The 72,089-nt window shown below is 45.5% G+C and overlaps 2 protein-coding genes across 4 annotated transcripts in view; both read right to left on the bottom strand.

Moving 5' to 3' along the window:
• The window catches only part of nat10 (N-acetyltransferase 10), a 42,858-nt gene extending 38,404 nt beyond the window's left edge, over positions 1 to 4,454 (bottom strand). Inside the window, exons 1-3 of the mRNA XM_064951180.1 lie at positions 4,328 to 4,454; positions 3,986 to 4,107; positions 3,796 to 3,887 (exon numbers count right to left, since the gene is read on the bottom strand). Of these exons, the coding sequence (XP_064807252.1) occupies positions 3,796 to 3,887; positions 3,986 to 4,099 (206 nt within the window). The 5' untranslated portion in view covers positions 4,100 to 4,107; positions 4,328 to 4,454. The remainder of the gene's footprint in view (positions 1 to 3,795; positions 3,888 to 3,985; positions 4,108 to 4,327) is intronic.
• Positions 4,455 to 11,822: 7,368 nt separating this feature from the next.
• On the bottom strand, positions 11,823 to 54,509 carry LOC135524040 (caprin-1-like). 3 transcript variants are annotated; one of them, XM_064951177.1, is made up of 17 exons: positions 54,318 to 54,509; positions 49,469 to 49,642; positions 47,402 to 47,464; positions 46,054 to 46,140; positions 45,453 to 45,700; positions 40,344 to 40,426; positions 25,122 to 25,280; positions 24,738 to 24,790; positions 24,426 to 24,509; positions 19,800 to 19,961; positions 19,240 to 19,413; positions 17,509 to 17,619; positions 17,141 to 17,257; positions 13,956 to 14,115; positions 13,424 to 13,726; positions 12,995 to 13,107; positions 11,823 to 12,575 (listed from the first exon to the last, which is right to left on the bottom strand). In XM_064951177.1, the coding sequence occupies exons 2-17, from the start codon at positions 49,640 to 49,642 to the stop codon at positions 12,486 to 12,488; spliced, it is 2,181 nt and encodes a 726-aa protein (XP_064807249.1). In that variant the 5' UTR covers positions 54,318 to 54,509; the 3' UTR covers positions 11,823 to 12,485. The 3 variants fall into 3 exon arrangements, with proteins under 3 accessions (XP_064807249.1, XP_064807251.1, XP_064807250.1); XM_064951179.1 differs by having other exon boundaries at positions 49,493 to 49,642; XM_064951178.1 differs by lacking the exon at positions 54,318 to 54,509 and adding an exon at positions 50,041 to 50,061.
• Between the last annotated feature and the right edge of the window lie 17,580 nt (positions 54,510 to 72,089).

Below are 72,089 nucleotides of genomic sequence, written 5' to 3'. Positions count from 1 at the left end.
TCCACCACTTGCATGAGCCCAGATCCATAGGATACATTATTCGCCTCTTTTGGACATTGACAATTTAGCACTAGGCTAAATTTATCATTAGACTGTAAGAGCGAAAAGGTCCCATTCAGCAGGAACTTTGGAAGGGTGAACTGATTTGTCTAACTATGAACATTATTTTGCCCAAATAGATTGTGAACCCAAGTTTGGAACTGATTCTAGTCAGGAGACAATACTTTGAAAGACAATTTAGGGTTGGTGTAGGGGCAGATTTAGGTTGTAATTTTATCTTCAGGAGATTTTCTGTTTTAATTTATTTGGACTTGCACAATAATGTAAGTCATTAGAATCAACCCCATCCTACAATAAAATTACTATAAATATTTAACTTATGAAATCACAAGTGTAATACATCCAAATAAAGCTTAGCTTGTTAATCCAGCTGCCGTCTCAGATTTCAAAAAGGCTTTTCAGCGAAAGCACACCATGCGATTATCTGAGGACAGCGCTCAGCACACAAAACATTACATACAGTTGCCAGCCAAGTAGATGAGTCACGAAAGTTAGAAAAAGCAATAAAATTAATCACTTACCTTTGATGATCTTCGTATGGTTGCACTCACAAGACTCCCAGTTACACAAGAAATGTTAATTTTGTTTGATAAAGAGGGACTTTATGTCCAAAAACCTTAATTCAGTTGGCACGTTTTGTTCAGTAATCCAATGGCTCAAACGTGGTGAAAATGGGCAGGCGAAAATTCCAAATCCGTAAATTTTGTAGAAACATGTCAAACGATGTTGACAATCAATCCTCAGCTTGTTTTTAGCCTAAATAATCGATCATATTTTAACCAGACAATAGCATTGTCAATATAAAAGAAGAACATGAAAGGCGCGCTCTCAGTCGCGCGCAGTAACCAGCTCTGGGGACATCCCACTATGCACGGACTCAAAGTTGTCATTCTCCCTCATTTTTCAAAATAAAAGCCCAAAACAATGTCTAAAGACTAACATAATCTGTTAGGCTTAGGCTTTCAATGGAAAAACAGCCATTTAAAAAATAATGGCACTTCCTGGATGAGTTTCTCAGGTTTTTGCCTACCATATCACTTCTGTTATACTCACAGACATTATCTTAACAGTTGGGAACTTGAGTGTTTTCTATCCAAATCAACCAATTATATGCATATCCTAGCTTCTGGGCCTGAGTAGCAGGTAGTTTACTTTGGGCATGCTTTGCATCAAATTCCAAATGCTGCCCCCTATCCTAAAATAAGTTAAGCCATTTTGCCACAAATTCGGAAGTATGCTTGGGGTCATTGTCCATTTGACAGACCCATTTGCAAACAAGATTTAACTTCCTGACTGATGTCTTGAGATGTTGCTTCAACATATCCACATCATTTTATCCCGCATGATGCCATCTATTTTGTGAAGTGCACCAGTCCCTCCTGCAGCAAAGCACCCCACAATATGATCAAATCAAAGTTCATTTGTCATATAAGCCAAATACAACAGGTGTAGGTAGACCTTACAGTGAAATGCTTACTTACAGGCTCTAATCAACTGTGCAAAAAAACATTAGGTGAACAATAGGTAAGAAATAAAACTGTAAAAAACGGTGAGGCTACATACAGACACCGGTTAGTCAGGCTGATTGAGGTATTAAGTACATGAATGTATAGTTAAAGTGACTACGCATATATCATAAACAGAGTAGCAGCAGCGTAAAAGAGGGGTTTGGGGGGCACACAAAGCAAATAGTCCAGGTAGCTATTTGTTTACCTGTTCAAGAGTCTTATGGCTTGGGGGTAAAAACTGTTGATGTTTTTTTTATTATCCTAGACTTGGCACTCCAGTACCGCTTGCCATGCAGTTGCAGAGGGAAGTGTTTAGCCCCAGGATCCTTAGCTTGGTGATGAGCTTTGAGGGTACTATGGTGTTGAACGCTGAGCTGTAGTCAATGAACAGCATTCTCACATAGGTGTTCCTTTTGTCCATGTGAGAAAGGGCAGTGTGGAGTGCAATAGAAAGTGCATCATCTGCGGATCTGTTTGGGCGGTATGGAAATTGGAGTGGGTCTAGGGTTTCTGGGATAATGGTGTTGATGTGAGCCATTACCAGCCTTTCAAAGCACTTCATGGCCACGGACGTGAGTGCTACGGGTCTGTAGTCATTTAGGCAGGTTGCCTTTGTGTTCTTGGGCACATGGACAATGGTGTTCTGCTTGAAGCATGTTGGTATTAGACTCAATCCGGGACATGTTGAAAATGTCAGTGAAGACACCTGCCAGTTGGTCAGCACATGCCCGGAGCACACGTCCTGGTGATACGTCTGGCCCCGCAGCCTTATGTATGTTGATCTGTTTAAAGGTCTTACTCACATCAGCTACAGAGAGCATGATCACACAGTCGTCCGGAACAGCTGATGCCCTTATGCATGCCTCAGTGTTGCTTGCCTCGAAGCGAGCATATAAGTGATTTTGCTCATCTGGTAGGCTCGTGTCACTGGGCAGCTCGCGGCTGTGCTCCCCTTTGTAACTCTCAGGAGGACGTTGTGAAAAAAAATATTGGGTATTGAGTAGACTGATACCCCATTTCATTGATCCCCAATCCTTAGCTAAAGCTGTACAGTGCAATATGAATGTCAATACACACAATATGCTGACTGGGGAGGTGATTTCACAGTCCCACAACAAGAGCTACAACGCCAATATTTGCAAAACTCTTCACAGTTACGTTCTGTGGCTGTTTCCCAATTCATTGCTTTTACATTCCAAGCTTGTTTAAAACATTATATAGTCCAAATACGGCATGATTCCACCAATTGTAACCTTCTGAATCACTTTTAAAATGATGCAAATTCCACCATTGTGCTCAATCCTTGTGTATTACAACACATTTTTATTTATCCTCCATTTAACTAACTTAATTAACAAATTCTTATTTACAATGATGACCTACCGGGGAACAGTGGGTTAACTGCCTTGTTCAGGGGCAGAACCAAAAGATGTTTACCGGCCGAACGCTCCAACCACTATCCTGCCTGCCGCCCAAACCCAGTCCGGTCGAGCGTCACTAGCCAGATGAAGCTATCTTATTGGGCAACAGGGTTAAGTAGCAGGCTAGCTATTTATTTTCACCTACTCAAATTCAATTGCAATAGGCGAACAACAAGTGGCTAGCTAGCTAATACTTACAATACTTCCTAAATCATTGCTAAGAATAATGAAAATGACTGCAGTTTCTACTTGTCATTGCTTTCAGGCTGGTTGTATTGGTGCTGGCTAGGTGCCAAGCTAAAGCTAGCTACCCCAGAAGTTGTGGTCAATCAAATGATTTATTTATTACCAGGGCGGGATTGTAAACACATAGTTCGTGGCCGGTGTTTGCAGACATTGTTCGTCCGGCTTCGATAGTGCTACGGATGGCGCTTGGCTTGCACGTGCAAATTCAGAACACACAACATTATGTAATAGAACTGTGTTAACGCTGTGTGACGTGTATTTTTTATTTTATTTTTTACATGCAAATACCCAAACGGCGTTCCATAGACACACAGGTTGAAAATGTATGTGATCAAACTAAGAAGCATCGACGTACTTCTGATAATGTGATACAGGCATCAGCACACTGCTTCGAAGTTCGAATGCCTCGAAACTCGAGTATCAAAAGTAACATCACTAATTAATGACACAGCACTGCCTTGTGTCTTCTAGCCTAAATACAGCATGATCAGATATGGGACCGAGCTAATAAGCCTTAAAAAAACAACATAACTGAAGGAATCGTGTAGGGTATTATTTACCTGCTGAAGCCCAGCTCTTTCTTATAGCACCAGAGGACAGATGGTCTGGCTTTGACTGCGGCTTTGGACAGCATGTGGTGCAGGATGACAACCTGGATGAAGTTAAATTGAACATGGATTACAGATGACAAACACTTCTGGGCTGATATCAATGTCTTAACCATGTACATGTTAAAGTAGACATTTTTACCTGGTCTCTGCCATGGTCCCCGACCACCACGAACATGGTGCGGTGTTGCTCGGAAACGCCATTATCTATCTGGACACGGATCCTGTTATCTATCTTTTTCCGAAATGTTGCCATGGTGGTCTCTGAGGGCGAAAAGGAGTAAGGCTGGTCCAGTATGGGTGTTATGCAAGGGGATTATTTCTGATGTAAAGCTAGACAGTTTTGTCAATGGGCATATGGGTACAACATGGCAGCGGCACAACAGTCGTTCATCAATTAGCTGATCACATCCCTTAAATCCTACAGATTATTTATGTTATGATTTATATGATTTAACTCTCTGGTTTAAGTTATCTTTCTTACCTGACGTAGTTAGTAAACTCACTGGTGTTTAATCCGGATTAAACTAATAAATGTTGATGAAAGCACGACAAAACTCTGGAAGCAGTTAGTTTAGTTAACATGCTGCAATCATGCCGATAATTCTCACGTGGGACGGCGGTTCTGAAGGACCCTGCTATGACGCCACAACTATGCGACAAAAGTAAATGCGCTGTCTAACTAAATGCCTGAAGGTAAAATGTTTACAAACCTGAAATAAACAAAAAATACTCACAAGCAATGAGGTGAAGAAACACGTGAACATTATATATATTCAACATATTTTGATATTTCAAAATATGTTAATGATAGTACAAAGGCTACCTACCGTCTTTCCCACTTGGTGGATGCATTTCATTACTGCAATCAATTGTTTAATTATACACAAGTATCAACTTACATCAAACATGTCTAACAGTAGGCCGTCATTGTAAATAAGAATTTGTTCTTAAATGACTTGCCTCGTTAAATAATATTTTTTAAACATTTTTTTAGTATAAACAAGAAAATACAAAATACATACAAAAATATATATACTTTTTTAAATTACAATTTTAATGCAATCGTATTCACTCATTAATGATTCAGGAAGATGTTATTTTTGTTATTCACTATGGATAATGTCTAATTTTGGGAATAGAATTCTGGAAATTTTTGCAATCTACTGTAATGACCTGACTAGATCATAAATGAACAATTGTCCAGACAGAGGCTTGAGTTTGCGAATTGACGGTTTATTAAACCAACTTTACACAGGCTACTGTTTGGGCCGTAGCACATGCCAAAAAGATGACAGATAACCCACAAGCCAATCGTGACCTTCTCTTGGGAAGCCCAGACGTAAGAGAGAGAGAACAAAGGCTGAACCTGGTCTTAACTTCCAATGCTCCACCCCCCTGCCCAACCCCCCTCCACGCCACTCCGCCAACCACCAGGATGCCCGGCATCAGAACATTCCAGGCATTCCCGTGATTGGCAGATAGCAGGTTGATTGACATGTCGGACCCCGCGAACACCGGGTACTGGTCAGTACAACACAACCACCTCCTAGCCTAACACATAACACACAGCTGTCTGTGCGGGTCGCTACACAGCCCCCCCACCACAAAGTCACTCGTCCCCGAGGGAACAAACAAAGTCTCTGAAGCGACCCGGAGGTCTCCTTTGCCTGCGTGGCCGTGATGGTCGGAGTGCCCCTCTGGGAACCAGGGGATGAAGGCAGGGTTATGGGGGACAAGGAAGCGGGAACGGGTAATACAGTCCGTGGCTCTGGGGAACCACGCGGTGACACAGGGGGGGAGACAGGGGGAGTGGGCTGTCTGGAGCCTTGTCTGCGGCACCTGAGGGTGGGTGCATGGAGAATGTCATTGCCAGAGAGGGGAATTGTGGGGGTTCCTGGGGTTTGGGGAAAAGAGGCCCCTCTGTATGGGGCTAACCTGTCCCGGTGCAGTGCCTCCTTTCTCCCCCTGGGAGGGAGCTGCACCCGGTACACAACCTCCCCTACCCTCTCCAGGACACTGCAGGGTCCCACCCAGTGACTGTCCAACTTGGGGCATCTGCCTTTTTTTCCTTAGGGGGCTGTAGACCCAGACCAGCTCCCCAGCCACAAAGTGCCTTCCCCGGGTGTGCACGTCATAGTTCCTTTTCTGCCTCACACCTGCATTCACCAGCTGCTCTCTGGCGAAGGTGTGGGCTGTCTCCAGGCGGTCCTGGAGTCTCCGGGCATACTCCGGCCCTGGAGGAACATGAGAGCTATCCAGGGGCCGACCAAACGCCATCTCCGCAGGGGTGCGGATCTCTCTCCCCAGCATGAGGAGGGCAGGCGTGCAGGAGGTGGAGTCTTGGACAGCGGAGCGGCATGCCATGAGGACCATAGGCAGGTGCTTGTCCCAGTCACGCTGGTGTTTGGAAGAGACGATGGCCAGCTGCTGTCCAAGCGTTTTGTTGAAGCGCTCCACAAGGCCATCACTTTGAGGATGGAGAGGAGTAGTGCGGGTCTTGTGCATACCCAGCCTCTCACACATGGTGGCGAACACACGGGACTCAAAGTTTCTGCCTTGGTAGCTGTGGATGGACTCTGCAGCTCCAAACCTGCTGAACATCCCCGCTGTCAGGGCGTCGACGATGGTCTCTGCCTCCTGGTCAGGCAGAGCATATGCCTCGGGCCATTTTGGGAAATAGTCCATGGCCGTGAGCACCCAGCGGTTTCCACTGTCTGTGGTGGGGAACGGCCCAACTACATCCACTCCCACCCTCTCCATGGGAGCCCCCACTGGGAACTGTTAGAGCTGAGCATGAGAGCGGCCTGGGGGGCCCTTTCTCGCTGTGCAGTTGTCACAGCGGCGACAAAAGTCCTCCACATCCCTCTTGTGCTGCCCCCAGTAGAAGCCCTGACGGAGACGGCGCAGTGTTTTTGTGACCCCAAAGTGTCCAGTCCCCACCCCCCCATGACTACTCTGGAGCACAGCCTACCGCAATGCTTTTGGGACCACCACCTGCCACCTCTCCTCTCCCGTAGCTGACTCCTTCCATGCCCGCTGTAGCACGCCATCAGTCAGCCGCAGTCTCTCAAACTTCGACCACAACCCTTTGGTCGCGAGTGAGAGCGCTGTCACCTCTTCCCATGGTGGCCTCACCTGCGCCTCTACCCACTGTAGCACTGGCTGTAGCTCTGTGTCCCGTCCCTGCTGCTGCCGCCATTCAGCCACGTCGACAGTCTGCAGCTCGCAGCAGACAGGCCCGCTCGCCCGACACACTGTGGCACAGACACCCTCCTCTGCCCGCAGCTCTCTCTCCCGTCCCTCTCTCCGTTCACAGTGGCGGCAGCCGTCTGCAGTACAGGGCCGACGGGACATGGCGTCGGCGTTGGAGTGGCGTGCCCCTGCCCTGTGCACCACCGTGAAGTCATACGGCTGAAGCTCCTCCAACCAGTGTGCCACCTGCCCCTCTGGCTCTCTGAAAGACATGAGCCACTGGAGAGCAGAGTGGTCAGTCCTTACAGTAAAGGGCAGACCACCCAGGTAGTACTTGAAGTGTTTGACGGAAGCCACAACAGCCAAGAGCTCCCGCCGGGTGACACAGTAGCGGCGCTCATGTTTGTCAAATGTTTTGCTGAAGTACGCCACCACTCTCTCCCCCTCTGGCCCCACCTGGGCCAGCACCCCACCCATGCCCACATTGCTCGCGTCTGTGTCCAGGATAAAGGGCAAGGTGAGGTCAGGGGGGGCGAGCACGGGGGCCCCGATCAGTGCACGTTTGAGGGTGTTGAATGCCTCCTCACACTCCACTGTCCAAGTGAAAGCCTTGTCCTTCGGCAGCAGGCGGTTCAGTGGAGCAGCAACGCTTGAGAAGCCCCGTACAAACCTCCTGTAGTACGAGGCCAGGCCCAGGAAGCTCTTCAGCTGACGCTGGTCGGTGGGGGTGGGCCAGTCTCTGACAGCCCCTACCTTGTCCTCCATGGTGCTGATCCCCTCCTTCCCCACTCGGTGGCCCAAGAAGGACACCTCTCTCCTCATGAAGTGGCACTTCTCGGGGTGGAGCTTCAGACCTGCGGCAGCCACCCTCTCCAGCACACGTCGTAGCGCCCCCAGGGCTGACTGGAAGGAGCTGCCATGGGCCAGGATGTCATCGAGGTATACCAGACACTGCTGTCGGGGGATGCCATCCAGCACCCTGTCCATCAAACGCTCAAAAGTAGCTGGAGCGTTGCACAGGCCGAAGCACAGGACCTTGAACTGCCAGTGTCCTCTGTTAGTGGAGAACGCAGTTTTGGCTCTGGCCTCTGGGGAGAGGGGCACCTGCCAGTAGCCACTGCGGAGGTCTAGTGTGGAGAACCAGGAGGACCCCCTAACCAGGTCCAGCGACTCATCGATACGTGGTATGGGGTATGAGTCCTTCCTGGTTACCTCATTCAGCCGCCTGTAGTCCGCACAGAACCTCAGCTTGCCCCCTTCTTCGGAACCATGACGACTGGCGCCGCCCAGGGGCTGTCTGAGGGCTCAATGAAGTCTGCCCGCTGCATCTCCAACACAGCCTTGTCTGCCGCCTCCTGGCGTGCCAGCGGGATACGGCGGGGACGCATCTTGATGGGTCGAGCATCACCTGTGTCGATCTCATGCTGCACCAGATGAGTCTGACCCACCTCTTCCTCACTCAACGCAAAGCTGTCTCTGAATTCAAACAGCAACTGCCACAACCGTTCCTGCTGCTCGGGGTCAAGACCAACACAGTTCCTCCCCCATATCTCCCTCACTGCAGACAGTGTCCTCTCCTCTCCCATCTGGGGTAGCTGGGCTGGGGGTTGCGGCCCGGGCTCACAGAGGGCTGTGTCATGGAGGTAGCTGGGGGAATGTAACACACCGCCGTAGGTGACAGGGGGACTGGGGAAAAGTCACACACAGCTGTGGGGGAGGGGGAGCAGCCATGAGTCTCTGCTGCTTTAACTGTTGGAGTAAAGGGTTTGTTGGGTTGAGTGAATGTGACATTAGGGGGGGCCATGGTGACTTCCGTCCCTCCCTGGAAGCTCAGTGTGCCCCTATTTAGGTCTAACTGGCAGCCTGTGCTCCTAAGAAAGTCCAACCCCAGGATACAAGGGTCCTGCACAGCCGCCACCCACACAGGATGACGCACAGTCCTGCCCCCTACTGTCAGAGTCATTATTCCCTTCCCTTTCATGGGTGCCAGCTCACCTGTGACTGTGTGGAGCTGCACAGTTGTAGGCTCACACTGAGTCCAACCTGGCACAATATCTGGCCTCACCAGGGTTACTGTGGACCCAGTGTCCACCAGGGCGGAGCAGGGCACCCCCTCCACAGTGACAGGGACATGACAAAAGTCCCCAACACAGGTCCGGCCCACCACAACAACAGGCTCCATCCGCTTGCCCTCGTCTGCTTCTGGGGGAAGTGGAGCCTTGCTTCCCGTCTGTGCCGGTGGGCTCCTCCTGAAGATGATGGTGGTTGGGATAGAAAGCCAGGGGTCCGCACTACCCGGTCTATGCGGACCCCGAGCCGTTTCCCTGAGCTCTGGGGGACATGGGGCAATCTCGGCGCAGATGGCCTGGCTGGCCACAACCCCAGCAGACCCTGGGACCAGGGCTTGTGTTTCGTGCCGCCTGTAGCGACACAGCCCGAATGAGTTTTGTCATTTCGGCCACCCAAGCAGGCTTTTCCGGCTCCGGGCTGCTCTGCCCCCAGCTCGCACAGAGGGTGTGTCTCCCTGCACCCCCACCAAAGCCCCAGCTGAAGCCCCAGCCCACACCAGCTCCCTCTCCAAAGCCATCTCCAAGGCTGTCTGCAATGACTCAGGATGAGCCAGCTGGGTCTGTATGCGCAGCTCCGTAGGAGAGAGCGCCTGTATGAACTGGTCCCGTGCTAGCTCGCTCTGCACGGAGGGGGGCATGTGAGCATATGCCCACCGAGAGAGGCTCTCAATGTCATTAGCTAGCACCCGTAGAGGCTCTCCAGGCTGCCTACGTCTATTACTCAGTTCGGAGCGCAGTAGCCCGGGCTGTACACACTGTCCATAGCGCCTCCTCAGGGCTCCCACTAAAGCACCATAATCATGCCTGTCCTCGGGGCTAATCAATATCAAACAGGCCAGAGCTTCATCCGTGAGGCATAAAGCCAACTGCAGTGCCCTTTCTTCATCCGACCACCCCCTAAAATGAGCTAACAGTTCAAACTGAGCATGAAAAGCTTCCCAATCCGCCTTACCGGAATACTTCGGGGTCTTAACAGATACGGACGCAGCCGGGAACTGGGCGCCGCCATGTTTGTTTACATCCTGAGCCCCAGATTCCTCGTCACGCCGCGTCGACGTCGCCACTTCGGTCCGCCCACCAGAATCCGCGCGAAATACAGTCGACGAAGCACTCATGCCCGCTTTCAACGTTTTTACTTCTGACACCAATGTAATGACCTGACTAGATCATAAATGAACAATTGTCCAGACAGAGGCTTGAGTTTGCGAATTGACGGTTTATTAAACAAACTTTACACAGGCTACTGTTTGGGCCGTAGCACACGCCAAAAAGATGACAGATAACCCACAAGCCAATCGTGACCTTCTCTTGGGAAGCCCAGACGTAAGAGAGAGAGAACAAAGGCTGAACCTGGTCTTAACTTCCAATGCTCCACCCCCCTGCCCAACCCCCCTCCACGCCACTCCGCCAACCACCAGGATGCCCGGCATCAGAACATTCCAGGCATTCCCGTGATTGGCAGATAGCAGGTTGATTGACATGTCGGACCCCGCGAACACCGGGTACTGGTCAGTACAACACAACCACCTCCTAGCCTAACACATAACACACAGCTGTCTGTGCGGGTCGCTACACTACTTTGAATTTTCAATGAGGGTTGTTGACGTCAACCATCGGTTTTCAATGGAGAGATGCTATGCTACTAGCTTCATGGCATGAATATGCACAGCCATCTCGAGGTATTGGAGTGGCCATCACAAATGCCTGACCTCAATCCTATAGAAAATTTGTGGGCAGAACTGAAAAAGCGTGTTTGAGCAAGGAGGCCTACAAACCTGAGTCGTGATAGCCGTTATATATTGGCCATATATCACAAACCCCCAAGGTGCCTTACTGCTATTATAAACTGGTTGCCAACGCAATTAGAGCAGTGAAAATAAATATTTTGTCGTACCCATGGCATACGGGCTGACATACCTCATATACCATCAGCATTCGGGGCTCAAACCACCCAGTTTAAAATATAGGTTATAACCAGACTGCCTCATCTCTACACTACACCAGAGGAAAATAAAGAGACTCAATTCGGCAGAAAATCTGTCTCCCTCCAGCAGGTGGCGTTTTGTTGTTTCTCCCACCAAGCAATTCTGATGGAGGTTAATGACCGTATGGAATTTGGTCCACAAACAAATTAATGGCTTATTTGCTACGCGATGTTTATTTGATCAAATAAAATTTGTTATGTGACATCCCGGCAACTTTGAGAAAAAAATGTCTATGCATCTTCATGGTATGAGGCTAGTAGCATAGCATCTGTCTCCTTTGAAGAGGCGGATGATGTCAACAACCCTCATTGAATATTCATAAGAGGATTGCAATAATGAGATGTATCCAACAATCCAGAGAAAGAATAGGTGGGAGCTAGACAGTAGCGCCGCTTTGTGTACAAAGACTCCCATGGTACATGTCTTTCTGCCCTGACAATGTCAGTATATCTATAATCTTTGACTACACTTAATAAAATCACCACTTCAAGGTCTTCCTCAACAAGTAACCCACCATAGTAAAAGCGGTTTAATTTAGCCTCTGAGCTAATAAGAAGCGTAGATAGGAAATGTAGTCTTGATTCATCCGTGTTCCCTACCCAGCACTCAGATTGTGTAGTTTTCTACAGAGAATGCAATACACAACTCTTTCCATCATAAGTCAAAACCATCTTGCCTAGCCCTGGCAACACTTTCACCACCCAACAATAAAGGACACTATCACCACAAATCATGGGTAATGCAACATCTTTATTGAAACTCTTGAAGCAACATCAATTTACAAACTGAGGAATTGGGAGCTTCTTATAAAAACATAACAAAAATGCTTTTTAGAACAAAGATGATATGTGAACAAAACAAAAAAGGGGGGACTGGGCAAGAGAAAGAAACACTCCCGGGGGCTCGGACCAGCAGTGGCATGTTTTATTTTATATAAAATAAAATAAAAATCAATAAAATCTTTCAAGTTTACAGGCTTGCTTAAAACCATTGTAACAATAAGGATTTACAGATTGGCTTGTGTATTCAGTCTCATTTTAAAACATTAATATTTTTTCAATATCAAAGCAGGCATTACTTTGATCCAAAAGCCAGGAAAAATACCACTGATGAGAAACAAAAAGGACAAATAAAAGTGATGGGGCAAAATGCATTCTGGATATCTCGAATGTTTAGTGTGGTGTGGAAAGTTGTCAGTCAAAATCTGTTCCAGTCGTTCCTTACCCCACCCCCCACCTTGGCCCTGACCCTTCAACTTGCCCCACCCAGGAAAAATATAACCAAGTAAATAAGTCCACCACTACACCGTTATACGTACCAGACGTTTCTGCAAACATTGAAATGTTAGGGCCAAGGGGAAGGGGTGAATTGGGACAGTCAAACACAGGCCCGATCAGGACCTCATGGCCTGGGCATTGCCTCCTCGAGACATCCCTCTGGATCCCTGGCCTGCTCCACGCTTGTAGTTCTGATTATAACCATCCTGAAGCAGGGAAAAAGACAAAGCATTACTACTAACTGTTCTCAGAATACTCCTACATAGATTTCTAACAAATAAAAGGAGTCGATCCAGTGATGCCCCCTATAAGGCAAAGAGAGGGCAAACTTAGGCCCACATAATATTACTAACATGTAACACAACAACTCCTATAGATGCCAAACAGATATGAGACAATCCAAGATCCCCTATAGTAAGGGCGTGTCATCTTCCAAGACCTAAATTAAGCCTACTCTTGAATTCGAAAAATAAATGCTCAACGGACAAACTCCCCCAATTGAAAATACTTTTAATTCCGCGGCTTAAATCTGTGTCCGGTAAACCGGCCCTGAACATGTTAGCTCAACATCCATCCCAAGCCCTCCTCCAACCCTGTGTGAGTGATAAGGTCAAAGGTTATTTACCCCCCGCTGGTAGTTGCCACCATTGGAGTAATCCCGAGGGGTGTTGAACTGAGTCTGTTGATATCCAGAGTTTGGAGTGTTGGCGAAGGGAGGTCGGTAACCGTCATATCCACCTGGAATGGATTATAACACTCCAGTTAGACGCAGTCATTCAGTAAAAAGCATAGATTGTTGCTTTCGCTTATTAAACAGCATCAAGACCATGATGACACCAACATGTGCAACAAGCATGTGATATCAAATGTCAAACAAGTTGAGATCAAATCCAACAGATGTAGGTTTTTTTCTCCCATACACAACACTCAGCTCAATCCGTCTATTTAACTAACTACTCTACAGACAAGAGAAAGCTCTATTGTATCTTGAGGCTGATGTGTGGCCCTGCACAATTTAGTTTGTGAGAGTAAAGGACAGGTCAGGCTACCGTACCTCTGAATCCGTTGGAGGGCCCTCTGTATCCGTTGACCATGCCGCGGGCGTTACGGGGGCCTCCGCGGGTCATGCCTCTGCTGTTGTAGAAGGACTGGGCCTGGCGACCAGCCGCAGGGATGAACCCTGGACCCTGCTGACCCTGGGGCAGGGCCTGGCTGGGCAGGGCCTGGCTGGGCAGGGCCTGGCTGGGCAGGGCCTGGCTGGGCAGGGCCTGGCTGGGCAGGGCCTGGCTGGGCAGGGCCTGGCTGGGCAGGGCCTGGCTGGGCAGGGATGGGTCCTGGGAGTGGAAGGCACCAACCACTACAGACAGGGAAACATAGATTGAGTAAAATGGCCTTGAGACAGTCATAGTGAAGTTAGTGAAGTATCCTTTCCACACCATCTAGCGCTGTTCAACCATTGCCTTTTTCAGGACAGCTCCAGTAGCACGATGGTAAACGCATAACCAGGCCAGTGTGGTACGGCTCGACTTGGTTTTGCTCTGTAGTATGACAAGGGAAAAAAACCTGCTCCAGCCCTGCTAGCTCACCAGACTGCAGCTGGTCAGTCTGCATCTCTGTCTGCTCCACAGGGTGCTGCTGTGATTGGCTGCTGAACCCCTGCTGGCTGTAGCTGTTCTGGTATTGGCTGGCCTGGGTCAAGGCTTCCGCCTCATTGGCCGGCGGGACAGGGGCATTGAGGTTGAATACCTGAGGGGGGGGGAGCAAGGTAGCCTGGTTAAAACAATGGTGTGCCGAGTGTTCAGCCTAGTTTAACAACGCTAGGATCAATTGTCACTCACAGGCTTATCAAGAGTTAAAAGCTACAATCTGAGATTTGTGTTTCAGCCCAAAACTATCCCTGCCACCATCACAGAATGGTTTGGAGTGCTGTAAGAATCCCAGTTAAATGCTTCCAGTTCTGAGAGTAGGTTGCATGTGAGCGCCGGCAGTAGTAGTAAACAGAGATTCTGCACTATAAGCATTGTCATGAAAGGGCCAATCCGCAGTTGAAAAAATGCTAAGAATTTTGTTAAGAATTACCTCAACAAACCTGTACCCCCGCACACTGACTCTGTATATACAGTTGAAGTGGGAAGTTTACATACACCTTAGCAAAAAACATTCAAACTCAGTTTTTCACAATTCCTGACATTTAATCCTGGTAAAAATTCCCTGTTTTAGGTCAGTTAGGATCAGACTTTCTTTTAAGAATGTGAAATGTCAGAACAATAGTAGAGAGAATGTTTTATTTCAGCATTTATTTCTTTCATTACATTCCTGCCTGCCTCTGTCCGCACACGCGCCTCTGTCCGCACACGCGCCTCTGTCCGCACACGCGCCTCTGTCCGCACACGCGCCTCTGTCCGCACACGCGCCTCTTTCCGCACACGCGCCTCTGTCCGCACACGCGCCTCTGTCCGCACACGCGCCTCTGTCCGCACACGCCTGTCTGTCTGTCTGTCTGTCTGTCTGTCTGTCTGCGCGCGCCTGTCTGCCTGCCTCTGTCTGCACGCGCCTGTCTGCCTGCACGCGCCTGTCTGTCTGTCTGTCTGCACGCGCCTGTCTGCCTGCACGCGCCTGTCTCTGCCTGACTGTCTGCGCATGCCTGCCTGTCTGCGCATGCCTGCCTGTGTTTGCACGCACGCCTGTCTGCCTGTCTCTGTCTGCGCGCACGCGTCTGCCTGCCTGTCTCTCCGTCTGCACGGGCCTGTCTGCCTGTCTGTCTCTCCGTCTGCGCGGGCCTGTCTGCCGGCGTGCATGACCGTGCCTGCCGGCGTGCGTGACCGTGCCTGCCTGCCTGCGTGCGTGGCAGTGCCTGCCTGCCGGCGTGCGTGACCGTGCCTGCCTGCCGGCGTGCGTGACCGCGCCTGCCTGCCTGCCTGCCGGCGTGCGTGACCGCGCCTGCCTGCCTGCCGGCGTGCGTGACCGCGCCTGCCTGCCTGCCTGCCTGCCGGCGTGCGTGACCGCGCCTGCCTGCCTGCCTGCCTGCCGGCGTGCGTGACCGCGCCTGCCTGCCTGCCTGCCTGCCGGCGTGCGTGACCGCGCCTGCCTGCCTGCCGGCGTGCGTGACCGCGCCTGCCTGCCTGCCTGCCTGCCGGCGTGCGTGACCGCGCCTGCCTGCCTGCCTGCCTGCCTGCCTGCCGGCGTGCGTGACCGCGCCTGCCTGCCTGCCTGCCTGCCGGCGTGCGTGACCGCGCCTGCCTGCCTGCCGGCGTGCGTGACCGCGCCTGCCTGCCTGCCGGCGTGCGTGACCGCGCCTGCCTGCCTGCCGGCGTGCGTGACCGCGCCTGCCGGCGTGCGTGACCTCGCCTGCCGGCGTGCGTGACGCGCCTGCCGGCGTGCGTGACCGCGCCTGCCTGCCTGCGTGACCGCGCCTGCCTGCCTGCGTGACCGCGCCTGCCTGCCTGCCGGCGTGCGTGACCGCGCCCGCCTGCCTGCCGGCGTGCGTGACCGCGCCTGCCTGCCTGCCGGCGTGCGTGACCGCGCCTGCCTGCCTGCCGGCGTGCGTGACCGCGCCTGCCTGCCTGCCGGCGTGCGTGACCGCGCCTGCCTGCCTGCCGGCGTGCGTGACCGCGCCTGCCTGCCTGCCGGCGTGCGTGACCGCGCCTGCCTGCCTGCCGGCGTGCGTGACCGCGCCTGCCTGCCTGCCGGCGTGCGTGACCGCGCCTGCCTGCCTGCCGGCGTGCGTGACCGCGCCTGCCTGCCTGCGTGCGTGACCGCGCCTGCCTGCCTGCCGGCGTGCGTGACCGCGCCTGCCTGCCTGCCGGCGTGCGTGACCGCGCCTGCCGGCGTGCGTGACCGCGCCTGCCGGCGTGCGTGCGTGACCGCGCCTGCCGGCGTGCCTGCCTGCCTGCCGGCGTGCGTGACCGCGCCTGCCTGCCTGCCGGCGTGCGTGACCGCGCCTGCCTGCCTGCCGGCGTGCGTGACCGCGCCTGCCTGCCTGCCGGCGTGCGTGACCGCGCCTGCCTGCCTGCCGGCGTGCGTGACCGCGCCTGCCTGCCTGCCGGCGTGCGTGACCCCGCCTGCCTGCCTGCCGGCGTGCGTGACCGCGCCTGCCTGCCTGCCGGCGTGCGTGACGCGCCTGCCTGCCGGCGTGCGTGACCGTGCCTGCGTGACCGTGCCTGCCTGCCTGCGTGACCGTGCCTGCCTGCGTGACCGTGCCTGCCTGCCTGCCGGCGTGCGTGACCGTGCCTGCCTGCCTGCCGGCGTGCGTGACCGTGTCTGCCTGCCGGCGTGCGTGACCGTGTCTGCCTGCCGGCGTGCGTGACCGTGTCTGCCTGCCGGCGTGCGTGACCGTGTCTGCCTGCCGGCGTGCGTGACCGTGTCTGCCTGCCGGCGTGCGTGACCGTGTCTGCCTGCCGGCGTGCGTGACCGTGTCTGCCTGCCGGCGTGCGTGACCGTGCCTGCCTGCCGGCGTGACCGTGCCTGCCTGCCTGCCGGCGTGACCGTGCCTGCCTGCCTGCCGGCGTGACCGTGCCTGCCTGCCTGCCGGCGTGACCGTGCCTGCCTGCCTGCCGGCGTGGCCGTGCCTGCCTGCCGGCGTGACCGTGCCTGCCTGCCGGCGTGACCGTGCCTGCCTGCCGGCGTGACCGTGCCTGCCTGCCGGCGTGCCTGCCTGCCGGCGTGGCCGTGCCTGCCTGCCGGCGTGGCCGTGCCTGCGTGACCGTGCCTGCGTGACCGTGCCTGCCTGCCAACCAAAGAGAGACTGTTTGCGTTTTGACTAAGGCCTTACTGTCTGCATGGACTGGAATGGTGCTGCATTGACATTGATGCCGGAGATGTGTGGGGGTTTGGAGACGTTGACAGACTGGAAGACCTGCTGCTGCTCTGATGACAGGGACATGGACTCCTGGGAAGAACAGTACCATCAGATACAGTGATCCTGTACTCAGGTTGGTAAGAGTCTGGCGCTAGTAATGCAAAAGTTGTGGGTTCAATTCCCACAGTGAGTCAATCATTTATTTTTTGTATGTGTACATGATCACTGTGGAAATGTAACCCGCAACTTAAAAGTTGCTCACAAGTCAACTGCAAGTTGCTGGATAATGGATAAAAGTGTTTGCTAAGTGACATGCATTATCCAGTTATAATTTTTTTTACCTGGATGGTGTCGATGGAGTCCGCATGTGGGCGTGTTTCTGGCGTGTGTGATGACTGGTACATGGGGCACGGGGTGGTGTACGACTCAGGCGTGGGGGACACCAAGGGAACCTGGGGATGAAGGAACAGATCAAATGAATCTTCCAGCCTCACTGGAATTATCACTCATCTAAAATACCTTTGACCAATCCAGACAAGTCATATCAGTGATTACTTAACTTCTTTGGGACAGGGGGCAGTATTTTCACATCTGGATGAAAAGCATGTCCAAAGTACATGGCCTGCTTCTCAGACCCAGAAGCTAAGATATGCACATTATTAGTAGAAATTAATAAAACTGTTTGAATCATGTCTGCGAGTATAACAGAACTTATTTTGCAGGCGAAACCCGAGGACAAACCGTTCAGATTTTTTTTCTTTTTGAGGTCACTCACTTTTTAATGGGTTTTCATTTGGAATCCAGATTTCTAATTGACTTTCCTGCAGTTCCTATCGCTTCCACTGGATGTCAACGGTCTTTAGAAATTGGTTGAGGTTTTTCCTTTGAGAAATTAAGAATATTGTTCAGAATGAGGCTCGAGGGAAGTGTACTCTTTGTTAGAGGCGCGTGACCTGAAAGCACACTCCACTTTGTTTTCCTCCGGTATTGAACACAGTATATCCCGTCTTCAATTTTATTGATTATTTACGTTAAAAAATACCTAAACTTGTATTTACAAAAGTAGTTTGAAATGTTTGGACAATGTTTACAGGTAACTTTTGAGATATTTTGTAGTCACGTTGCGCAAGTTAGAACTGGTGTTTTTCTGGATCAAACGCGCCAAATAAATGGACAATAAATGGATATATATCGACGGAATAAATTGAACAAAAGGACCATGTGATGTTTATGGGACATATTGGAGTGCCAACAGAATAAGCTCGTCAAATGTAAGGCATTAATTATATTTTTATTTCTGTGTTTTGTGTCGCGCCTGCAGGGTTGAAATATGCTTTTCTCTCTTTGTTTACTGGGGTGCTATCCTCAGATAATAGCATCGTTTGCTTTCACCATAAAGCATTTTTGAAATCTGACACATTGGCTGGATTCACAACAAGTGTAGCTTTAATTTGGTATATTGAATGTGTGATTTCATCAAAGTAATTTTTTTTATAGTATTCATTTGAATTAGGCGCTCTGCATTATTATTGGATGCTACCGTCCCACATATCCCAGAGAGGTTAAGGGTGCATTTTAGGGCCACCCTGGTGACGCAGAGGTCTAAGGCACTGCATCGCAGTGCTGGCTGTGCCACCTTAGATTCTGGGTTCGGGTTGGGGAGGGTTTGGCCGGCAGGGATATCCTTGTCTCATCGTGCACTAGCGACTCCTGTGTTGTGTCGGGCCGGGCGCAGTGCACGCAGACCAGGTCACCAGGTGTATGGTGTTTCCTCCGACACATTGGTGCGGCTGGCTCCCGGGTTGGATGTGCATTTTGTCAAGAAGCAGTGCGGCTAGGTTGGGTTGTGTTGTGTTTCGGAGGACGCGTGGCACTTGACCTTCGCCTCTCCCGAGTCCGTACGGGAGTTGCAGCGATGAGACAAGACTGTAACTACTACAAATTGGGTACCACAAAATTGGGGAGGAAAAAAGGGGTAAAATAATAATACATTTTTTTTTTAAATTGCATTTTCAAAGTATTTGAACATGTTATTAAAAGAAGCCCCTGCCATCATCAACACCCGTACTCACCTGCATGGGCTCAGGCTGTACCGGGACGGTGTTGTGTGGTGAGAGGTGTGAATTTAGATGGACTGGGGGACAGCCCAACTGAGGAAGGTCTATGTTCTGAGCTGCAGGCTTCATGGGCTGGGCTGACACGATGGCTGGGTCAATGAGCTGGCCATCAAACTCCAGCATAGAGTCCTGAGGGAGGAAGCAGAAAATATGGCCGAATAACAAAACTCTTTCCTTCATTCCTCACATCTTTGATTCCTTGATCTTCTGACTCCACAAAACTACACAACTACACAAAATGCATTGGTCCTGAGGGAAGCAAACAATGTTATTATGGCACTATGCTGAATATGTGACTGACTGAGGTTCAAAGCTATGGTTGCCTATAAGCCACTAGATCGTGTTCACCTGCTGAGCTAAAGCCCAGGCATTAGCTTGGACCAAATGCCTAATATTCAGGTCCAAACCGCCTCATTGTACAAGCCTGAACCACAGTCACAGCAACCACAGCTAATTGCTAGACTTGATCTCAGTGGGCTAACAGTCTTGAAGAGGGTGGTGGTTCGAATCCTCACCTGCATGAAGTTGTAAGGCCCCTGCATCTGTGACAAGAGGTCCTGGACTGCCTGCTTTCTGACCACCGGGGGTGTGACTGTGGCCACGTTCAGGGAGTGGGTCTCCAAGTCATTGGGGGGAAGGGCTGACTGTACAGGCTGTTGCTGGATGACACTCTCCACCTGAGGGGGAAGAACAAGAGGCAAGGCCAGAGGCTGTATACCCTATGAAAGTACCCTTCCGTATCCAGTCCCATAATCTCGACTAGACGATGACATAAAATGGTCATTTAAGATATAGTCCAAATGAGACTTTTTAAAATTTAGGTGACGTCTTAATAATTAAATGTAACATATCTTGATAAAAGGCATTGGGTATGACTAAATCAATACCTGAATACAAAATGTAATTTTATATACATCTCCTGCTGCTTTGATCACATGCCGGAGGACTTACAGGACGGTAAAAACCCGTTAGTTACAGGCCGTTTCACAAGATTTAAATTAGATGACACCGTTTTATTTTTTACTGAATGTTGACAGCCAATGCAAAAAAAAAATGTCTCTGAACAGTTGATGTTCATCTACTGTATCTTGCCTATGCTGCTCTGTACCATCACTCATTCATATATCTTTATGTACATATTCTTTATCCCCTTACACTTGTGTGTATAAGACAGTAGTTTTGGAATTGTTAGTTAGATTATTGTTGGTTATTACTGCATTGTCGGAACTAGAAGCACAAGCATTTCGCTACACTCGCATTAACATCTACTAACCATGTGTATGTGACAAATAAAACTTGATTTGATTTTGAGTATATTGGTTTCTAGCTTCCCTGAAAAGTTGCATATCACGGGGGCTGCTCGATGCTAATGCAGAACGCCATAGGATGTTTTTGTGTTGGTTAAGGGCAGTCAGGTCTGGAGAGAACCAACGGCTAGATCTGTTCCTGGTTCTAAATTTCTTGAATGGGGCATGCTTATTTAAGATGGTGAGGAAGGCATAAAAAAATAATATCAGGCATCCTATACTGATGGGATGAGATCAATATCCTTCCAGGATACCTCGGCCAGGTCGATTAGAAAGGCCTGCTCACTGAAGTGTTTCACTGTAGAGCCTACAGTGAATGTAGGCTCTGGGGCGATAAAATAGCTTCAAGGTATAATGTACAGACAAAGGTATGGTAGGATGTGAATACAGTGGAGGTAAACCTAGGTATTGAGTGACAGTGATGAGTGGAGGTCGTTTGACCGCTGACCCATTTCGGATGCAGGCAATGAGGCAGTGATTGCTGAGATCTTGGTTGAAAACAGCAGAGGTGTATTTAGAGGGAAAGTTGGTTAGGATGAAATCTATGAGGGTGCCCGTGTTTAAGGCTTTGGGGAGGTACCTGGTAGGTTCATTGATAATTTGTGTGAGATTGAGGGCATCAAGCTTAGATTGTAGGATGGCTGGGGTGTTAAGCATGTTCCAGTTTAGGTCGCCTAGCAGCACGAGCTCTGAAGATAGATGGGGGGCAATCAGTTCACATATGGTGTCCAGAGCACAGCTGGGGGCAGAGGGTGGTCTATAGCAGGTGGCAACGGTGAGAGACTTGTTTTTAGAGAGGTGGATTTTTTAAAGTAGAAGTTCAAATTGTTTGGGTACAGACCTGGATTGTAGGACAGAACTCTGCAGGCTATCTTTGCAGTAGATTGCAACACCGCCCCCTTTGGCAGTTCTATGTTGTCTGAAAATGTTGTAGTTAGGGATGAAGATTTCAGAATTTTTGGTGGTCTTCCTCAACCAGGATTCAGACAAGGCTAGAACATCCGGGTTGGCAGAGTGAAACTTAGGGAGGAGGCTTCTAATGTTAACATGCATGAAACCATTTATCCGTTATTTTACCAGGTAAGTTGACTGAGAACACGTTCTCATTTGCAGCAACGACCTGGGGAATAGTTACAGGGGAGAGGGGGATTAATGAGCCAATTGTAAACTGGGGATTATTAGGTGACCGTGATGGTTTGAGGGCCAGATTGGGAATTTAGCCAGGACACCGGGATTAACACCCCTACTCTTACGATAAGTGCCATGGGATCTTAAATGACCAGAGTCATGACACCCGTTTAACGTCCCATCCGAAAGACAGCACCCTACACAGGGCAGTGTCCCCAATCACTGCCCTGGGATATTTTTTAGACCAGAGGAAAGAGTGCCTCCTACTGGCCCCCCAACACCACTTCCAGCAGCATCTGGTCTCCCATCCAGGAACTGACCAGGACCAACCCTGCTTGGCTTCAGAAGCAAGCCAGCAGTGGAATGCAGGGTGGTATGCTGCTGTTACGGTTACAGAAGTCATCAAAAGAGAGCGCCTGGGGAATAGGAGTGGAGCTAGGCACTGCAGGGCCTGGATTCACCTCTACATCACCAGAGGAACAGAGGAGGAGTAGGATAAGGGTATAGCTAAAAGCTATGAGAATTGGTCGTCAAGAACGTCTGGAACAGAGAGTAAAAGGAGGTTTCTGGGGGCGATAAAATAGCTTCAAGGTATAATGTACAAAGGTATGGTAGGATGTGAATACAGTGGAGGTAAACCTAGGTATTGCGTGATGAAGAGGGATATCTTCTCTAGAAACATCATTGAAACCAGGTGATGTTATCACGTGTGGGTGGTGGAACTGAAAGGTTGGATAAGGTATAGTGAGCAGGGCTAGAGGCTCTACAGTGAAATAAGCCAATAAACACTAACCAGAACAGCAATGGACAAGGCATATTGATATTTAGGAGGCATGCTTAGTCGAGTGATCATAAGTGTCCAGTGAGTAGTGAGGTTGGTTGGGGTCACGGCGATTCAGACAGCTAGCCGGGCCATGTTTTTTTTTTCACCTTTATTTAACCAGGTAGGCTAGTTGAGAACAAGTTCTCATTTGCAACTGCGACTTGGGTATCAATCTAGCATAGGATGAGGTCTGTTTAGCCACCTCGCGCGTTTCCGTCGGTAGATTAGTGGGGTTCCGTGTGGTAGAGAGGATCAATCCAATTGGCAAAATAGCTATAGTTATAGTGACCCAAGAAAAATTGTCCGATATACCTATTCAGATAGCAGTCTATAAGACAGCTAACGATTAGCAGATGGGCGTTCAGTGATGTTACCTACGGAGGGGCCAGCTGGATAACTCCCTCGGGCAGATAACGTCAGTAGTCCTTTCGTGAAGGCCCTATGGGGCTCCGCATCGGCAGTAAAACGTGTCCGGATAGTGGATTGTAGCCCAGGAGTGGCTGATGGAACTCTTAAGCTGGCTAGCTCCGGAATAATTGATGTTTGCTCCAGGATCGACGTAAGCCAAGTCACACGGATAGCAGCTAGCTAGCTGTGAGATCCTGGTGTAAATGTCCAGAGCTTGCGATTGAAATCCGGGAATATGGAGAGAAAAATAGGTCCGGTATGTTCTGGCCTGAGTCGCGGTGTACAAAATTGCCGATAGATTTTCGAGCTAAAGGGTAGCTGATGACCACAAACCGTGGTTAGCTGAATGCTAACGTTAGCCAGTAAACTGGCTAGCTTCTGTTATAACTAGTAGGCTTAGTATTGAGTATAACCACCATGGAGCTGTAGGCCTAAGAACGCATGCTCTATAGTTTTAATACCGTAAACTTAGTTCGGCCTATATTTCAATAGTTATACAATAGTTAATCAAAAAACCTTTCATGTCATCACACATCGTATGAGTTGTTCACAATTTGAAATTAAATCAATCATTTAAAGTTAAAATAAAGCATCCATTTAATAAATAAGCGTAAACAATAAATAAAACAGTTCCATTTTGTAAAATTGCATTCAGGAATGAATGCAATTTAGTATTTTCTGTAATAAAGTCTTTACAAAACTTTATAAAAACACTCTCCGGTGTTATCATTGTTCCAAACGGTCAGAAAGATTATAATATAATTTAACAGCACCTGTTGGGCACACATAATATGCATGCAGCGCTTGCTCCTTACCTTCTTTTTCTTGATCGGCAGAGCAACCAGTAAACATTCGCCCATTTCCAGTTGATTTGTCACGTCCTCTGCATCTATTTTGCTGTGTGTTACGGTGTTCAGAGTTTGTTATAACCAATTTATTGATGTGAGTATGATAGGCTATAGGTCAGGCCATATTGGTCACATGCATGTCACGTAAAGAGAGCAAGGGCCGAGGGAATAGGGAATGTTTTTCCTAAACAAATGAGGGATTTCGGTAACTTTTCAGTCAGAAATGGCTAATTACGCTGCAGCAACACAGACAGCACGATAAACACTGTTCTGTGGTGGTCACTGCAGCAGAGAGGAGAGAGACAACAGGTGCTCGTCCCACAGTCACTCGCTGTAATTTTTATATTTACACCGCGCAGCAAGTCCGAGCACGGCCCAATTAAATCAACTGCGTTTGGACTCTAGTCATTTGCATGTCTTAATTATATCTAACAGTGCACTTAAAGCATCAGATAAGCCTAGTGCAAATACTTGATTTGATTAAAACACATAGGATGTGTCTATGAAAAATTAAACATTTAGACTGGTTGAATGACAGAGATGACTCTGTAGACCAATATTGTTTTTTTTTTGTCTGGGACAGCCCTACCATGATTTGTGGAATGTGTAAAACACTGAGCATCATACCTCTGTTTCTGTCGTCCACTTGTCTCCTTGCTCCTTGTCACTGCTGCTGTACATGGTGTCTGGAATGAACTGTCTGTTTACGAACTGAAAACATAAACAAGATGGCCAACGTCACAAAGCAGCCGAGACATGATAATAACTGAATGAACAGGGTAGTGTTCAGTCGGTGGGAAATCAAAGAAAACTGCCCAAAACAGGTAAGTATACATTATCTGAATTTGTCCAATTGGAAGCACTTGTTTTCATTTCCATTGCTAAATGTAGTAAAACAATGCCTTCATGAACACGACCCAGGATAGTAAGTCCTCTCACCTCTGTAGCCTCCACCTTAATGGGCTCTATGTACTCTTCAACTATTTCACCCTCTGAAGAGAAAAATAATTTTCAGAATGCAGGACGAAAGATGTTTAATTAAACAACATCTTTATTGTCATAATTGGAAAACTAAACAATACAGCAAGAAACGTAACTTAAGGAGCAAACAGTTTACATATAATACTGCCTACAACTTGCTTACAAATTCCCAAACTTACGTGTGCTTTTGCTAACAACTACATTGGTTTGCCATTTTCAAAAGAAATCTTGCATTTCTAAGGATGTCAAAGGAACATGACCAGTTGAGCTATCAAAATATGTATAACTTTGTCCATTTATAACTCAAAAGTGCAAATTAACATCAATGTCAAAAATGTTGACCTTGGTCGACGGTCTGCTCCTCTGCCAACTCCACTACTGCTTCCAACTGCTGCTCCTCATCCTCCTCCTCTTCCTCACACACTCCATTCTGGTGGGACTGGGCTTTGTCAAAGTACCCGCTTAGCAGCACCCGGTCCAGGCTGTCCTTCAGAGCTTTGTCTGGGGAGGGGAAGGGTAGAGAACCATCAGCATCACCATATCACAAAAAACACCACGGTATTATGATGCATCAATCTACAATAAAATATGGTGGACACATCTGGCCAAAGTATGTCTCATCGCATTCTCCAGTCTTGCGGTCTGAGCACTGAACCTCCCCCTCATTGAAGTGCTCTATTGAACATGACCCAGACCACCAAGAGGATGGTGGTGCTGGTGACTGGAGAGAGGTGACTGGCTTGTCTAGACCCATAATGCTGAGACGAGAGGTCGACCGATTAATCGGAATGGCCGATTAATTAGGGCCGATTTCAAGTTTTCATAACAATCGGCAATCGGTATTTTTGGGCGCCGATTTGCTGATTTTTTTATACCTTTATTTAACTAGGCAAGTCAGTTAAGAACACATTCTTATTTTCAATGACGGCCTAGGAACGGTGGGTTAACTGCATTGTTCAGGGGCAGAACGACAGATTTTCACCTTGTCAGCTCGGGGGATCCAATCTTGCAACCTCACAGTTAACTCGTCCAATGCAATAACGACCTGCCTCTCTCTCGTTGCACTCCACAAGGAGACTGCCTGTTACGCGAATGCAGTAAGCCAAGGTAAGTTGCTAGCTAGCTAGCTAGCATTAAACATATCTTATAAAAAACAATCAATCATAATCACTAGTTAACTACACATGGTTGATATTACTAGGTATTATCTAGCGTGTCCTGCGTTGCATATAATCTGACTGAGCATACAAGTATCTGACTGAGCAGTGGTAGGCAGAAGCGGGCGCGTAAACATTCATTCAAACAGCACTTTCGTGCGTTTTGCCAGCAGCTCTTCGTGGTTTGTCAAGCATTGCTCTGTTTATGACTTCAAGCCTATCAACTCCCGAGATGAGGCTGGTGTAACCGAAGTGAAATGGCTAGCTAGTTAGCGCGCGCTAACTAGAGGGACGGAAGCTACACTGTTACACTGGCAATACTAAAGTGCCTATAAGAACATCCAATAGTCAAAGGTTAATGAAATACAAATGGTATAGAGGGAAATAGTCCTATAATTCCTATAAGAACTACAACCTAAAACTTCTTACCTGGGAATATTGAAGACTCATGTTAAAAGGAACCACCAGCTTTCATATGTTCTCATGTTCTGAGCAAGGAAATGAAATGTCAGCTTTCTTACATAGCACATATTGCACTTTTACGTTCTTCTCCAACACTTTGTTTTTGCATTATTTAAACCAAATTGAACATGTTTCATTATTTACTTGAGGCTAAATAGATTTTATTGATGTATTATATTAAGTTAAAATAAGTGTTCATTCAGTATTGTTGTAATTGTCATTATTTTTTTTGTTTTTATTATATATATATATATTTTTTTAATTCGGCATCGGCTTTTTTGGTCCTCCAATAATCGGTATCGGCGTTGACAAATCATAATCGGTCGACCTCTAGCTGAGACAGCCAGTTCTCTGTCTCTCTGTGTGTGAGAATGGGTCCTGTGAGTGGGAGCAGAGGGCAGGCTATAGGTCCACTGGCACCATGCCCCAGACCATGGCAACCTGCCCCAATGCCACGCTGAATCAGGAGAAGCCCTCAACATTCAGTCCTCTGTCCTGGCAGACTGCATTGTGTGTGTGTGTGTCTCTGTCTCAAGATCACATCAATCAGAATGCACCACTCCTATAGCCTGTACCCCTAGGCCCAGATGATTCATATTACAGAACTGTACATTTACAAGACTTCAGCATTCAGAATGCACAATTCCATCCATCTGCAACACCTCAGTTATATGCTAATTGTGCCAGCCGACAGTTACGGATGTCATGCATAAATTATACAATTACTCTCTACTGCAGCAGTCGCATCACTGTAGTAGGTTGTTTTGGTTATTTGAATAGCCATTCACCTTTTGTTTACTGCGTTTGTTTACTATACAGCCTAAATATAGATTGTGTCATGCCTTTATCAATGTGATATTTTGTATACTAGGCTTAACTTGGTACTGCCGTTTTGTTTGCATTTGCAGTTATCCAAACTGCTAATTCAGTATTTTTGTTTGCATGCATAACTATGCTACTACTTTCAGCATTTAGTTTGCACTATTTTGGTGAAACAGCTGTATTCACAAAGGGTAATTCACCTATTGCAAACAGCCTATCCATCTTGTAGCCTATATTCATTACCAAAAACAGCCTTGCTTTAGTGTGGAGGGCTCTGTCGATTTTGCTGATAAAGCGCAGTGGAAGAGGGCTACAGATTTTGGCAGCAACGTGTCACTTCAAAATCACTCAATGGCCTCAGTCTCAGAATTTGAACTTTGTTTATTGTGGTATAGCGTGATAAGCACAATTGAATATAGATGGATATTGGCGGAAACTGGAACATTGGTGGAAACTGTTGTACACGTCGATCCAGAGGATCCCAAACATGGCCAATGCGTGACATGTCTGGTGAGTATGCAGTCCATGGAAGAAATTGAACATTTTCAGCTTCCAGGAATTGTGTACAGATCCTTGTGACATGGGGCCGTGCATTATCATGCTGAAGCATTAAATGATGGCGGCGGATGAACGGTATGACAATGGACCAGAGGATCTCTTCACGGTATATCTGTGCATTCAAATTGCCATCTACAAAATACAATTGTGTACGCCTATGTAGATATTCCATAAAAAATCTGCCGTTTCCAGCGACAAGTCATTTACAATATTAACAATGTCTACACTGTATTTCTGATCAATTTGATGTTATTTTAATGAGAAAAAAAGTGCTTTTCTTTAAAAAACAAGGACATTTCTAAGTGACCCCAAACTTTTGAACGGTAGTGTATGTGTAAGGGTAAAGTGACTAGGCAACAGGATAAATAATAAACAGCGGCCTGTGACGAGTCAAAAGGTTAACAAGCAGTCTTATTCAGAGACTTGTCCCGAAGCCCTACCTGCGTTCTCTTGGCTGTGTGCTTAAGGTCGTTGTTCTGTTGGAAGGTGAACCTTCGACTGAGGTCCTGAGCTCTCTGGAGCAGGTTTTCATCAAGGATCTCTGTGCTTTTCGCCGTTCATCTTTGCATCGATCCTGACTAGTCTCGCAGTCACTGCCGCTGAAGAACATCCCCACAGCATGATGCTGCCACCACCATGACACACCTCCAGACGTGACTCTTGGCATTCAGGTCAAAGAGTTCAATCTTGGTTTCATCAGAACAGAGAATCTTCTTTCGCATGGTCTGAGAGTGTTTAGGTGCCTTCAACTAAACTCCAAAGCGTGCTGTCATGTGCCTTTTACGGAGGAGTGGCTTCAGTCTGGCCACTCTACCATAAATACCTGATTGGTTAGAGTGCTGCAGAGATGGGATAACCTTCCAGAAGGACAACCATAACCACAGAGGAACTCTAGAGCTCTGTCAGAGTGACCATCAGGTTCTTGGTCACCTCCCTGACCAAGGCCCTTCTCTCCCGATCGCTCAGTTTGGCCGGTCGGCCAGCTCTAGGAAGAGCCTGTGTTCTTGGGGACCTTCAATGCTGTGGAAATGTTTTGGTACCCTTCCTCAGATTGGTACTTCGACACAATCCTGTCTTGGAGCTCTACGGACAATTCCTTCTACCGCATGGATTGGTTTTTGCTGTGGGACCTTAAATAGACAGGTATGTGCCTTTCTAAATCATGTCCAATCAATTGAATTTACCACAGGTGGACTCCAATCAATTTGTCGAAACATCTCAAGGATGATCAATGAGGGGGCACTAGAGAGCGTGCTATGGTGTAGACGTGCTTTGCTAGAGCTCCGCTCTATTTTGAAACAAATTAGTATTTATCTTGACCTATAACTTCAAACAAATATGACAAAGGGAAAAGGCACCAAAAAAGGGGGCTCTAAACAAGATAATTTGAATGAGACGAATGACAACGAACCAATTTCAACGTCGCCGACCCACGAGGAGTTAGCTGAAGAGGCTAGCTTCCAAGAGTTCCCCACAGAGCCTACTCAAAGTGACATACTGGCTGCCATAAACTCACTAAGCAAGAAGGTGGACACAAGGTTGGCTGATATCTCAAAGAGTATTGGGACTTTGGCCGAAACTGTGAAGGCAACTAAGGAAAGGGTGCATGAGGTTGAGCAGACGACAGTCGATCACGAGGCCAGGCTACAGGACATAGAGAAACAGTGCGCAACTTTAAAAAATGACAACAAAACCCTGAAAGTCCGACTGGAAATGCTCGAGTCGCATTCAAGACGCCAGAACATCCAAATATGTGGGATCCAGGAGGACACTGAGAAAGGGAAACCCACTGAATTTGTCTCGGAGCTGATACAGGCATTGCTGGGGAGTGAACACTTCAAAACGCCCATCCTGATCGACCGCGCACACAGATCTCAGGCAACGAAGCCGGCCAAGGGCGCGCCACCAAGGCCATTCATTGTACGGCTGCACTATCCCCAGACCAGGGATCTCATCCTCAAGCTGGCTAGTTAAAAGTTCCCCCTTAACTTCAACGGAGCCAGGGTGTCTTTCTACCCAGATCTTACCTTGGAGGTGAGGAACCAACGGAAATGATGAGGTACGCAACAAATGCAGGGCGGCCAACATCCGATATGGATTCCTCTTCCCAGCCCCGTTTAAGGTGACAGTCGAAGGATCAACACGTACGTTTGACAACCCAAAAGAGGCCGATCTGTTCTTGACAAGCAAGCTCCCTGGCTGAGGATACAGAACGTCTGTGTCAGCCGGCTAAATGACCAAATACAGGCCAGGAATGAGTTTGAATTTCCAGCCTATGTCTTTTCGATTAGAAGATCAGAAATTGGAACTTATATAATAGGTGAGATGTTGTGGCTAATATAGCATATCATGTTTTAGCGCCACTCACCCCCTAACGTGAGAGTTAAGTGTTATTTAATATTAGTTTATATGCAGAGCATCTATAGACGATGAGTTAGGGTGTCTAGACATACAGCTTGAACTAAGGTTTATGTGTTAGCCAAGGAGTGCTTCATTTGGCAAAGTCACTCAGTAAAGGGACGGGAGGGGGGGATGGGGTCTGTGTTTTATGTTCACGTTTATTATTAATACAGGTGGCATGACAAGCTCCCGCACGGCGGGACGTTTTTCTTCTGGGTTTCGTATGACAGCAACAATTTGCTCTAAAATAAGAAATGCCACAGTGACAGAGCACAGAGTAGACCAGGTGGAATAAAGATAGTCAGCAGGAACTGTAATGGCTTAGGGCATGTGGTGAAACGAGCTAAGGTTTTTTTCTCATCTTAAATCACTGGGTGCTGACATAGTGCTTCTTCAAGAAACTCATAGTAAACGCTCCGCTCAGGCCAAGCTACGAGTCGGCTGGATCGGTCAGATATACCAGTCTAACTTTGATGCAAAAGCGAGAGGGGTAGCAATCCTGATAAGGAAAAACATTCCTTTTGTTTACTCATCCTCGATTTCAGATCCTAATGGTCGGTATATTATTGTGGCTGGTACACTGAATTTGAAACCAGTAACCTTGGTCAATTTATATGGACCCAACTTTGATGATCCATTATTTTTTCAAATGGTATTTAAGGACATACCAAATATCTCAGAATCAAGTGGTACTGTTGGAGTGGACTTAAACTGTACTTTAGATTCTCTTTTCGATAAACAGCTATCAAGGTCACTTCAACAATCAAATGCCAGTGTCTGTCTAAATACATTGATGACAAACCTTAACATTGTCGATATCCCAACAGACAGGGATTATTCTTTCTTTTCATCAGTTCATAAATCATATTCCAGAATTGACTATTTTTTGTTGGACTCCTAACTAATTTCAGCAGCTGAGTCGGTTACTTATCACCCTATTCTAATTACGGACCCCTCTCCTCTGTCCATGGTGCTGAACTCGACAATATGTCGACAGGTTGGCGACCGTGGCGCTTAGACGCATACCTGTTGAAAGATTAGGCTTTTTGTCAGTATTTGAAGGAGCAGATTGCCTTTTTTTTCCTCGGAACTAACGACACGGGGGATGTTGACGACTCCACCCTTTGGGAATCTCTAAAGGCTGTGATTAGAGGTTACATTATTTCTTATACATCAGAGAGGAAGAAACGTGCCAATACCAGGCTGAGAGAAATTGAAAGAGAGTTAGGGGAACAGGAGAACGTTTTTAGGACGAATTCCTCGTATACAGTCCTTGAGAAGATCAAAGTTAAAATCTGAATACAATACCATACTTTCGAAATGGGTGGGCTCTTTACTTGCTAGAACGCAACAAAGTTATTTTGAACTGGGTGACAAACCACATAAATTATTAGCAAGACAGCTAAGGCATGTACAGGTATCTAGAGCTATTCACAAAATAAAAGACAAGAAGGGTAAAAAAGTAACAGATCCGCAGGATATTAATAAATGCTCTGTGCAGTTTTACTCAGAGCTATGCCAATCAAAATGCGATGCTACTGATCCACAAACTATGGAACGCTTTCTCGCTGAATGTGAACTTCCTAAACTAGACTGGGGCAGCTGCTGCACTCGATGCAGGGACAAATTTAGAGGAAATTAACACAGCGATAGCACAATTTCCAAACAGCAAGGCCCCTGGGCCCGATGGATATGTAATAGAATTCTATAAGAAGTGCTGCGCCAGTCTCTCCCCTTATGTTGCAAATGTTTAAACAATCCAAAGAAAATTCCAAACTCCCGCAAACACTGTATGAGGCTACAATAGCACTGATCTTGAAAAAAAGATAGAGATTACATGGAGATGTCATCTTATCGCCCCTTGTCGTTACTCCCCATAGAAAACAAGGTGTTGACAAAGATATTGGCAAACCGATTGAAAACATATTTCCGACATCATACACCCTGACCAGACAGGTTTTATCCCGGGCCGACGTATATACTACAATTTGAGACGTCTTTTCAACATAATGTATCACGATCGTAAGGTTGAGGCAGTGGTAATAGCTCTTAATGCAGAGAAGGCGTTTGATCGGAATGAGTGGAAGTATATGATGTCAGTTCTGGAGCACTTCGGGTTTGGAAAGGAATTTATTAATTGGATAAGAATTATTTATGCACACCCAATGGCGTCCGTGGTAACCAATCAAGAAATGTCGCAGTCATTCCGCTTGTTCAAGGGGTGCCGACAGGGGTGCCCTATTTCGCCTGCTCTCTTCGCTATAGCCATAGAACCCCTTGCTACTCGCATTCAGGCATGTGTCGATATAGCTTCTGTTAAAATAAAGGACACACAGCACAAAATTTCCCTATATTCTTTTGTTTTTGTCCAAGCCTAAAACTTCTACTCCACCCTTAACTTGATAAACACATTTGGCTCCTTCTCTGGCTACAAGATAAACTGGCAAAAAAGTGAGTTGATGCCAATATCACGGCCTGTGGATATGCAATTTCTGCAATCTACCCCGTTTTGAACAGGTGATAGACAAGTTCACAAGCCTTGGCATTGTAGTGACAAGAGGCCTTGATCAGCTATTGAAAGCGAATTGGGACATGAAAATATCAGCTTAAACAAAATATAGATTTTTTGGAAAACTCTGCCTACCTCCTTGGTTGGTCGTATAAACGCTATTAAAATGGTTGTCCTACCCAGGTTTCTTTACCTCTTCCAATGTCTACCCAATTTCATACCACAAAGCTATTTTAAGAAACTGGATTCAATAGTAACTCCATTTTTATGGGATAACAAGGAAGCCAGAATTTCAAAGAAGCATTTATGCAAGTACAAGATAGAGGGGTGCTTTGGCCTTCCTCACTTTAAACTGTATTATTGGGCTGCTAATCTGAACATTGTGTCTTTCTGGAGGGAAAGTTTACCTTTGATGAGACAGAAGGATATGCCTTCATGGCTTTTGATTGAGCAGGCCTCCTGTCAACGTTCCTCAGTCCCTGCACTTGTTAATAGCCCATCATATGTGAAAAAATCCACGTATGACTCTAACCCAGTCATTTGTCATACACTTAGGATCTGGAAACAGATTAGGTATTTTCTTAACATACCCACTGTATACATTGACAGTCCGATTTGCCTGAATCATGCTTTCCACCCTGCATTGGATGATATGGTGTTTTCACAGTGGAAGGGGCTCACAACAATTGGTAATCTATACATAGATGGTCAGTTAGCTTCATTTCAACAATTACAGGAAAAGTTCAACATGCCAATACATTTTTTCAGATACCTCCAAATCAGGAATTTCGTAAGGACACATATCCCACAGTATGGCATGAAGCCAGATAGTCCTACATTAGATAGCTTGATCCTTGTCAAACCCCATTCAAACCTTGCAAGTTCAAACCCCCGAGCTGACAAGGTACAAATCTGTCTTTCTGCCCCTGAACAGGCAGTTAACCCACTGTTCCTAGGCCGTCATTGTAAATAAGAATTTGTTCTTAACTGACTTGCCTAGTTAAATAAAGGTTAAAAAAATAAAATAAAAAGGGGTCGGTCTCTAGACTGTATGGCCCACAGAGGTATCCACAGACACCATTAAAAGGGCTTGGGAACAAAAACTTGGTTCAGAAATCTCAGATGAGGACTGGGTAGAAGCTCTCAGGAATATAAACCACAGTTCAGTGAATGCCAGACACAACCTTGTACAGTTTAAGGTGATACACAGGTTACATTACTCAAAAGTAAAACTGCATAAAATATTCCCGGACACCTCACCACTGTGTGAGAGGTGCAAGCAGGACGAGGGGACGTTGACCCACTTATTCTGGACATGTCCTAAGTTACATGTTTACTGGGCTCTCATTTTTGATTACTTATCTAGAGCCTTTGATAGAGTTCTAGCCCCAGACCCATTGATCACTGTTTGGTACAGTTGATGGGAATAACCACGAAGGGAAAGCTGTCTCTCTTTGTACTCTATTTGCCAAAATGCTCATGTTGCAATTTTGGAAATTGGAGACTGTACATACCTTTGAAATGTGGCTACGGGATTTAGGGAATGTAGTACATATGGAAAAGATTTGATACAACACTTCCAATAGAATTCCAATGTTTTACAAAATATGGCAGCCGATACTGGATAAATGGTCTAGTCCCGCTTCATAACTGGGTTGATGATCTGCTGCTACTCTGTGCTGTACTCCACTCAATACTTATTTTTGGCTTAACTACACGGCTTGTAATGACTATATGCTGTCTTCTTATACATGTACCACCTAATAGGATTTTGTGTATGTGTGAGTTAAGTTGTTTTGTCCTCCCCATTCAACAGTACAATGAATGTCATTGTTAGTATTGCTGTCTTTTTTTATTAGATTTTTTATTGGAAAATAATAAACATATTATAAAAATTAAAAAAGGATGATCAATGGAAACAGAATGCACCTGAGCTCAACTTCAAGTCTCAAAGCAAAGGGTCTGAATACTTACGTAAATAAGGAATTTCTGATATCTATTTTTGTAAATTTGCTTTGAGACTGCTGAGAAAGATTGCTGAGAAATTGTTTCTATTTAAACCATTTTAGAATAAGGCTGTAACTTAACAAAATGTGAGAAATGTCAAGGGGTCTGAATTCTTTCCGAAGGCACTGAATGTTTAATGATCTGCATGTCATTGTGGCAGTAAGTGGAAAAACTGCATGAAACCTACACTTCAGGTAACAGACACACTCTTTCTCCCTCTCTTGCCCAAACATACACACACTGCTCCTAACTTTAAAAACATTAGGCACCAAACAGACTGTACGGAGCCATAGAAAGAGAAAGATTATTTCTATTTAGTTAACTCTTATGAATCATACCTTCAAAGAACATCGCATGAGTAGCAGAACCTTTTCCTTTCTTCCTGGGCCAATCACATTTGCCTAGACCTACAGTCAAGTTACCAAGTTGTTAGCCTTCTAGGTAACATGACTGAACAACGTTGTTTGTTAACAAACCAATTATTTGCGGGCCGGGATTAGTTTAAAACAGACTGCGACATGTTTTGTGAAATCTATCAAATGCGTGTGAAATCGCAGTGTATGTTTTTTTACCATTTGAGGTAGAGACAATGTTTTCTTTGCTGTAAAACTGCAAAAACATGCACGTCACTAAGCTGTTTTTTCTCTGTGGCACTCCTGCGTGACAACCAACTTGCAAAGCCTATACTCAGACTGGCCTGTGCTCTTTGTATATACAGTAGGGCAAAAAAGTATTTAGTCAGCCACCAATTGTGCAAGTTCTCCCACTTAAAAAGATGAGGCCTGTAATGTTCATCATAGGTACACTTCAACTATGACAGACAAAATAAGAAAAAAAATCCAGAAAATCACATTGTAGGATTTTTAATGAATTTATTTGCAAATTATGGTGGAAAATAAACTTTTGTTATTGACCAAATATGTATCTCAATACTTTGTCATTGACCTCTGTTATTTACCCTTTGTTGGCAAACGTTTTCTGTAAGTCTTCACAAGGTTTTCACACACTGTTGCTGGTATTTTGGTGATGTTTTGGGGCTGTTGCAGGGCAACACAGACTTTCAACTCCCTCCAAAGATTTTCTATGGTGTTGAGATCTGGAGACTGGCTAGGCCACTCCAGGACCTTGAAATGCTTCTTACGAAGCCACTCCTTCGTTGCCCGGGCGGTGTGTTTGGGATCATTGTCATGCTGAAAGACCCAGCCACGTTTCAACTTCAATGCCCTTGCTAATGGAAGGAGGTTTTCACTCAAAATCTCACGATACATGGCCCCATTCATTCTTTCCTTTACACGGATCAGTCGTCCTGGTCCCTTTGCAGAAAAACTGCCCCAAAGCATGATGTTTCCACACCCATGCTTCACAGTAGGTATGGTGTTCTTTGGATGCAACTCAGCATTCTTTGTCCTCCAAACACGACAAGTTGAGTTTTTACCAAAAAGTTCTATTTTGGTTTCATCGGACCATATGACATTCTCCCAGTCTTCTTCTGGATCATCCAAATGCTCTCTAGCACACTTCAGACGGGCCTGGACATGTACTGGCTTAAGCAGGGGAACACGTCTGGCACTGCAGGATTTGAGTCCCTGGCGGCGTAGAGTGTTACTGATGGTAGGCTTTGTTACTTTGGTCCCAGCTCTCTGCAGGTCATTCACTAGGTCCCCCCCGTGTGGTTCTGGGATTTTTGCTCACTGTTCTTGTGATCATTTTGACCCCACGGGGTGAGATCCTGCGTGGAGCCCCAGATCGAGGGAGATTATCAGTGGTCTTGTATGTCTTCCATTTCCTAATAATTGCTCCCACAGTTGATTTCTTCAAACCAAGCTGCTGCAGATTCAGTTTTTCAAACCAAGCTATTGCAGATTCAGTCTTCCCAGCCTGGTGCAGGTCTACAATTTTGTTTCTGGTGTCCTTTGACAGCTCTTTGGTCTTGGCCATAGTGGAGATTGGAGTGTGACTGTTTGAGGTTGTGGACAGATATGTCTTTTATACTGATAACAAGTTCAAAGAGGTGCCATTAACCTCTAGCGACGAGCAATCCCGGTTTCCGGGAGCGTAATCATAGCCTCATTACCATAACGCAACGTTTCCTATTCATGAAAATCGCAAATTAAATAAAATATATTCAAACACAAGCTTAGCCTTTTGTTAACAACACTGTCATCTCAGATTTTCAAAATATGCTTTTCAACCAAAGCTACACAAACATTTGTGTAAGAGTATTGATAGCCTAGCATAGCATTAAGCCTAGCATTCAGCAGGCAACATTTTCACAAAAACAAGAAAAGCATTCAAATAAAATAATTTACCTTTGAAGAACTTCGGATGTTTTCAATGACGAGACACTTAGTTAGATAGCAAATGTTAATTTTTTCCCAAAAGATTATTTTTGTAGACGAAATAGCTCCGTTTTGTTCATCACGTTTGGCTAAGAAAAATACCGGAAAATGCAGTCACTGACAACGCCAAACTTTTTCCAAATTAGCTCCATAATATCGACAGAAACATGGCAAACGTTGTTTAGAATCAATCCTCAAGGTGTTTTTCACATATCTATTCTATAATCTATCAGTGGTGGCAGTTGGCTTCTCATCAGAAGCAAACGGAAAAATACTGCAGCTGGAGATTACGCAATAATTGCGGAGGACACCAAGCGACCACCTGGTAGATGTAGTCTCTTATGGTCAATCTTCCAATGATATGCCTACAAATACCTCACAATCCTGTCGACACCTTGGGGAAGCGACAGAAAGCCTAAGCTCATTTGTGGCCCAATCACAGCCATATAAGGAGTCATTGGCATGAGGCGGTTTAAAAAAAATGCGGCACTTCCTGATCGGATTTTTATCTGTTTTTTTTCTGTAACATCAGTTCTGTGGCACTCACAGACAATATCTTTGCAGTTTTGGAAACGTCAGAGTGTTTTCTTTCCAAAGCTGTCAATTATATGCATAGTCGAGCATCTTTTCGTGACAAAATATCTTGTTTAAAACGGGAACGTTTTACATCCAAAAATTAAAATAGCGCCCCCTATATCCAAGAAGTTAATACAAGTAACGAGTGGAGGACAGAGGAGCCTCTTAAAGCAGAGGTTACAGGTCTATGAGAGCCAGAAACCTTGCTTGTTTGTTTGTAGGTGACCAAATACTTATTTTCCACCATAATTTGCAAATCAATTCATTAAAAATCCTACAATGTGACTTCTGTTTTTTTTTTCATTTTGTCTGTCATAGTTGAAGTGTACCTATGATGAAAATTACAGGCCTCTCCCATCTTTTTAAGTGGGAGAACTTGCAATTGGTGGCTGACTAAATACTTTTTTGCCCCACTGTAATTCTCACTCCCTGCACTTGTTAATAACCCATCATATGTGAAAAAAATCCACTTATGACTCTAACCCAGTCTTTTGTCATACGCTTAGGATCTGGAAACAGATTAGGTATTTTCTTAACATACCCACTGTATACATTGAAAGCCCGATTTGCCTGAATCATGCTTTCCACCCTGCATTGGATGATATGGTGTTTTCACAGTGGAGGGAGAAGGGGCTCACAACAATTGGTAATCTGTACATAGATGGTCAGTTAGCTTCATTTCAACAATTACAGGGAAAGTTCAACATGCCAACAACACACTTTTTCAGATACTGGTAGGGGGATGCTGAGAGAAGCAGGTGAGTCAGGGCTGGTAGGGGGGGTGCTAAGAGAAGCAGGTGAGTGAGGGCAGGTAGGGGGGGATGCTGAGAGAAGCAGGTGAGAGGGCTGGTAGGGGGATGCTGAGAGAAGCAGGTGAGTGAGGGCTGGTAGGGGGGGTGCTGAGAGAAGCAGGTGAGTGAGGGCGGGTAGGGGGATGCTGAGAGAAGCAGGTGAGTGAGGGCTGGTAGGGAGATGCTGAGAGAAGCAGGTGAGAGGGCTGGTAGGGGGATGCTGAGAGAAGCAGGTGAGTGATGGCTGGTAGGGGGGGTGCTGAGAGAAGCAGGTGAGTGATGGCTGGTAGAGGGGGGGGTGCTGAGAGAAGCAGGTGAGTGAGGGCGGGTAGGGGGGGGTGCTGAGAGAAGCAGGTGAGTTTTTACAGTGTAGAATAGTGAAGACATCAAAACTATGAAATAACATATGGAATCATGGAGTAACCAAACAAGTGTTACATCAAAATATGTTTTAGATTCTTGAAAGTAGCCACCCTTTGCCTTGACAGCATTACACTCTTGGCATTCTCAACCAGCTTCACCTGGAATGCTTTTCCAACAGTCTTGAAGGAGTTCCCACATATGCTGAGCACTTGTTGGCTGCTTTTCCTTCAATCTGCGGTCCAACATCTCAATTGGGTTGAGGTCAGGTGATTGGGGAGGCTAGATAAACTGATGCAGCGGTCCATCACTCTGCCTCTTGTTCAAATGGCCCTTACACAGCCTGAATGTGTGTTGGGTCATTGTCCTGTTGAAAAACAAATGATAGTAGGACTAAGCGCAAAACAGATGGGATGGTGTATCACTGCAGAATGCTGTGGTAGCCATGCTGGTTAAGTGTGCCTTGAATTCTATATAGATCACTGACAGTGTCACCAGCAAAGCACCCCCACACCATCACACCCCCTCCATGCGTCACGGTGGGAGCCACATGCAGAGATCATTCGTTCACCTACTCTGTCTCACAGAGACGCAGGTTGGAACCAAAAATTTCAAATTTGGACTCAGAGCAAAGGACAGATTTCCACCGGTCTAATGTCCATTGCTCAGGTTTCTTGGCCCAAGCAAGTCTCTTCTTATTGGTGTCCTTTAGTAGTGGTTTCTTTGATGCAATTCAACCATGAAGGCCTGATTCACACAGTCTCCTCTGAACAGTTGATGTTGAGATGTGCCTGTTATTTGAACTCTGTGAAGCATTTATGTGGGATGCAATCTGAGGTGCCGTTAACTCTAATAAATTTATCCCCTGCAGCAGAGGTAACTCTGGGTCTTCCTTTCCTGTAGCGGTCTTCATGAGAGAAAGTTGCGACTGCACTTGAAGAAACTTTCAAAGTTCTTGACATTTTCCAGATTAACTGACCTTCATGCTTTAAAGTAATGATGGACTGTCATTTCTCTTTGCTTATTTGAGCTGTTCTTGCCAAAATATGAACTTGGTCTTTTACCAAATAGGGCTATCTTCTGAATACCATCCCTACCTTTTCACAACACAACTGATTGGCTCAAAAGCTTTAAGGAAAGAAATTCCACAAATGAACTTTTAAGAAGGTACACCTGTTAATTTAAATGCATTCCAGGTGATTACCTTTTGAAGCTGGTTGAGAGAATACCAAAAGTGTGCAAAGCTGTCATCAAGGCAAAGGGGGGCTACTTTGAAGAACCTAAAATATATTTTGATTAGTTTAACACTTTTTTGGTTACTACATGATTCCATATGTGTTATTTCATAGTTGTGATGTCTTCACTATTATTCTACAATGTAGAATAATAGTAAAAATAAAGAAAAACCCTAGAATGAGTAGGTGTGTCCAAATTTTTGACTGGTACTGTATAATTGTCTGTCAGACTAGAGATTGGGAACCGTGTCAGCTCTATTTGTTCCATTTCTATCAGTTTCTTGAATGTTCAGAACGTTTCAGACCACTGAATAGTGAATTCACCTAGTTGTAGTTGGTTAAACTTACATGTTGTTCCTGCTACAGCCTTGTCCTTCCCCTCCAACAGATCCATGAAGTGTTGAGAAGCCTCTTCGTACTGGTCAGACAACCTGCAACAGGAGAGGTACAGTTGTAACTTGGGAAAGAAAGATACCTGTACACTGTTGAATGCTCCTGCAGTTTTATTGAGTGCAATATTTAGACCCAGAAGTCTTCGTCATGCTCAAGTTATAACTCCCATTTCAAGCTCTCTTGTCCATCAAGACAATGCGAAACAGTGAAACCCCCACTTCTAAACATCCCAGTTGAACATCATGTTTATGCATGTATTTGACAAATGGTGTCATGTTCAAGTTCTCACCTGAGACCAAGTATGGCCGTGGCGGTCATGAAATTTTGAGGTTGGTGATTGTCACGCGAATAACTGCCGGTCTCACGGTAAATGAACGTTAATTAACAAACTCATTTAGCATCTCCTTGTTTCCAAGCATAGCCTACAAGCCACTCATGACAACCTTTGGAACATCTACAAGTCTAATAAATCCATGTAATGTAGCATACAGCTTCACAATAAATCCATAATTTATTTTAGACAGGTCAAAAGAAACATGTAGTCTATTTCAGAAGAACAGAATAGCATACTCCTGATCTGGCTATGCCATATGGCTGTGGACAACACTAGTTCATTTAGCAGACAAGATTTGCTTAGAATTCCGTGGCATTATTTTATAGTATGAAGAATACAAGTGAATATAGCTGAATAAAATTGAAAGGATATTTTCTCCAATTGATTTGAGTGCGCACATGCGTCTATTCTGTGTTGAGCGGTTAAAAAAGAAACAGGTTCTCGTACAGTATATGCTCCATTTAGAGTTATTTACGTAACATTAGTTGTGATACAAACCTTGGGCTATATGTTTTGAATTTTAATACATTCTAAGGCTCCACAATGCAACAAAAAAAAGTTGCATGAAAAAGGCATGACAAGCACTTAATAATGGCTCAAATTTCCCAGCGGCATTCCATTTGTGTGGCCATAATCCCCCCTAAAAAAATCCATGCCTTTTGCAGCCAGTGTGCCATTGTGTTGAGTATAATAATTATAATTCAATTCTCCCGGCTGTGCTCCCTGAAGCACCTCTCACTCACATGGCTCTCTTAAGATATCTCAATTCTTATTAGCCAATGCTCGGGTCCTTCTCACAGGCTACAAGTGAAGACACATCGGGGACGCAACTGCGCGCATCCTTTTTGAATTCCGAGGTGCATATTGAAGATGCTGGAATAACTGTCCACATTTACTTTTCGTCAGCCAACAAGATGAGTAGGCCTAACAAACAATAGCTTATGCCAAAGCAAAAGAATCTAATGGTCACTCTGAAAGAGCTCTAGAGTTCCTCTGTGGAGATGGGAGAACCTTCCAGAAGGACAACCATCGCTGCAGCACTCAAACATTCAAACCATTATAGTAGAGCGGCCAGACGGAATCCACTCATCAGTAAAAGGCACATGACAGCCCACTTGGGAGTTCAGGCCATGAGAAACAAGATTCTCTGGTCTGATGAAACCAAGATTGAACTCTTTGGCCTGAATGCCAAGCGTCAAGTCAACCTGGCACCATCCCTACAGTGAAGCATGGTGGTGGCAGCGTCATGCTGTGGGGATGTTTATCATTGGCAGGGACTGGGAGACTAGCCAGGATCGAGGGAAAGATGAACAGATCAAAGTACAGAGAGATTATTGATGAAAACCTGCTCCAGAGCACTCTGGACCTCAGACTGAGGCAGGACAACGGCACTAAGCACACAGCCACGGAGTGGAGTGGCTTCGGGAAAAGTCTCTGAACGTCATTGAGTGGCCCAGCCAGAGCCCGGACTTGAACCTGATCGAACATCTCTGGAGAGACCTGAAAATAGCTGTGCAGCGACGCTCCCCATCCAGCCTGACTGGGTTTGAGAGAATCTGCAGAGAAGAATTGGAGAAACTCCCCAAATACAGGTGTGCTAAGCTTGTAGCGTCATACCCAAGAAGACTCCAGGCTGTAATTGCTGCCAAAGGTGCTTCAACAAAGTACTGAGTAAAGGCTCTGAATACATATGTACATTTGCTAACAGTTTTTGCTTTGTCATAATGGGGTATTGTGTGTAGATTGTATTTTTTTTCAATCACCCATTTTAGAAATTATTTCACCTTTATTTAACCAGGTAGGCCAGCTGAGAACAAGTTCTCATCTACAACTGCGACCTGACCAAGATAAAGCAAAGCAGTACGACAAAAACAACAGTTACACATGAGACGAACAAACGTACACTCAATAACACAAAAGAAAAATCTATTTACAGTCTGTGAAAATGCAGTAAGACAAGGGAGGTAAGGCAATAAATAGGCCATAGTATGAAACAATTACAATTTAGCATTAACACAGGAGTTATAGATATGCAGATGGTGATGTGCAAGTAGAGATACTGGGGTGCAAAAGAGCAAAAAAAGAACAATATGGGGATGAGGTAGTTGTGTGGGCTATTTACAGGTGCAGTGATCGGTAAGCTGCTCTGACAGCTGATGAATAAAGTTAAAGAGGGAGATATAAAACATATAAGATATAAGGCCAAAGGAGCTCTGTTGGCTTTGGGGATGACCAGTGAAATATACCTGCTGAAGCGCATGCTACGGGTGGGTGTTGCTATGGTGACCAGTAAGCTGAGATAAGGTGGGGCTTTACCAAGCTAAGACTTATAGATGACCTGGAGCCAGTGGGTTTGGCAACGAATATAGCGATCGGTTGAAGAGCCTGCATTTAGTTTTACTAGCATTTAAGAGCAGTTGGAGGCCACGGAATGAGTGTTGTATGGCATTGAAGCTCGTTTGGAGGTTTGTTAACAGTGTCCAAAGACGGGCCAAATGTATACAGAATGGTGTCATCTGCGTAGAGGTGGATCAGAGACTCACCAGCAGCAAGATCGACATCATTGATGTATACAGAGAAGAGAGTCGGCCCGAGAATTGAACCCTGTGGCACCACCATAGAGACTGCCAGAGGTCCGGACAACAGGCCCTCCGACTTAACACCCTGAACTCCGTCTGAGAAGTAGTTGGTGAACCAGACGAGGCATTCATTTGAGAAACCAAGGCTATTGAGTCTGCTGATCAGAATGTGGTGATTGACAGAGCTGAAAGCCTTGGCCAGGTCAATGAAGACGGCTGCACAGTACAGTCTTCAATCGATGGCGGTTATGAAATCGTTTAGATCCTTGAGTGTGGCCGATGTGCACCCATGACCAGCTCGGAAATCAGATTGCATAGTGGAGAAGGTACGGTGGGATTCAAAAATGGTCGGTGATCTGTTTGTTAACTTGTCTTTCAAAGACTTTAGAAAGGCAGGGCAGGATGGATATAGGTCTAACAGTTTGGGTCTAGAGTGTCTCCCCCTTTGAAGAGGGGGATGACCGCAGCAGCTTTCCAATCTTTAGGGATCTCAGACAATACGAAAGAGAGTTTGAACAGGCTAGTAATATGGGGTTACAACAAATGCGGCAGATAATTTTAGAAAGGGAGGGTCCAGATTGTCTAGCCCAGCTGATTTGTAGGGGTCCAGATTTTGCAGCTCTTTCAGAACATCAGCTGTCTGGATTTGGGTGAAGGAGAAGCAGGAGGGAGGCTTGGGCAAGTTGCTGCGGAGGGTGCAGAGCTGTTAGCCGGGGTAGGGGTAGCCAGGTGGAAAGCATGGCCGGACGTAGAAAAATGCTTACTGAAATTCTCGATTATCGTGGATTTATCGGTGGTGACAGTGTTTCCTAGCCTCAGTGCAGTGGGCAGTTGGGAGGAGGTGCTCTAATTCTCCATGGACTTTACAGTGTCCCAAAACTTTTTGGAATTGGTGCTACAGGATGCAAATTTCGGCTTGAAAAAGCTAGCATTAGCTTTCCTAACTGCCTGCCTGTGTATATTGGTTCCTGACTTCCCTGAAAAGATGCATATCGCGGGGGCTGTTCGATGCTAATGCAGTACGCCACAGTATGTTTTTGTGCTGGTCAAGGGCAGTCAAGTCAGGAGTGAACCAGGGGCTAGATCTGTTCTTAGTTCAACATTTCTTGAACGGGGCATGCTTATTTAAGATGGTGAGGAAAGCACTTTTAAAAGAACAACCAGGCATCGTCTACTGACGGGATGAGGTCAATATTCATCCAGGATACCCGGACTAGGTCGATTAGAAAGGCTGGCTCACACAAGTGTTTTAGGGAGGGTTTGACAGTGATGAGGGGTGGTCGTTTGACCACGGACCCATAACGCACGCAGGCAATGAGGCAGTGATCGCTGAGATCTTGGTTGAAGACAGCAGAGGTGTCCATGTTTACGGATTTAAGGTTGCACCTGGTAGGTTCCTTGATAATTTGTGTGAGATTGAGGGCATCTAGCTTAGATTGTAGGATGGCCGAGGTGTTAAGCATATCCCAGTTTAGGTCACCGAAAAGTACGAACTCTGAAGATAGATGGGGGGCAATCAATATGGTGTCCAGGGCACAGCTGGGGGCTGAGGGGGGACCTGGATAGTAAGACAGAACTCTGCAGGCTCTCTCTGCAGTAGATTGCAACTCAGCTCCCTTTGGCAGTTCTATCTTGACGGAAAATGTTGTAGTTGGGGATAAGAATAAGGCTGTAACATAACAAAATGTGAAAAGGTCAAGGGGTCTGAATACTTTCGGAACGCACTGAGCGTCTGCTAAATGACTTAAATGTAATGCAATGTAAATAGCGAGGACGCTGAGCCACTTGTGTGGGTTGTAGACTCCGTCTCATGCTACCACTAGAGTGAAAGCACTGCCAGCATTCAAAAGTGACAAAAACATCAGCCAGGAAGCATAGGAACTGAGAAGTCTGTGGTCACCAACTGCAGAACCACTCCTTTATTGGGGATGTCTTGCTAATTGCCTATAATTTCCACCTGTTGTCTATTCCATTTGCACAACAGCATGTGAAATTTATTGTCAATCAGTGTTGCTTCCTAAGTGGACAGCTTGATTTCACAGAAGTGTGATTGACATGGAGTTACATTGTGTTGTTCCCTTTATTTTTTTGAGCAGTGTATATACCTTTAGCTCAAAATCTGAACATTGTGTGTGCATGCGTTTTACTAACCTGGTGTTTTGGTCTCGTTCTGGCCCCACTAGTTTGTAAAGCTCATCCAGGTTGGTGAGCTCTGAGTCTGTGAGGAGTGAGGGTGTGCCTCCCCCGGCGGCCCCCTGTCTCAACTCCTGCCTTACACTGTCCTCTCCCAGCCTGTCCAGGAGGAACTGGAGCTCCAGTACAGTCTTCAGTCTCTTCTGCTCAGCCTCCTCTCTCTGGAGCTGCTCCCGCCGCACTGCCTTCTTCACTGCCTTCTGGATCTACAGAGACAGAAGAGACGAGACTAGGGAGTCAGAATCAAACAATGCAGGACCTCTTGGTTGCGTTTCATGCCAGGTCACCAGGAAGCCGTTTCCTCCCATCCGCCTTTGTTCACCCACATTCACAGATTTGATAGGACTAGTTACGTGAAAGCAATATGGGAGAAACTAGGTGGAGCTATACTGCTTACACCTAGTTGTTTCACATCCATGAAGGAGGAGAGAGCATCCTCCCGGAACGAAACGCAACCCGGGCGTTGACCACTTTAATGCAAACAGGGATGACACCAGAGAGGGGGTCCCAAATCAGTCACATTCCTACAGACAAGACACATTGCATTAGATACTCTTACATCTTGCCCCAGTGCGAGGAAGCTCTTCTGTAGCTCTCTGGCAAACTCCAGATTATTAGTCACTTCCTGATACTTGGTCAGGGCATCCTGCAGAGATAACAGAGCAAGAGGAAACTGGTTTACATTGGCAAAATCTTAACCAGAGCGACTAACAGTCAGTGCATTCATCTTAAGATATCTAGGTGGGACAAACACATATCAGTCATAGTAAGTACATTTTTCATCAATAGTAGCTATCAGCAAAGTCAGAGCTAGTAAGGGGGAAACAAGTGTTAATTCACAAAAGCTTTTTTGGGGGGTGGAGGGAGTGTATGAGGGGCTGCTGTGGGATTATATTAGATACACATTGAAGAAGTACACTACCATTCAAAAGTTGGGGTCACTTAGAAATTCCCTTGTTTTTGAAAGAAAAGCACATTTTTTGCCCATGAAATACAGAGTAGACATTGTTAATGTTGTAAATGACTATTGTTGCTGGAAACGACAGATTTTTTTATGGAATATCTACATAGGTGTACAGAGGCCCATTATCAGCAACCATCCCTCCTGTGTTCCAATGGCACGTTGTGTTAGCTAATCCAAATTGATCATTTTAAAAGGCTAATTGATCATTAGAAAACCCTTTTGCAATTACGTTAGCACAGCTGAAAACTGTTGTCATGATTAAAGAAGCAATAAAACTGGCCTTCTTTAGACTAGTTGAGTATCTGGAGCATCAGCATTTGTGGGTTCGATTACAGGCTTAAAATATCAAGAAACAAAGACCTTTCTTCTAAAACTCAAGTCTATTCTTGTTCTGAGAAATGATGGCAATTCCTTGCGAGAAATTGCCAAGAAACTGAAGATCTCGTACAATGCTGTGTAGTACTCCCTTCACAGAACAGTGCAAACTGGCCCTAACCAAAATAGAAAGAGGAGTGGGAGGCCACAGTGCACAACTGAGTAAGAAGACAGGTACATTAGAGTGTCTAGTTTGAGAAACAGAAACCTCACAAGTCGTCAACTGGCAGCTTCATTAAATAGTACCCGTAAACCACCAGTTTCAACAGTGAAGAGGCGACTCCGGGATGCAGGCCTTCTAGGTTGCTGATAATGGGCTTCTGTACGCCTATGTAAATATTCCATTAAAAAAATAAATGTAAAAATCAGGCGTTTCCAGCTATAATAGTAATTTACAACACGAACAATGTCTACACTGTATTTCTGAAAAAAAAATGCTTTTCTGTTGAGCGCAATGTAATGGAAAGCTTGCTTCCACAAACCAAAAATGACAGATCAGTGACTACTTCAAGGAAGTAGTCAGATCAGACTATATATGACTCATATACAGTGTACGTTGTTGACCCACCAGCTGGTCCTGGTTGAGACGCTCCCCTTTATTTTTCTTGGCTTGATAATCATCCAGCTTGCCCTGTGAGACAGAGGTCAGGATTTACATGCATTCAGAGGTGAAAATGATCCAAATAGAGGTTGATAGCATAATAACAATTAACAGATTCTCTATAGTAAAATCTCTCATCCAGAGCGAAGCAGATGCCGTCACCTGACCAGTGAGATTTTTGTCATTGAAAATGTGTGTTTATGTCCAAAATACATAAAAACCTGCAACAGATATTCTGCGGTAACCCTGTACCTAGGCTAAAATTACACATTTTTAGGAACTCTCTACACTAACAAAAATTACAGAGGATTACTGCAAGTACTGACCACATATCAATGTGGTTGTTGATACCTCTGAGCAATGGCAATACATCTCAACATACACAAGTGTGCCTGACAGCCAAATCTGCAATGTGTCACTTTTTGGGCAACCCAACCAAATTCACATAGAAATCTCTCCATCTCATTGAAAGGAAGTCTAAGAAGCGGTAGATCTAGATCATAAAAGGAGACTTCCTTTTTTAAAGTCTTTTACTTTCAGTTTTGCACACCACATCAAACAGCTGAAAATGCTATATTTTTAATTGGCACAGTTTAGGTTGCAATGATTCTCTACACTATAATTGCTTGTTTTGTCACACAACCTGAAATTAGGCGAACTATTAGAATATTAGTGACCAAGAAATGGCTGCACGATTACTGCAAAGTGGAACTAATGAGAAGGACCGATGGGCAGTTCCTTCAGAGAAGCTTTGGAAAACATCACAAGTGTAACACTAACTCTAGCTTGGCAATATGAGTAAAGAGTAAACATCATACTTTTTTTACCTTTATTTTACTAGGCAAGTCAGTTAAGAACAAATTCTTATTTTCAATGACGGCCTAGGAACAGTGGGTTAACTGCATTGTTCAGGGGCAGAATGACAGATTTGTACCTTGTAGAGCTCGGGGACTTGATCTTGCAACCTTTCGGTTATTATTCCCAACGCTCTAACCACTAGGCTACGCTGCCGCCCCACTTATATGGTGAACACTTGCTAGCTATAAGGAAAGCAAAGTGACAATTGTGTGCACCTTTCCAAATCATGTCCAGTCAATTGAATTTACCACAGGTGGACTCCAACCAAGTCGTAGAACCATCTCAAGGATGATCAATGGAAACAGCATGCACCTAAGGCCAATTTGCAAAGGGTCTGAATACTTATGGAAATAAGGATTTTTTTTAATGTAAAAAAAATATATACATTTGCACACATTTCTAAAAAACAGTTTTCGCTTTGTCTTTATTGTGTGTAGATTGATGAGGGAAAAAAATACATTTTAGAATAAGGCTGTAATGTAACAAAATGTGGAAAAAGGTTAGGGGTATGTATACTTTCCCAATGCACTGTATGTTTGTATGGGTCTACAAACTCATCAAAATAAGGCATTTTATTAATTGACCATCTGCCTAATGTGCTTTCTAGTTCATTTGGAGGAAGATGAGCTGATGGTGCAACTAAGCAGTGAAAGCAAAAGCAAGATGCAGTGTCTGCAGTTCTGGTTGACTTGAGAAAGCAGTGTGTCCATTTTAGAGCCATCTCCTCCCTCTCCAAGTATCCTCTCCTCTTTCCTCCTCCATACAAAGTTTGAAAAAATTGCATTGATTGATCTTCTAAGTCTGAGAAGAGACAGATCTGTCATTATCCTGACCAGCACAATGACGTTGGAACTGAAAACAGTGCAGCACTAGCACACACTATTGATCAATTGAATAGAGTACAATATATCTTAAAATTGTATTTTTTTTTTGAGGTCTGTTCTGCCCTTTTAACTTCCGAGTTCCCCCAACACAAGGGGTGATAAAAGCAACAGGGTTAGTCGCAGGACTCCTGAAGTAGGTTAGGTGCGTTGTTCAAAGGCACAATGGCAGTAAGAGGCACTTGAGTTTGAGGTATCAATAGAAGTAAACTAACTATTACGCCAACACCCCCAGGAGTCACTTTCATGCCACACATTTGTGAAGGTTTCATTCCACAAAAATAAAAGGAGACACCTTTTTCTTCTCCATGTTGCGGACCTTCTTATCGATGACGCCAAGGACCTGCTTCATGGCCTCGGTCTGGGCCCCAGAGGACTGCCCTCCACACAGGGTGATCTGACCAGGAATGGGTCCCACGTCCGGGCTGGCCGACTGCAGTGTCCTGTTGCCGTTCATTGCTGCGGGCATCTGAATGAAAAGAGAGACGAATATCATAAAGTTAGTTATGGAGGTAACGACAAGGAACAATTTCTGGCTGTATCACCAAGAGGCAGTTTCCTGGATACTCCATGGAGCTTGCTTTTTGGTCCAGGACGTCACCACTAAGTGCATCATCTCATCTAACTAAATAATTGCTGGTGTAGCTAGCCAACTTTCAATTGTGGTTGAGCGAAAGGAAGCCCATCTGTGTGACATAAACGGTAACATGACTGGTGACGCAACGCAACGCACTTCCACGTCGTCTCTGTACTGCTGTACAGATTGTTGCTACTTAGCTACCTGCCAAACGTTTTTGCTTTTTACTCTTAACTATTTAAATTGTATTTAACAAGTCAACCAGGGTCTTAGTTTTGTCCATGCACTACCTTTTTGTATTACAGTGTCGGGGGTGAGAAAATGTATCTGGACATAGATCTGCAAGCCCTCCTCCTCCACCTGAAAAAAAGAAAGCTAAGTAACATAATGAACTCTTAATATACAGGAGAACTATGGTTTTATGGTGAGGATAGCCGGGTTGCAATTTCAGCTTCAGACGCAATCGTTAGGTTATTTAAGTAATTTAAGCTCTCATCTTATGAACATAGACCGGGCTCTAACTCCTCCAGCTAAACAATGACATAGGGTGCAGGCCAAGCAGTAGGATGTTAGCCAGCCTGCCTGGTTAGTGGAGTCTGCCAATAGCATGGACAGTGTAGTCCGCTAGCTTTCCCATCGAGACCGTATCTGTGCCTCAATCTTGGTCGGGCAAATCTAAACATGGTAGTGTTCACCTTAGCAATATCACTGAAATAAATACCTACTCTATTTCTGTCATTATTAAAAGAGATTGTGATAATATCTCACATCTCAAAATAGGACTACTTAATCCGTCACTTCTAAGGCAATCATAGTCAATAAACTAAATAACCAATCATAACCTCGACGTGATTTGGCCTGACTGAAACATGGCTCAAGCCTGATGAAATGACTGTGTTAAATGAGGCTTCTCCTCCTAGTTACACTAGTGACCAGATCCCCCGCGCATCCTGCAAAGGCTAACATTTTTGTATTTTGAGCTTCTAGTCATGAATACTATGCAGCCTACTCAATCACTTTTTATAGCTACTGTTTACAGGCCTCCTGGGCCGTATACAGCATTCCTCACTGAGTTCCTATCATACTTTGTAGTCATGGCAGATAATTCACATTTTCTGCTTTCGGAGCCATTGTTGACTTGGCGGGTTTTGTCAAACACGTCCCTGAACCTAAGCAAAGCCACAGTCATACCCTGTATCTAGTTTTGAGCTGTAGAATAAATATTGTAGATCTAAATGTTTTTCTTTATAATGCTGGACTAAATCGTACCATCATCTTATTACATTTGCAATCTCAACAAATAAACTGCTCAGACCCCAACTAAGGATTATCAAAAGACACGCTATAGATTCTCAGGCAAAAGACAGTACCGTGCAATATCGAAGAGCCCTCACTGCTGCTCAATCAGCCTACTTTTCCAACCTAATTGAGAATAAACTGTCCAAAAATGTGTTTTTGATACTGTCACAAAGCGAACTAAAAAGCAGCATTCTCCAAGAGAGGATGGCCTTCGTATTTCTCGACACATTCACGAAAATAGTCATGGCCTCTAAACCAAATTCCAATTAAACTACTGAAAGAGCTACTTCCTGTTCTTGGCCCTCCTATATTTAACATAAATAAAACGTCTCCATATCCTCCGGATGTGTATTAAAAGCACTAAAAATGGCAGTAATAAAACCTCTCCTGAAAAATAAATAAATACAAATCGGCATCTCTCGAATCTCCCATTCCTCTCAAACATTTTAGAAAACGCAATTAGGCAGCAACTCAATGCCTTCCTGAAGACAAATAATATATACAAAATGCAGCAGTCTGGTGTTAGACCCCATCAAAGTACTGAGACGGCACTCATGCAGGTGGTAAATGACTATTGAAAAACATCAGACCAAGGCCCTGCATCTGTCCTCGTGCTCCTAGACCTTAGCGCCGCTTTGACAACATCAAATCACCACATTCTTTTGGAGAGATAGGAAACCCTAATTGGCCTACATGGACATGCTCTTGCCTGGTTTAGATCTTATCTTTCAGAAAGATATCGGTTTGTCTCTGTGGAGGGTTTGTCCCCTGACAAATCAATGGTAAGTTCAGTGTTCCTCAAGGTCCCATTTTAGGACCACTATCGTTTTCCCTATATATTCTACCTCTTGGTGATTCATTCAGAAACACAATGTCAACTTCCACTGCTATGCGGACGACACACAGCTATACATTGATGAAACATGGTGAAGCCCCAAAATTGCCTACCCTGGAAACCTGTGTTTCAGACATAAGGAAGTGGATGGCGTAAATGTTTTTACTTTTAAACTCGGACAAAACAGAGATGCTTCTTCAAGATCCTAAGAAACAGCAAGATCTGCTGTTTGATCTGACCATTCATCTTGACGGTTGCACAGTCATCTCAAATAAACCTTGACCTCAGCGTTACTCTGTACACTGATTTCTCTTGACGAACATATCAAGAATATTTCAAGGGCAGCTTTATTTCATCTTTGTAACATTGCAAAAATCAGACACCGTTTGTCCAAATATGATGCAGAAAAGCTAATCCATGCTTTTGTCACTTCTAGATTAGACAGCTACAATGATCTACTCTCAAGCTACCCGGAAAAAGCACTAAATCAACTTCAATTAGTGCTAAATCTTAACTAGAACCTTGCTAACCTCGCTACACTGTCTTCCATTTATCGCTAAGGCTGATTTCAAGGTTTTTCTACTACCCTACAAAGCATTACATGGACGCTACGATCACAAGACGTAGGCCTCCTTACTGTCCCTAGAATTTCGCAGCAAACCGCTGGGGGCAGGGCTTTCCTATAGAGCAGAATCATTTTTTATTGAATGTAATGCCTATCCATGTGAGAGACGCACATTCGGTCTCGACTTTCAATTCTTTACTGAAAACTCATCTCTTCAGTAGGTTCTATGATTGTGTGTAGCCTGGCCCAGGGGTGCAAAGGTGAACAGCAAGGCACTGGAGTGATGAACCGCCTTTGCTGTCTCTGCCTGGCCGGCTCCCCTCTCACCACTGGGATTCTCTGCCTTTGACGGGGGCTGAGTCACTGGCTTACTAGTGCTCGTCCATGCCGTGCCAGGCTTTTTTCCGCTATAATCAACTTGAGTGGGTTGAGTCACTGACATAATCTTCCTGTTCGGTCTTGCATCCCCTCTGGCTTTTTCAGTGGAGATCTTTGAGGGCTATACTCAGCTTTGTCTAAGGGTAATAAATTGGTGATCTGTTGATATAGAACTAGTGGTGGAGGAGCTTTGCTTTGTTAAAGTGAGTGGGATTATATCCTGCCTGGTTGGCCCTGTCCGGGGGTATCATCAACCAGGGCCACAGTGTGAACTTAAGTAGGCTCCCTCTAATTCTCCCATCTCTCCCTCTCTGAGGACCTGAGCCCTAGGACCATGCATCAGGACTACCTGGCCTGATGACTCCTGGCTGACCCCAGTCCACCTGGCCGTGTTGCTGCTCCAGTTTCAACTGTTCTGTCTGCGGCTATGGAACCCTGACCAGTTCACAGGACGTGCTACCTTGTCCAGGACATGCTGTTTCTGACCCTCTCTCGCACCTGCGGTCTCCACATCGGAATGCTCAGCAATGAAAACCAACTGACATTTGCTCCTGAGGCGTTGACCGGCTGCACCCTCTACAACCATAGATTATTATTTGACCCTGCTGGTCATTTATGAACGTTTGAAACATCTTGAAGAACGGTCTGGCCTTAATGGCAATATAGTCTTAACTCCACCCAACACAGCCTGAAGAGCACTGGCCACCCCTCAAAGCCTGTTCCTCTCTAGGTTCCTGCCATTCTAGAGAGTTTTTCTTAGCCACCGTGCTTCTACATCTGCATTGCTTGTTGTTTGGTGTTTTTAGGCTGAGTTTCTGTATAGACACTTTATGACATCTGCTGATGTAAAAGGGGCTTTATAAATATATTTGATTTAATGTGGTGCACATTTTATATAACCTTTGAGTATAATGGGCAACGTGGTGGAATATTAGTCTGAGGGCCTACGAAGGTACCAAGTGAAGTGCGCAATGTTTTGGGTCAGGCTCGGTTGTTAGCTAGCTAGCTTCATCAACACACCATGAATAATCGAACCGAGTTAGTTAGTTAAATGGTCCACACTTGATTCAACAGATTAAGTGTTGCCAGCCGCGCCCACCGAACTATTTAAATAGCTCATGAATTTGCTAACCAGGTTCTAAAACATAAGTTAACAAACTAACGTTAAGGAACACGGGCAGCTGAATCTTACCGAGATGCCAGATAGACGAATTAACGTTATCATCGCATAAAGCCTGCAACGTTACCTGACTGTAGTTAGAAGATTTTCAACCAGGCAGCACACCGCGGATGCAGATGGCCAGGATAGCTAACTAACATTTGCTAAATCAAATAACCAAATAGGATAAATTATTTAGATTATTCAATGGAGATATAGCTAGCTGCCAGAGAGGGTAACTCTGACACTGGCCAATGATAACTCGCTTAGCATAGTTGTGCCCCCTTGTCTAGCTAATGTGTTCATTTAGCTAGCTATACAATTTGCATACCTTTATGCTCTATGTATCCACAAGAAAGCTTGTTCACCAGAGAAATTGAATATCCAAGGTGTTTTTATCGTGTTGCTTTATTTTCTCTTTCAATACCGTGGGATCCGCCCAGCCGGTCTCACCGACAACTGAGACGGTTTGATCAAATTCTTTTTAGAACTAACCCAAGATAGACCAGCCTGTCGTTTCCAATGGAGCAAATGAATCATAGTGGGCAGAACAAGCAAAGGAGGTGGGAAGAGCCAGGCACGGGCTAGTGATATCTTATTGGTGCGGTCTATCATGTATTTGCATATTTCCGTTAGGGAACGCCTACTTTGTGAAGTGTGCGTGTGCACGAACTCAATTCACCCTTGCACTCCTTCTAAACAGCGCATTTTTTTAGAAACTTTTGCAAAGGGTAAAGTCTACAAAACGCAGTCCACTCTGTTTATTAAAGATTTTAGTTTTGTAAAAAATAAACTGCTTGGAGATCAAATGTTTCATCGATGAGAAAATTAGCAGAATGTCGTTCAAGATCCATCTCGCTCCATCTTCTCCCGACTGCCGGCCACTGGGCTTCCTCTCATCACCATATTTGGTAGTGAGTGGAAATGCCACCGGATGCTTCACCTTCATATGTCCGATAAAATATCTGGCTCATTATGGTTTGATTGGTGAAGGAACTCTTTATAAAGAAGGTCCTTTTTCGGTTGTCTAAAATATGCCAGACTGATCAAACCAAACAAGCACACACGGGATGAAAAACAATTTTGTTTACGCCTTTTCTAAGAGTTCATGGTAAAATACAAACTGTAGACTCGTATGTTGATGAAATATTAACATTTACAACACAGATTATATATTTATTGGATGGGCATAAATACGTATAGCCAATCTTTGTAAAATCACTTGTATTGATTTGTTCAAGGCGTGGGCGTTGTAGATTTCTTGCTTTCTTGCACTGATTTTGTGTTTAATCAATGCATTGATTTAGGTTCAAATTTTGCAGTGGTGAGGAGCTCTATCAAATGTATTACTGTACATCAGTAGGGGGCAGTAAAGTGCCATGTAAACGGTACTGTATGCATAATTATTAGGTTTATTTGACTGTACCAGATTTTATTTTAACCTTTATTTAACTAGGCAAGTTAAGAACAAATTCTTATTTACAATGATGGCCTACCCCAGCTGAACCCTCCACCACCACAGACGATGCTGAGCCAATTGTGTGCCGCCCTATGTGACTCCCGATCACGGCCGGTTGTGATACAGCCCAGAATCGATCCCGGGTCTGCCTCTAGCACTGTGATGCAGTGCCTTAGGCCGCTTTGCCACTCTGTCTAGGCACTCAACATCAATTCTTTACCTGTTGACATGATCCTTTTTCATTGTGCACTTTGATGGCAGACTTAAGGAATCTCAGGCTCATATACAGTGCCTTGCGAAAGTATTCGGCCCCCTTGAACTTTGTGACCTTTTGCCACATTTCAGGCTTCAAACATAAAGATATAAAACTGTATTTTTTTTGTGAAGAATCAACAACAAGTGGGACACAATCATGAAGTGGAACGACATTTATTGGATATTTCAAACTTTTTTAACAAATCAAAAACTGAAAAATTGGGCGTGCAAAATTATTCAGCCCCCTTAATTTAATACTTGTAGCGCCACCTTTTGCTGCGATTACAGCTGTAAGTCGCTTGGGGTATGTCTCTATCAGTTTTGCACATCGAGAGACTGAATTTTTTTCCCATTCCTCCTTGCAAAACAGCTCGAGCTCAGTGAGGTTGGATGGAGAGCATGTGAACAGCAGTTTTCAGTTATTTCCACAGATTCTCGATTGGATTCAGGTCTGGACTTTGACTTGGCCATTCTAACACCTGGATATGTTTATTTTTAAACCATTCCATTCTAGATTTTGCTTTATGTTTTGGATCATTGTCTTGTTGGAAGACAAATCTCCGTCCCAGTCTCAGGTCTTTTGCAGACTCCATCAGGTTTTCTTCCAGAATGGTCCTGTATTTGGCTCCATCCATCTTCCCATCAATTTTAACCATCTTCCCTGTCCCTGCAGAAGAAAAGCAGGCCCAAACCATGATGCTGCCACCACCATGTTTGACAGTGGGGAGGGTGTGGTCAGGGTGATGAGCTGTGTTGCTTTTACGCCAAACATAACATTTTGCATTGTTGCCAAAAAGTTCAATTTTGGTTTCATCTGACCAGAGCACCTTCTTCCACATGTTTGGTGTGTCTCCCAGGTGGCTTGTGGCAAACTTTAAACAACACTTTTTATGGATATCTTTAAGAAATGTCTTTCTTCTTGCCACTCTTCCATAAAGGCCAGATTTGTGCAATATACAACTGATTGTTGTCCTATGGACAGAGTCTCCCACCTCAGCTGTAGATCTCTGCAGTTCATCCAGAGTGATCATGGGCCTCTTGGCTGCATCTCTGATCAGTCTTCTCCTTGTATGAGCTGAAAGTTTAGAGGGACGGCCAAGTCTTGGTAGATTTGCAGTGGTCTGATACTCCTTCCATTTCAATATTATCGCTTGCACAGTGCTCCTTGGGATGTTTAAAGCTTGGGAAATCTTTTTGTACCCAAATCCGGCTTTAAACTTCTTCACAACATTATCTCGGACCTGCCTGGTGTGTTCCTTGTTCTTCATGATGCTCTCTGCGCTTTTAACGGACCTCTGAGACTATCACAGTGCAGGTGCATTTATACGGAGACTTGATTACACACAGGTGGATTGTATTTATCATCTGTCAGGATTTGGCCAGGGTTGTTCCGGGTTTTGGTCACTAGATGCCCCCATTGTGCTTTTTGACCTTATGTTTTTTCCCTTGTTCCCCATTATTATTTGCACCTGTACCTCGTTTCCCCTGATTGTATTTAAACCCTTTGTTTCCCTCAGTTCTGTGCTCTGTGTTTGTATGTTAGCACCCAGCCCTAGTGTTCTGTGTTTTCCTGTCGATTCCGGTGGATGCTCTTGTGGAATTCTGTTTTTGTTTTTGAGTGTCTCTTGAGGCTTTTTTGTGCTATTCCTACCACCTTTTGGATTTGCCATTTTTGTATTTAAGGACTTCTCCTTTTTACTTTATTAAATACACCGTCTTAAGTACTGCTGTGTCTGCCTCATCTTCTGGGTTCTGCTGACTATTTGTGGCTCAGTTGGTTAAGTGACTGTTTCTCACTCCGGAGACCCAGGTTCGTAACCGGGTCCTGACATCATCATTAGTCATTTAGGTCAACATTGGATCATTCAGAGATCCTCACTGAACTTCTGGAGAGAGTTTGCTGCACTGAAAGTAAAGGGGCCGAATAATTTTGCACGTCCAATTTTTCAGTTTTTGATTTGTTAAAAAAGTTTGAAATATCCAATAAATGTCGTTCCACTTCATGATTGTGTCCCACTTGTTGTTGATTCTTCACAAAAATATACAGTTTTATATCTTTATGTTTGAAGCCTGAAATGTGGCAAAAGGTTGCAAAGTTCAAGGGGGCCGAATACTTTCGCAAGGCACTGTATACACCACCTGCATAAATAGCCAGCCTATTTACTTGTCCACCTGACAAGAAATCAAATTAGGGATGATAATATATAGGCCTACTACAAGGGCTTGCCTACTTTTCTAATAATCAACCAGATATGAAATGTTACATTTGTTCATATTTGGCTGTTCCTTTGATTACCAGGCCTTTCCTCCATTGGTTTGTTGATTCAACATCAGAGGATGGATGATTTGGATATAATTCCTCACCTTTTTCATGTCCCCAATGTAGGCCTACCAGAGAACCTTCTTTAAATCTATACATCAACCACTTGAGTAAGTAAACTATTACTCTCTATTTATGTCTCTTCTCCATTATTCCTATGAGAATCACCTCTCCCCATAAATCCAACCTGACTTGATTGTTGTTATTTTAGATTACAGAGTAAACTATCAGAGCAAAATAACTAGGTTTCTTTAAAAAATTAAATCAGTCTGTTTGGCATCCTGAATGCAAGTGAAACTAAGTGCATTCTCTTCAACCGATCGCTGCCCTCACTTGCCCGCCCTTCTAGCATCACTACTCTGGACGGTTCTGACTTAGAATACTATACAACTACACATACCTAGGTGTCTGGTTAGACTGTAAACTCTGATTCCAGACTCACATTAAGCATCTCCAATCCAAAATTAAATCTAGAATCGGCTTCCTATTTCGCAACAAAGCATTCTTCACTCATGCTGCCAAACACCCTTGTAAAACTGACTATCCTACCGATCCTTGACTTCGGCGATGTCATTTACAAAATAGCCTCCAACACTCTACTCAGCAAATAGGATGCAGTCTAACACAGTGCCATCCGTTTTGTCACCAAAGCCCTATATACTACCCACCACTGCGACCTGTATGCTCTCGTTGGCTGGTAACCGCTACATATTCGTCGCCAAACCCACTGGCTCCAGGTAATCTTTAAGTCTTTGCTAGGTAAAGCCCCGCCTTATCTCAGCTCACTGGTCACCATAGCAACACCCACCCGTAGCACGTGCTCCAGCAGGTATATTGCACTGGTCATCCTCAAAGCCAATTTCTCCTTTGGCCGCCTTTCCTTCCAGTTCTCTGCTGCCAATGACTGGAACGAATTGCAAAAATCACTGAAGTTGGAGACTCATATCCTCCTCACTAACTTTAAGCATTAGCTGTCAGAGCATGTCACAGTTCACTGCACCTGTACACAGCCCATCTGTAAATAGCCCATCCAACTACCTCATCCTCATATTTTTTTGTTTTATTTTTTTAAATGCTCTTTTGCACCCCAGTTTCTCTACTTGCACATTCATCTTCTGCACATTTATCACTCCAGTGTTTAATTGCTCAATTGTAATTAATTCACCATTACGACCTATTTATTGCCTTACCTCCCTAATTTTACCTAATTTGCACACACTGTATATAGACTTTTCTATTGTGTTATTGACTGTACGTTTGTTTATTCCATGTGTAACTCTGTGTTGTTGTTTGCCTCTCACTGCTTTGCTTGATCTTGGCCAGGTTGCAGTTGTAAATGAGAATTTGTTCTCAACTGGCTTACCTGGTTAAATAAAGGTAAAATAAAAAAATATACAGGAAGCAGTTAACATGGCCGCCATGCTCTTTGATTGCACTGGCCCATTGAAAGGCTGTTTTCTTTTAGGGATAATACTGATTATGGGAGGATGCCTAAGGGAAGAAAAACTCCCTTTGAATGAGTGACATTTCCTTTCTGCACCCTGCTGTGTTTCAGTTAGACAGCAGGGCTGTCTTGTTTTCAAAATTACTTTAGAAAGGCCTGGGTAATGCCCATTAAGGCAAGCAATAAGGACAATGTGTGTTTTTTATTGTACAAGTTCAGGTAGTTCCTTCCTGTTTCATACCGATTTCTTCCTTTTGATGCCTAATGAGCACGACCCTTGCTAAAGCTCTGACCTTTGTGGCATTTGTGAAGCCATCAACTCAATTCTCTCTCCAGTCTCTTCTCTAAATGTTCACCATAGTAGCCTAATAATGCATTATGAATCATATTGGTGTTTTAAGAGAGGTGAACTGAACTTCAGAAGGGGTTCAGGCTTTGAATATGGAGCCAATAATGATTTTGCATCAGATTATAGACAGAAAGCAGTAGCCTGGCTATTGCTGTTCCAGAGTTTGCAGTTATCACAGAGTCAATAGTGAACAGAGCACTCTACCTTGTTACATGAAATAGGCCTGTGTGTGTGTGTGTGTGTGTGTGCGTGTGTGTGCGTGTGTGTGCGTATGTGTGTGTGTGTGTGTGTGTGTGTGTGTGTGTGTGTGTGTGTGTGTGTGTGTGTGTGTGCTGTAGACAATCTGTGATCGATTACCACTTTGTCTTGCCAGTAGATTTATTTTTTTTAATTTGTAGAAAACCACGGCATACTGGGCAACAAACATCTCTAGGGGTGTTACAAAGTGCTGTATAAACATATTGTTACATAGAGACAAGTGCTGACAAAGTCAACTTTAACCTAATTCTCAATATTAAGGATCTTATTTTGACCAGTTTCTTATAGCATGAGTGGATTACAATTAATGGACATTTTTGTACGTGTTGATAGATTTTTAGTTAAGGCAAGTCTGACATTTGAAAGTGAATACACTACAAGTTTGAATTTCCTTCTGTCTTTGGACCAGCTAAGTGTCTTGTATACAGAAATGTGTGTTCTTCTGACAAAGGGTTGACAATGTGACAGTAAAGCACCATATGAGAGAGCACAGCATGCCAGTGATGTCGTTACACTATCTGACATGACAGTCGCTAGGGTGCAGTGTGAGTGTGACACAGCTGTGGTATACCCACTATGGCAGACAATAATCCAGGATTCTGTCTGATTTCCCCGGTAGCTCTGGAGCAGGGCACGGGTCCATATGACAGAGCACACCATGACGACGGTAGCTTTACCCTGTCTGACATGACAGAGTTGTGGTATGTCATTGGCGTGCCCACTGTGACATTAGTAGGTCTCTGATGAATTCACAGGCAGCTCTGCAGCAGAACAAGAGGGCAGGGGTTACAGAATTTCTACAGGAGGATTAGGACAGGATTCCTGCTGGGTTACGGGAGCCAGGAGCCAAGATTCCTGCTGCATCTGGACCATTTCCTTCAGCCTCGAGGGTTTTCCAGAGTTCCTCATGGGCCTTCACACTGGGACTACCTCATGCCAAATAACCCTCCTAAATCAGCCCTTGTCTCCCCCTGTCCACCTCTTCTGCAACATTTACTTCAGTCTTTGGGGAGACAAGGTAACCAAGTCTGACACACTCATAACTCTAGAGCAGATGTTCAACCTTTTTTGATCTCATCATGTTGCTATTCTTGAAATACCCCCTCTTTTGCAAACCCCTCTTTTGAAACCATATATCATTAGCTGGGCTGCAGGAATAAGTGGTCCCTGGGGTCTCAACTTACTGTTGAAAGTTAGAATAGTAGAATACACAAGGTGCAAGTTTGAAATTTCATTGTGCAGCAGCAGTTTTTCTCTTGTTTTGTCAGTCACTGACAGATACTCAATTAGCCATGTCAGCCAACCATTTTTAGAGTGGTAAATTAGTCTAGCCAGTAATCTAAACTTGGGGCACATGCACAAAGGCTCTGTATCTGTGAGGGTGCAAATTCTCTAGGGAATTTGGGATTTAGGATCGGATTACATACATACCAGTAGTTAAATTAGTAATTAGAGTTAATGCCAAAAATATGATATTCACAATGTCAAATAGTTTTATGTAAAACCACACTTTCTGCACTGTTATTCAAATAATTCATTTTATTTAGAGAGCAGTCAACATTTACACAATTGTTACCGAATAAAAGTGGGTGAAGCCATGCTTTTTAATTTTCAGTCAGGAGGAGGGTTTAATGTTGTTTAATTTACTCCAGCCCTTATAAAAAAAGATTTCAGTTTTGAAACTGCAGTAAAAGTGCAGTAACTGCAGTCGACTGTGGTATTTTGGACGCAGTAACGGCAGAAAAACTGCAGTTATTCTGCACTCTAACCACAGTTATACTACAGTGTACTGCACTTTGACTGCAATCTTTTTTTGAAAGGGAGGGTCATGTAATTTGTAACTCGATTAAATGACATATTGCTCACTATTTGAGAAATAGTTATTATATCTCGATGTGTGCCTGATGCTGCCCCTCATCCTTAATTCTCTGCTAGGCACACCTCAAGTGGTCTTAATCAAATTATCCACAGGCTATAGGCCCAGGCTATATTAAGAATGCTCGGAGAAGCACAGGGCAAAGTTATATTTTTAAGAAACTGTTCTTCCTTACTGAGTTTTTGAGCTTCTGGGATGGTGTATATAAAACTAGGCTACACTATATTACACACCACAATGGATTGGCTATCCCAATCATGAGCCCCGGCCTGCCCTGCTCTTGCTGATGTAAACTCTTTTGTGCTGCCTAACCAATGGCTGTGCTGTGTAAGGTGGCATTTCAGGAGGCAAGTCAAAGCCTTCTTCCGAAAATATATTTTTTTATTTGTAAAAAAAAAAAAAAAAAAAAAGAGAAGCCAAATCTGTGTGTGTGTGGACTAGGCCTACTGATGTCCTGTTCAGTTTGACAGGGAGAGTGTGGAGATGAGGAGGACCAGAGGTACGCCTGCTACTGCTATAATTGATTTGAATAAAAAACAATATGTTTCTTAATATGGGTAGATTGCAGACAGACCTTGCAATGCTTCCTTGTTCTTTTTCCTTGCAGAGTGGTCTGAGGGACATCACTTGGAAAGTGGTGTTCAGTGAGGCATAGAGGATTGTCCGAGGCAGGCCAGCCCCCAGTAGACGGATGATGAGGTGTGTGGTGGTCCTCAAGGAGCTGCAGCATCAGGTTGATCCTGTACTGCTGGTAGGAGATCACCTGTCCTTTGACCTGCCAATGGACAATGTGATCGTTGAGGAGAACTATATCTATGAGGTAGAAAAATAGCTTGTGCCATTTAAGTGACTTTGTGGCACACTCAACAAAACTGTTCTGTGTGTCCACTTTGTCAACTCCTCCCATCTTCTTGCTGTACTCCAAGACACAGTCTGGCTTCATTTTCTTCTCTCCGGTGACATATTCCAGTTTTTCTGTGTCCAACATTTTGGAGATGTGCACAGTGGACAGAACATGGACATCACGTTTGTCGTGCCATTTCACTGCCGTTATCGCCTTGTTTGTTTGGGACTCCACCTCCCCTTGCTCATTTTCTTTTTAAATATTGACATCCCCTTCCTGTTGGATCTCACTGAGCCACAGGCCCCTGTGTTCTCCCTCAAAAGAGGGAGCCTTGTGAGGAACAAACACTCTTCCAAATGCCCTGGTGAAGCTGCCCAGGGCATTCCTAATTTTGTGAAGGGGGTCGGCGAGGTTGGTATTGATGTTGTTCACAAAGTGGAGCGCTCTGAGCAAGTCAAGGAAGCGGTCCTGGGAGAAAAGGGTCTGCATCATGGGGTCAGGGGTTCCATTAGTACCTCACAGAGCCCTTCTTTCAACCCTTTTAGCTTGTTTGTGTCTTTCTCCAATGTCGCAGCTTTTTTGTCACTCATCTCGAGGCTTGCCTTCAACTCTTTTATAACCTTACTGACTAGTTCAAGTATTCCCAGTTTGTCATTTATTGATTGTAACGTCTCTGTTCTGCCAGTGCATGGAAAATCCTGCTAGCTCTATATTGTCCATATCGGCATTCAGCCACATCTCTGTGAAACATAAGATAGTACAGTTAATGATATCCCGTGGGTGGGATAATCTTAATCGTAGGTCATAAATTTTATTTTCCAATAATTGCACGTTAGCAAGAAGAACAGATGGCAGTGGGAGTTTACTCGCTCGCCTACAGATTCTCAGAAGGCTGCCTGGTCTGCGACCCCTTTTCCTGTGTCTTTTCTCCATGCAAAAGGTGTGAATCTGGGCCTGTTCCAGTGAAAGCAGGATAACCTTCTAGTCGGACTCGTTAACCTCTTCGATATAGGGGGCGTTCTTTTAATTTTTGGATTAAAGAAACGTTCCCGTTTTAAACAAGATATTTTGTCACGAAAAGATGCTCGACTATGCATATAATTGACAGCTTTGGAAAGAAAACACTCTGACGTTTCCAAAACTGCAAAGATATTATCTGTGAGTGTCACAGAACTGATGCTACAGGCGAAACCAAGATGACATTTCAAACAGGAAATGGCCCAGATTTTGAGGGCGCTGTGTTCCAATGTCTCCTTATATGGCTGTGAATGCGCCAGGAATGAGCCTACACCTTCTGTTGTTTCCCCAAGGTGTCTGCAGCATTGTGACGTATTTATAGGCATATCATTGGAAGATTGACCATAAGAGACTACATTTACCAGGTGCCCGCTTGGTGTCCTCCGTCGAAATTATTGCGTAATCTCCAGCTGCGTGCATTTTACCATTTGATTCAGAGGAGAAAGTCAACTGCCACGAATGATTTATCATTGAATAGATATGTGAAAAACACCTGGAGGATTGATTCTAAACAACGTTTGCCATGTTTCTGTCGATATTATGGAGTTAATTTGGAAAAAAGTTTGGCGTTGTAATGACTGAATTTTCTGGGGTTTTCTTTCTTTCATGATGAACAAAACGGAGCGATTTCTCCTACACAAATAATATTTTGGAAAAAATTAACATTTGCTATCTAACTGAGAGTCTCCTCATTGAAAACATCCGAAGTTCTTCAATGGTAAATTATTTTATTTGAATGAATTTCTTGTTTTTGTGAAAATGTTGCCTGCTGAATGCTAGGCTAATGCTATGCTAGCTATCAATACTCTTACACAAATGCTTGTGTAGCTATGGTTGAAAAGCATATTTTGAAAATCTGAGATGACAGTGTTGTTAAGCTTGTGAGTGAATAGATTTATTTCATTTCATTTGCGATTTTCATGAATAGTTAACGTTGCGTTATGCTAATGAGCTTGAGGCTATGATTACGCTCCCGGATACGGGATTGCTCGTCGCAAGAATTTAAAGGAAAAAGTTTCTCCCAGTCTGCGGTGAGTAATTGCTGTTCTCATGTCCAAATGTTTTTTCGGTCTCGGGGGAACTCGGGTAACCTCAGATTCTCTCGGGAACGTAGATGCCTGGGAGTTCCGGGATCCCTCAGAGGTGAGGTGGGATCATTGGGCGAGCGAGTGGGACCGGAATCAGACCTCCTCTCCCTCCTATGTTCCCGTAGCCATCCAACGATCCGTATGGTCAAGGCGATGAGTGAGTCGAGATTCGTAGGCAACTACCGGGCTGCGAGCTCGTCTTTAACCTCCTCTGTTAATCCATGAAGGAACGTGTCGAACAGGGCTCCGGGTTCCAGGCACTCTCAGCTGCCAACTTGTGAGAATCCACCGCATAGTCTGCCACAACACTAGAGTCCTGATGTAGTTTGAGCAGCTTACAAGGTGCCTCTCTCCCGGACAACGGAGAATCAAACACTTTACGTACCTCCGCCACAAATTCCTCCAGACTGAGGCAAACGGTGGATTGTTGCTCCCACACTGCTGTAGCCCAGGCGTGAGCCCTCCCAGACACCTCCCAGAAAGCACACCAACGACTTCACACAGGAGAGAAGCCATTTGGCATGCAATGTTTGTGACAAACGTTTCAGATTAAATTACCATAGGCAAAGACACGAGCAAACCCATACAGGAAAACAGAAGCCACATGTTTGTGCGGAATGTGGGTTAGCTTTCGCTCAAAGAAAGCGCTTGACTGAACACCAATGCACTCACTCCTTGAATTATTATTTTTTTTCCTTCGAGCGATCCGAAGGAAATGAAGAGGGCTGGGGGTGTCTTCGGATGGGGCCACAGTGTCTCCTGACCCCTCCTGTCTCAGCCTCCAGTATTTATGCTGCAGTAGTTTATGTGTCGGGGGCTAGGGTCAGTTTGTTATAAGTTTAAGCGTTTAAGTGTGCTCTCTCTAATTTTCTCTTTCTCTCTTTCTTTCTCTCTCTCGGAGGACCTGAGCCCGAGGACCATGCCTCAGGACAACCTGACATGATGACTCCTTGCTGTCCCCAGTCCACCTGGCCGTGCTGCTGCTCCAGTTTAAACTGTTCTGCCTTATTATTATTTGACCATGCTGGTCATTTATGAACATTTGAACATCTTGGCCATGTTCTGTTATAATCTCCACCCGGCACAGCCAGAAGAGGACTGGCCACCCCACATAGCCTGGTTCCTCTCTAGGTTTCTTCCTAGGTTTTGGCCTTTCTAGGGTGTTTTTCCTAGCCACCATGCTTCTACACCTGCATTGCTTGCTGTTTGGGGTTTTTGGCTGGGTTTCTGTACAGCACTTTGAGATATCAGCTGATGTACGAAGGGCTATATAAATAAATTTGATTTGATTTTGATTCGATTTGATCCGCAATGGGTCCACGGTCAAACGACCACCCCTCATCACTGTCAAACTCTCCATAAAACACTTCAGCGAGCAGGCCTTACTAATCGACTTGGACCGGGTATCCTGGAATGATATTGACCTCATCCCGTCAGTAGAGGATGCCTGGTTATTCTTTAAAAGTGCCTTCCTCACCATATTAAATATGCATGCTCCATTCATGAACTGTAGAACCAGGAACAGATAAAGCCCTTGGTTCACTCCAGACCTGACTGCCCTTGACCAGCACAAAAACATCATGTGGCTTTCTGCATTAGCATTGAATAGCCCCCGTGATATGCAACTATTCGGGGAAGTTAGGAACCAATATAGACAGGCAGTTAGGAAAGCTAAGGCTAGCTTTTTCAAACAGAAATTTGCATCCTGTAGCACAAATTCAAAAAGATTTTGGGACACTGTAAAGTCCATGGAGAATAAGAGCACCTCCTCCCAGCTGCCCACTGCACTGAGGCTAGGAAACACTGTCACCACTGATAAATCCACAATAATTGAAAATTTCAATAAGCATTTTTCTACGGCTGGCCATGCTTTCCACCTGGCTACCCCTACTCCGATCAACAGCCCTTCACGCCCCACAGCAACTCGCCCAAGCCTCCCCATTTCTCCTTCACCCAAATCCAGATAGCTGATGTTCTGAAAGAGCTGCAAAATCTGGACCCCTACAAATAAGCTGGGCTAGACAATCTGGACCCTCTCTTTCTAAAAGTATCTCCCGAAATTGTAGCACCCCCTATTACTAGCATGTTCAACCTCTCTTTCGTATCGTCTGAGATTCCCAAAAATTGGAATGCTGCCGCGATCCTCCCCCTCTTCAAAGGTGGAGACACTAGACCCAAACTGCTACAGACATATATCTATCTTATCCTGCCTTTCTAAGGTCTTCAAAAGCCAAGTTAACAAACAGATTACCGACCATTTCGAATCCCATCGTACCTTCTCCACTATTCAATCTGGTTTCAGAGCTGGTCATGGGTGCACCTCAACCACGCTCAAGGTCCTAAACGATATCATAACCGCCATCGATAAGAGACATTACTGTGCAGCCGTATTCATCGACCAGGCCAAGGCTTTCAACCTCTGTCAATCACCACATTCTTATCGGCAGCCCTGGTTCCTCAAAAGACTGCCTTGCCTGGTTCACCAACCACTTATAAAGTTCAGTGTGTCAAATCAGAGGGCCTGTTGTCTGGACCTCTGGCAGTCTCTATGGGGGTGACACAGGGTTACATTATTGGGCCGACTCTCTTCTCTGTATACATCAATGATGTTGCTCTTGCTGCTGGTGATTCTCTGATCCACCTCTATGTAGACGACAACATTCTGTATACTTCTGGCCCTTCTTTGGACACTGTGTTAACTAACCTCCAGACGAGCTTCAAAGCCATACAACTCTCCTTCCATTGTCTCCAACTGCTATTAAATGCAAGTAAATCTAAATGCAGGCTCTTCAACCAATCGCTGCCCGCACCTGCCCGCCCGTCCAGCATCACTACTCCGGACGGTTCTGACTTAGAATATGTGGACAACTACAAATACCTAGGTGTCTGGTTAGACTCTAAACTCTCCTTCCAGACTCACATTAAGCATCTCCAATCCAAAATTAAATCTAGAATTGGCTTCCTATTTCGCAACAAATCATCGTTCACTCATGCTGCCAAACATACCCTCGTAAAACTGACCATCCTACCGATCCTTGACTTCGGCGATGTCATTTACAAAATAGCCTCCAACACTCACGGTGCCATCCGTTTTGTCACCAAAGCCCCATATACTACCATCCTTGCGACCAATATGGTCTCGTTGGCTGGCCCTTGCTTCATACTCGTCGCCAAACCCACTGGCTCCAGGTCATCTACAAGTCTCTGCTAGGTAAAGCCTCGCCTTATCTCAGCTCACTGGTCACCATAGCAGCACCCACCCATAGCACGCACTCCAGCAGGTAAAACTCACTGGTCACCCCCAAAGCCAATTCCTACTTTGGCCGCCTTTCCTTCAAGTTCTCTGCTGCCAGTGACTGGAACGAATTGCAAAAATCTCTGAAGCTGGAGACTCACATCTCCCTCACTAGCTTTAAGCACCAGCTGTCAGAGCAGCTTACAGATCACTGCACCTGTACAAAGCCCATCTGTAAACAGCCCATCTATCTACCTACCTCATCCCCATACTGGTATTTATTTATTTTCTTGCTCTTTTGCGTCCCAGTATCTCTACTTGCACATTCACCTTATGAACATCAATCACTCCAGTGTTTAATTGGTATATTGTAATTACTTCGCCACGTGGCTACGTGATATGATAGATATGATAGATCAACTGGGCAAGGTGGTGGTGGTTGTGCCACGTGGCGAAGTAATTACAATACTGTATTATACAATACTGTATTATTGACTGTATGTTTGTTTATTCCATGTGTAACTCTGTGTTGTTGTATGTGTCAAACTGCTTTATTCTTGGCCAGGTCACAGTTGTAAATGACAACTTGTTCTCAACTAGCCTACCTGGTTAAATAAAAGTGAAATTAAAAAAGTAAAAAAAATAAAAAGGTCTGGAATTCTTCCATAAAACCTTGAAGTAATTCCTTGTGTCATCCAATGGTGGTTCCTTTGGAGGAGATGGCGTTGCTGTAACGGCTCTCTTGTGGTGAAGGAGAGTCGGACCAAAATGCAGCGTGTAGATTGCGATCCATGTTTAATGAACAAAACGTAAACACGAATCAATACAAATACTACAAAACAAAGAACGTAATGAACGTAACGAAAACCGAAACAGCCTATACTTGTGTAAACTAACACAGAGACAGAAACAAGGACACTAAGGACAATCACCCACGAAACACACAAAGAATATGGCTGCAAAGCCAATATATATGGTTCCCAATCAGAGACAACAATAATCACCTGACTCTGATTGAGAACCGCCTCAGGCAGCCATAGACTAACGCTAGACATCCCACAAAACCCCAAGACAAAAACACACCACAATAACCCATGTCACACCCTGGCCTGACCGAATAAATGAAGAATAAACATAATATATTTCGACCAGGGCGTGACAGAACCCCCCCCTAAGGTGCGGACTCCCGGACGCACATCAAAACAATAGGGAGGGTCCGGGTGGGCGTCTGTCCATGGTGGCGGCTCCGGCTCCGGCGCGGGACGTGGAAGCCACTATAAATGTCTTAGTCCCCCCTCCTCGCGTCCCCCCTCCTCGCGAACCCCACTGGACTGAGGGTCAGCTCGGGACTGAGGGGCAGCTCGGGACTGAGGGGCAGCTAGGGACAGAGGGGCAGCTCGGGACAGAGGGGCAGCTCGGGACAGAGGGGCAGCTCGGGACAGAGGGGCAGCTCGGGACTGAGAGGAAGCCCAGCACTGAGAGGAAGCCCAGAACTGAGAGGAAGCTCAGGCAGGTAGTTGGCTCCGGCAGATCCTGGCTGGCTGGCGGATCTGGAAGAGTCTGGTTGACTGGCGGATCTGGAAGAGTGTGGTTGACTGGCAGATCTGGAAAAGTCTGATTGACTAGCAGATCTGGAAGAGTCTGGTTGACTAGCGGATCTGGAAGACTCTGGCTGACTGGCGGATCTGGAAGAGTCTGGCTGACTGGCAGATCTGGAAGAGTCTGGCTGACTGGCAGATCTGGCTGCTTCATGCTGACTGACGGCTCTGGCTGCTTCATGCTGACTGACGGCTCTGGCTGCTCCATACTGACTGGCGGCTCTGGCTGCTCCATACTGACTGACAGCTCTGGCGGCTTCATGGAGACTGGCAGCTCCTTGCAGACTGGCAGCTCTATGCAGACTGGCAACTCCATGCAGACTGGCAGCTCTTTGCAGACTGGCAGCTCTGGCTGCTCCATGCAGACTAGCTGCTCCATGCAGACTAGCAGCTCAGGCTGCTCTATGCAAACTGCTCCATGCAGACTAGCTGCTCCATGCAGACTAGCAGCTCAGGCTGCTCTATGCAAACTGACAGCTCGGGCTGCTCCATGTAGACTGGCAGCTCAGGCTGCTCTATACAGACAGGAGGCTCCGGCAGCGCTGTAGAGGAGGAAGGCTCTAGAACCGCTGAACAGACGGAAGACTCCGACAGCGCAGGAGAGGGAGAAAGCGCTGGCTGCGCTGAACAGGCGAGGCGCACTGAAGGCCTGATGCGTGGTGCTGGCACTGGTGGTATTTGGCCGAGGACACGCACAGGAAGCCTAGTGCGGGGAGCTGCTACTGGAGGGCTGGGGTGTGGAGGTGGTTCTGGATAGACCGGACCGTGCAGGCGCACTGGAGCTCTTGAGCACCGAGCCTGCCCAACCTTACCTGGTTGAATACTCTCGGTTGCCCTGCCAGTGCTGTGAGGAGAAATAGCCCGCACTGGGCTATGTAGGCGAACCGGAGACACAGAGCGCAAGGCTGGTGCCATGTAAACCGGCCCAAGGTGACGCACTGGAGACCAGATGCGTAGAGCCGGCTTCATGGCATTTGGCTCGACGCTCAATCTAGCCCGGCCGATACGCGGTATACCGCACCGGGCTATGCACCTGCACTGGGGACACCGTGCGCACCACTGCATAACACGGTGCCTGCCCGGTCTCTCTAGCCCCCCGGTAAGCACAGGGAGATTGCGCAGGTCTCCTACCTGACGCAGCCATACTCCCTGATAGCCCCCCCCAAAAAATGTTTGGGGCTGCTTTTCGGGCTTCCTTGCCAACCGTGTTCCCTCGTATCGTCGGCTCCAATCTCCGGCTGCCTCTGCTCTCCTTACTGCCTCCACCTGTTGCCATGGGAGGCGATTTCTTCCGGCCAATATCTCCTCCCAAGTGTAGCAACCTTTACCATCCAGCACGTCTTCCCATGTCCATTCTCCGAATAATTCCTCCTCCCTTTGCTGCTCCAGCTGTCGCTGCCTGTTAACACGCTGCTCCTGTTTGCGCTGCTCCTGCCTGTTGACACGCTGCTCGGTCCGAGTGTGGTGGGTGATTCTGTAACGGCATTCTTCTTTTGTTGAAAGAGAGTCGGACCGAAATGCAGCGTGTAAGTTACTCATGTTTATTAGTGAAGACAAACGAACGAAATATACACGAATAACTAATAAATACAAAAATAACAAACAGAACGTGAAACCAATTACAGCCTGACTGGTGCACACTACACAGAGACAGGAACAATCACCCACGAAATACAAAGCGAAAAACAGGCTACCTAAATACGGTTCCCAATCAGAGACAACGAGAATCACCTGACTCTGATTGAGAACCGCCTCAGGCAGCCAAACCTATTAAACACATACACACCCCTAATCAGCTACAATCCCAAACACTACAAACCCCAATACGAAAATACAATACATAATAACCCCATGTCACACCCTGGTCTGACTAACTAATAAACTAAAACACAAAATACTAAGACCAAGGCGTGACATATTGTTTCATAAACTGTAACTTGTCACATACTAAGTCCTCTTATAGGTGTGGGCTAAATCCAGCATGGGGAAAAGAGCTCATTGAGACTTGTATTTAGACTAAAAACGGATCTGAACAAATCCTATCTATGGTGGCATCAGGGAAAATAATTGGCAGAACAAAATTCCTGTATGGCATTGTATGGGCTACAATTCTATATTTGAGTGAGATGACTCCATAGTAAAGAACCAATGTGAACTAGGGAGAGAAGGGGGTAGGTAAAGGATGCCCCGACCATGGATCCCAGAGTCATGAAGACCGATCTCCCTACTCCACCGGTGAATGACTCTGGCCCTAGGCCAGCAATAAAAAGAGCAGGGGGCTCTCCACCACTCCTCCCTCTACACATAAAAATGCTCACTCCCTCCTCTCAGTCTCCACCCAGCTTGCCATCCGCAACCTC

Source organism: Oncorhynchus masou, chromosome 31 (genome assembly GCF_036934945.1).
Source record: "Oncorhynchus masou masou isolate Uvic2021 chromosome 31, UVic_Omas_1.1, whole genome shotgun sequence".
Classification (NCBI taxonomy): Eukaryota; Metazoa; Chordata; class Actinopteri; order Salmoniformes; family Salmonidae; genus Oncorhynchus; species Oncorhynchus masou.
The sequence above is the reverse complement of the archived record's forward strand: the minus strand, read 5'-3'. Positions and strand labels throughout refer to the sequence as shown.

What these genes read in the sequence shown, in the direction of transcription:
- LOC135524040 (XM_064951177.1), bottom strand. Translation starts at nt 49,642, where the DNA reads ATGCCCGCAGCAATGAACGGCAACAGGACACTGCAGTCGGCCAGCCCG. An exon ending in GCAACATGGAGAAGAAAAAG is followed by an intron (nt 47,465 to 49,468) that starts GTGTCTCCTTTT and finishes TCTGTCTCACAG; the next exon opens with GGCAAGCTGGATGATTATCA. An exon ending in GCCCTCCAACGGATTCAGAG is followed by an intron (nt 13,108 to 13,423) that starts GTACGGTAGCCT and finishes AATCCATTCCAG; the next exon opens with GTGGATATGACGGTTACCGA.